At 50.2% G+C, this 71,247-nt stretch overlaps 2 protein-coding genes, 1 long non-coding RNA gene and 1 other non-coding gene across 11 annotated transcripts in view; 3 read left to right on the forward strand and 1 right to left on the reverse strand.

Moving 5' to 3' along the window:
- The first annotated feature begins 2,195 nt into the window (after positions 1–2,195).
- LOC122366798 lies at positions 2,196–28,053 on the forward strand. Of its 6 annotated transcripts, none has more exons than XM_043339388.1 (8): positions 9,227–9,459; positions 19,501–19,626; positions 20,295–20,741; positions 20,912–21,075; positions 22,813–22,912; positions 24,180–24,330; positions 26,245–26,928; positions 27,937–28,053. In XM_043339388.1, exons 3-7 carry the CDS (start codon positions 20,336–20,338, stop codon positions 26,654–26,656), a joined length of 1,233 nt encoding a protein of 410 aa, XP_043195323.1. In that variant the 5' UTR covers positions 9,227–9,459; positions 19,501–19,626; positions 20,295–20,335; the 3' UTR covers positions 26,657–26,928; positions 27,937–28,053. The 6 variants fall into 6 exon arrangements, with proteins under 6 accessions (XP_043195325.1, XP_043195329.1, XP_043195326.1 ...); XM_043339392.1 differs by having other exon boundaries at positions 9,290–9,459; positions 19,501–19,517; XM_043339390.1 differs by lacking the exons at positions 9,227–9,459; positions 19,501–19,626 and adding an exon at positions 2,196–2,604.
- Trnag-ucc lies at positions 21,656–21,727 on the forward strand. Its single transcript has one exon. It is a non-coding gene; the product is annotated as a tRNA-Gly (tRNA).
- Positions 28,054–28,368: 315 nt separating the features above from the next.
- Positions 28,369–34,363, reverse strand: LOC122366799. The gene is made up of 2 exons (XR_006253952.1): positions 34,277–34,363; positions 28,369–29,284 (listed from the first exon to the last, which is right to left on the reverse strand). It is a non-coding gene; the product is annotated as an uncharacterized LOC122366799 (long non-coding RNA).
- A 30,520-nt stretch (positions 34,364–64,883) lies between these two features.
- Positions 64,884–71,247, forward strand: part of LOC122366810 — a 12,808-nt gene continuing 6,444 nt past the window's right edge. For 2 of the 3 annotated variants that reach the window (XM_043339424.1, XM_043339426.1), the window contains exons 1-7: positions 64,890–65,027; positions 67,169–68,409; positions 68,714–68,909; positions 69,420–69,653; positions 70,036–70,176; positions 70,475–70,602; positions 70,862–71,189. In XM_043339424.1, coding sequence (XP_043195359.1) covers positions 67,264–68,409; positions 68,714–68,909; positions 69,420–69,653; positions 70,036–70,176; positions 70,475–70,602; positions 70,862–71,189 — 2,173 coding nt within the window. In that variant the 5' untranslated portion in view covers positions 64,890–65,027; positions 67,169–67,263. Of the gene's footprint in view, positions 65,033–67,168; positions 68,410–68,713; positions 68,910–69,419; positions 69,654–70,035; positions 70,177–70,474; positions 70,603–70,861; positions 71,190–71,247 lie in introns of all 3 variants that reach the window. The other variant, XM_043339425.1, reaches the window with a different exon arrangement.

Genomic DNA, 71,247 nt, shown 5'->3' on the forward strand with positions numbered 1-71,247 from the left:
ACGGGATAAAATTATGAAACCGCTCGTAGGTAGAAAAATCATTTAAACGTCTCGCCTATCGCTCGACGTTTAAAAGATCTGTTCTACCTACTCGCGGTTTAATATATATTATACATCACGCAAGGTATGCCATAAAAATGAAAAAGAGCTTACTATGCCGGACTTCCCCCGGCTTCCCCTATTATGGCAAATGACGGAGGCTGTAGCGAGTCATGTTTTTAATGCAAAGTTATGCATTTGAAAGATATATATCTATTCTCGTATTTCCGGAGACCGGATAAGTGAATAAATTTATAATGGATAAAAATATTGCAGTATAAATCCCCCCAAATAAGGGCTTCGATAATACACTACCTCGGGTTGTGCAAAGGTCTCCAGCCCAACGCACCGACCTAGCGAGGAATCAGTATTGTCCCCACCTCCGTGGTCTTTATCAAGTAGGGGCCTGCCTTTTCAGTACTCAACCCGTCTTTAAATTCTTATTTTCTCGTAGGGGAGAGTGCCCAATCTGCGCCCGGTCTCCTAATTGCGCCCTCGTCATTTTCTGTGAACCGGAAAAGGTCGATTGGTGTTTAGAAAACAATTTATTAATAACAATCATCAAAACAATATTTTTCGACCTACCGCTACCAGCGTAAGGTTGTAAGCCGCCTGGAGTGGTTTTGTAAAATGTAGTGTTTTCTTATCCTGAGCCTGCTTAATTATTGAACTGTTACTGCTGTTCGTGAGGAAGGGTTGTTAAAAAGTGATTTTAGTAGTATTATGGTATATGTGCCGGGTATGGAGAGACAAAAAACAAGACGGTACATGCCTATTGTGCAGCATTATCAATATTTTCCTGCCATATGACACATTTCGAATTGCGCCCACACAAAATGCGCCATGGCATGGGCGCATTTAGGGCTATGTCAAGACATCGAGGCTTTCAATGTTATCGTATAATGTTATAAAAAGTGGTCTTTCAATAATTGTTGTTAGAAGCCGGAGTTTGACCCCAGAAGGTCTGAGGGGCCCGTAATAACCAATAAAGACATTCAGGGGAACATTATCGCCCTTGCCAGTAAAAGGGCTAACTTTGCATGGTTCTTTGCATTATCTCAATTAGCGCAATTAGGGCATGCTGTGCCTAAATGCGCCTTTTGCAGGGGTCAGGAAAACTGTAATTTGTTCCAATAAAATGTACTTTCATTATAAGAGTGGAGGTAGATTTAATTAGAAAAATGTTTTGAATATGTTTCAACGCTAACTTGAGAGACATTGTAACAAATAGTAAGAAAATTAACCTCACTCTCATTCTATCTAAAAGTAAATTCCGGATTCGAAATAAAACAAACTTTTTGAGAAGCTGATGAGAGCTGATGATGGCGCAATGCCGAAAGCTTCTCAAAAAGTTTGTTTTATTTCGAATCCGGAATTTACTTTTAGATAGAATGAGAGTGAGGTTAATTTTCTTACTATTAGAAAAATGTTCATCGATCGCAGAGACCGCATTCACCAGACCCATTGCTCAAGCACAGGGCGCATACCTAATGGTAACTCTCCCCTACTTTTATACCTATCCGCCAAATTTTTGCGCACTGCAGAGGCCACATTCATACCTATTACATCGGTACGGTACCTCCTGACCGTCCTGACTCCTGACTATCCGGCATGTCCGGTATTGAACGTCCGGGATTTTCTTGACTGAATCTGCGTGACCCCAGTGTAGCCGATCCTGTGTATTTCTTATCAGCTGAACTTCACCTGCGTACCGATTTTATGCAAAACCCGCAAACTCGCAGATAACGCACGTAATTTCCTGGACGATCACGCATAGTGTAGCTCGGCCTTAACGATTTATTCGCCCATCCATACAGCAGGTCGATATGTCAGCTCAGCGGACCATTGCCCCGGGGGTTGACCTACTATGGCTTCCGCCCGGGGCGACTGACTCGAAGAGCTGAGAAGTGGGGGCCTTACTAACAACTGGATAAAATCAGCTGGCTGGTCAGCTGGCGACGTACGATAGCTATGGCGTTTATTGATATAAATACGGTAGTAGATGGATATGAACACGTAAAATCACATTAATAAAAAATTAATAGATAGATATTCAGTCGTTAATATCTAGCTTTGATATATAAAAAGCTCTGCTAGCGCCACCATACGGCCCCAGCTGGCAAATAATTCAGAAAATAGTACGACCCAGCGGGGTCAGTGATTGAACCGGTGCCGAGCGGCGCGGGGCCGCGGCACAGGCGCGCCATGTGTCGACCTGTGACCGCTGGAACAGGCACGCTAGTGACTGCGACAGCCGTGTGGTGAAGATCCACTGCTGAGGCCTGAGAAGTGAATATCAAAGAAGTTCAATCACAAACATTTTACCCGCTATTAACGTGTGGTGCATTGAATCAGCATACCTATATCAGCAGATTATATTCGCCGGAAATAGCGGTCTCGTGCAGTAATGCGGCTGCCGCGTCTGCGAGCTGTGCCCATAGCCAAATTTCAGAGTTTTTTATGGGCGCATTCTTTTGAGACGATCTTCATTGTAAGATATGGTCCTAAAATTGTCATTTTAATTGCAAGATGACATGCAAACTACTCTCATCAATCAATGTAGCCGTAAGTGGGTAAATATGACGTGCGCCTTTCTCATGCAGGTAATAGGTATCTAACCATAGCGGAGACGAAGCTTCCTAGTTCCTTCTATGGTCATAGAAGTCCGATTTCCTCACCATCGTGTTTGTCATGCTTGAGCGCGTCGAACGGTTATCTACTAGCGGCGAAGTAATGTGACAGACCTGACCTCCTCAGGTGACCCTTAGGAAGCTCCCGAGATAGGTAGGTATGCAAGTTGTGAGCGCTCTGGAGGTTAGGTACTATCTCCTGTAAGTTCAATCTCCCTGAAAAATTCCCTGGAACTGCGGACTTGCAAAGTTGCGACATTTTATGACTGCGCAGGATGCAGAATCGATGACCTGACCTGACCTGAGCATATGATTGGTGTCACAAAAATTTAACGCTCGCCAGCCGAGGGGGTGGTTGCCGCCCCCATATTTTGTCTTTCCTTTTTTGGCCGCTAGCTGCAGAACGCGCCGGCGATATAAAGCTGAAATTTGGTATAGGGGAAGCCGGGGGAAGCCCGGCATAGTAAGCTCTTTTTCATTTTTATTACATACCATACGTGCTGTATAAAATGTTGATATCCTGTTAGCTAGCTAAGTTCATTGGCCGTGTCTTCCCAAAAAGTCGGTTTCGTGGAATAAGTATAAGGCTGAGAAAATCGAGTTTTAAAAAAGTGTTGATTTTTCTGGGGTAAGCCCGGCATAGGGGTAACGCCGGCCACCTTCCCAGCGCTTTACAACGAGTTCATGAAACCATTATGTGTCTTCCAAATATTAACGGAAAGTGAAATATTAAGGTACGCATTAGCTCTGGAGTCTGGACATCTTAGAGTTTATGTCACTACTGGTATTTTAGCTAGCGTCTACCACATATACAGTACAGGTCGATGAAAATCGTGATGCAAAATTGACAAAAAATGTGAATTTCAAAATTCCTTAAATTTTTTTTCTTTTTACCTTAATGCATCATATTGCATATCATTCGACTCGGCTGATGAAGAAAAACACAGCGACACCATTTTTGAAGCTCTAGCTTCATTGTCTGTCGCGTTATCTGCAAAAACATAGTTTGACCCTAGTTGACCTTAAGTGACATGACTGGCTTTGTCTATGATAACATGTTTATTTTCGAAATTTATCTTTGATCTAGGTGTAAACCAAACCTGCTCAGTACCTATTATCTCATGGAAAACAGTGGTTTAGTGGCATTGCTCTCGGTTGGGGGTAGGCTTGGCCACTCGCCCGGGGTTACCCCAATGTGATAATTTTTATTTTAGAACAGCGATGTTCGAAAAAATGTCATACTTAAGCCAGCCTGCCTCGTCACCCCTCACTACAAACACTTAAATGGTCCTTACATAACATTCGTATAAATATTAGTACTGTATGGTATAACATTAACAGTGCAACATATCTCACTTTTTAGCTAAAAACCCTTAAAATATCATTTTTGCTCTATAACTTTAACAATATGCAATTTTTGTTAGCCTTAACTTTTTTGCTGGCGTTACCTTAGCTGCCACGCTGAAAGGACAAACACTTGAACATTCTATTGTGAATAATTTAGCCGGAAACGGGGTGGCCGGGCTTCCCCCGCGCCCGGGCTTCCCCCGGCTTCCCCTACCCTAGGTTTGATAGCAAGCCGGATCTTTTGACATCAGCCGCATTTTCAGGTCAGGTCAGGTCACTGACTTATGACGTCATAAGCTAGCCTCTGCACGGTCCTGAAATTCCCTCGTTGCCAAAGGAGCGCTCACCGGAAGATGAAACTCGCATTCCCTACTCCTAGTGTCCACGAGAGGTCTCACAGCTTGTATGTCTCGGATTTTTCCTAAATGTCACATGAGGCGGACTGTTCAGGCACGTGACCTCACCATTTAGTCAATGTAAGAAATATTGAAACTGTTATTTTGGCGCCAGGAGCAGTAGCGGCGGAACACCTTCAGTTAAGGGGGGGGGGGGCACTGCCGACTTTTGGTCCCATTCTTTCCATGCAACGCCATTAGGGCTAATATTAAAATGCCAAAATCAAAGGGGGGCACGGTGCCCCGGTGCCCTCCCCGTTCCGCCGCCTATTGGCCAGGAATGATCTAAAACTATCTCATGGACTCAAAATCAGGGCTGCGGAGTCGATGGATTTTCGGCGACTCCGACTCCGACTCCGACTCCGGCTTTCAAAAGCCAGCTCCGACTCCGACTCCGACTCCGGGCAGAATTGTCGACTCCGACCGACTCCAACTCCCGACTCCGACTCTGCAGACCTAGCAGGGCTGCGGAGTCGACAGATTTTCGGTGACTCCGACTCCGACTCCGGCTCGGGTTTCTAAAATCGACTCCGACTCCGACTCCGACTCCGTTCACAACTGTCGACTCCGACCGACTCCGACTCCGACTCCGACTCCGACTCCGCAGCCCTGCTCAAAATCATGATGCACTCCTTGCAAGGTCCGATGCTTTGCTTTTGCATTGCTCACCTTGTGTGACGTCATAAATGACGTCACTAATCATATTAGTTTTTTTTGTCAATAACTCCCGATCAAAGCGAGCTAGCGAGTCGGGAAAGCCACCAATGGACTTAGGAAGACCTGCCGAATCGAATAATAAGCGATATGACCTCCTTTGACCAGCTTTGTGACCTGACGGGATCTGATCTGACCTTGACCCGAGTCCCGAGGTCAACGCTTAACCCGCGCACCGACGGGGGTCCGCGCGAACTTAGAACCGACGAGGGGGGGGGGGGCGGTTGACCGCCCCCCCCTGAGATCTCGAGAACGAAGCAAGATACCGACAAGGGGTAAAAGGCATTGGGTACCTACGCGCGAGCAAGGTCTACAATTTTAAAATCATTTTCAGGTCAGGTCAAAGATGACGTCAGAGGGGTAAAAAAGTCAAAATGGCGGCGCTAGAAATAAAGCAAGTTTTTTTCTTGAATAACTTTCGAAGTAGCCAAGCTAGGAACAACCATAATGACACCATCGTGATCCTCTTGTCAATCCACATCGAAAAATACATGTGTTGACCTCGAAAGGTCCAAACTCAAAGGTAACAATTGCGTTCTCGTGAGTCGGGGGTGAGGGACAAAAGTCGAAGTTTGAGAGACACGAGGACGAGACTCTGTAAAATGGGTGATTTGTATCTTCAACGGGATATGGACGATATGTAGTGGATGAGCCGGATGGCCCGTGGGGTATCCGCAAGGCCCTATAAAGAGGGTATCCGCCAGTAGCGGCGGAACACCTTCAATTAAGGGGGGGGGGACACTGCCGACTTTTGTTCCCATTCTTTCCATGCAACGCCCATAGGGCTAATGTTAACCCTCGCATGTGTAGGGGGGGGGGGGGGGTCGGATGGACCCCCCCCATGGTTTTTCGCGAATAACTCGCGTAAAAAGCGGCCGATCGCGACGAAACTTTCAGTACCCTCGCATTGCTCAATTTTACACCTACCCTGAAAATTTCATGACCCTGACCCAAATGACCTTTGACCTGTGACCTCTTTCCCGAGACCATGTTTGGCCGGAATCGCGATTTTGCGTATGTCGGCTCGCATTAGCCGCGCGTTTGCAAGCTTTCCGTGGTTTCAAACGTTCAAACATGTGATTTGATGTTGCTCCCATACATTAGGGTGGGTGTCAAGGTCACCTGAAGGTCAGGTCAGGTCATTGACCTTTGGTGACCTCGGGTGACCTCGGTTCACTTTTTCGAGTTTTACATGTTTCTAGGCTAGTTTTTGGAGCTGAATTCGAATTTAGCAACCATTTGAACATTTACGAAGTAGTTTTGGTGACTTCGTAACATGTTACGAAGCTGTCAGAGGCGGTTGACACGTACTACGAATACCCGTCCCGACGCCTACTGGTTGACCTGACCTGACCTGACCCGACCTGGTCTAAATGCTTAAAGACATCATCTGTGATCAAAACTAACACAATATTCGTGATCAGCACCCCGAAAAACCCCTTAGCAGCCACACTTTACGACTTTCTAACAGGTCCCGATTTTCCCGATTTTGGGTCATTGACCTGACCTGGAAGGTCAACCAATGACCTAGGACCTTAAAATTGGGTATCATCGGCTTCCTCTCGTCACGGGCAACACGCTCGTTTTTTCCGCGAAGCTCTAGCTCAATCAGGGGCCAAACGGCAAGGGGGGGGTCCAACCGACCCCCCCCCCCTACACATTAGAAGCTGGAAAACGCCGCACACATGCGAGGGTTAAAATGCCAAAATCAAAGGGGGGCACGGTTGACGGTGCCCCGGTGCCCTCCTCGATCCGCCGCCTATTGGTATCCGCATTCCGATCCTGCATTAGTTCAAGGAAGGAAACTATAGAAGCGGCAGAAAAAAAATCACGATATGGAAGCTGCTACCAAATTAAATAACATAAAACCACGGATCACATAACGGATCGGCAACTCCCCCCCGCGACCTGTCTCCCCTGCCACCTGGTGGGCATTTAGGTGAACTATCTTCACTAAGGAAGCGGCCGGCCTCGTGCGTGTTGAGGGCGTCGTGTCGGAGCTAATTAAGTGATTTTTCTGCGGAACATGGTTTCTCAGCTAGCTTAGAAGATACCTATGGTATAAATGAGAATGGCAAGAATCGTTAGAGACAGGTTAAGTATTTGAGATTGTATCCTTTGTCATGAAAATCGTTGTTTTCATACCCACGTGGGCGACCTAGCGTCCATCGTGAAATGGGTAATTTTCCGATCGCTGTCATCTCTTACATATATTTCATGAGTATATTTTTGATAAATATTCATCTGCCGATTAAATTAAACCTGTAACTTTCACAAATATACTTGCATAAAGTAAAAACCCACGCCGGGCCGGTACACGGTACCAACCGCGCCGGGCCGAGGGTGTATGAAACCCCCGCCCGCCCCCACCCCCCTAACTCGGCTTCTGGGCCACGTAGCCACACGGGGTAAGCGGCATTCCAAAGAGCGTAAAAATAATGGCGGAAATACTTCAGTCATTTTTTAGGTCAGGTCAAAGGTCAGGTTACCAGAGGTCATTAAAGGCAAATTTTGTCTATTTCAACAGTTTTCGAAACACCCGACGCATAACTTGAGAACCAATAGAACTACAGCGCCGCGGAAAAGCGCATTCGATAGCTCTTTCACAGGTCTTTCTGAGTTTTATTCATAGATTTGATCTCAGGTCAACGGTGTAGCCTCCAGAGGGCAAAAACTCCAAAAATAGGCGTGTTTACGAAAAACGTTTTTTTCGGTAATAACTTTTGACTTAAACGAGCCACGACCTTACTTTTGCCAGCATCGTGTTCCTCTCGTCGAGACGCGTCGAATGAACTATACTCGTAGGTTGACCTTGAAAGGCCATTTTGAAAATTTTACGGCAGGCCAAGGTCATGACCTGACCGGAAAGGGTCATGCTGCATATCAGTCGATCCGTATCGTCGAGCTGAACACATCTGACGTGTTTTCATCGCTCTAGCACGTCTATCAAAAGTTATAGTAAAAGAAACTGCTGTTGATCGTTTTCATGCCATTGTTAACATGTAACCCGATGTTTGAGGGTGTTAAGAATGACCCGCCCAGACCAAATGAGACGCCTTTCAATTTGCTCTTATTGACTTATCATTAGTATTATATATATTATTAGCGGCGGGGAGGGTCGTATCGTGAAACAGGGGCCAAGGTCCACCTATAGTCTCGTTAATGGCCAGCTCGTTGAATTTGCTCCGATGTTATCTACTCCAACTGGTAGCCGGTGACCGTCTAGATAGGAACAGGGGATGAACTCGTACTATGGGCAGACGGATGAGGAAAGGTCTTCGTGTACCTGCGGCCAAAAACGACGTTAAAGTTGCGAGGATGTGCTTCTTGCTCATACAACTCAAGCATAACTAGAAACATTTGGATCATTATGCATGCTCCAGCTGATTAGGGAATGAAGTATGTAACATTTCCATGTTATGGTAACATTCCATCTGTAAGAGAGACTCCGTAATTTAATCCATTCTTAACCTTTGTTTGTTTTTGTTTTGTTGGGTTAGGCCCTTTCGGTCCATTGAGACCATTGCAGAGCCGGAAGGATTATAGGAATTGGGGTAAACATTGGTATGGACAGGCACCCTATAGAGTCACCGGGGCTGAGCCCGTCCGAATGGACAGACCGACCAGCCCCCCAAGCACTCTCTGCACCCGGCTACGGGTGTGCTCCTGCATGGGAGCAGTGGTGCGCTTCAAGGGAGCAGCCCGCATGAGATAAAGTTGCCTGTCCAGCCCGGATCAAGAGTTGCTGCGTGGAGGAAAAGGATTTGAACTTGATCTGAACATCCTGAGGATGGAAACGACGGACGGGTGTTGCGTTCACACCCGTTTCCCCGTGCCTTTTAACACTGGTTGCGGCGGGCGGCCGGCTCCCCTCCTTAGTGAAGATATCCGCGCCGCTAGATGGCAGCCCGCTCCGCGGGTACACCGATAACAAAGGGAATCGGGGAGAGTTGCCGATCCGTTAGGTGATCCGTGATAAAACAGTGCATAAAACACGCACGAGAGACGAATAATGGAGCGCCGATTTCCAGTGGTAAACACACAAGCAGCCCAAACAAGGGACGACGGTGAAAACAGGGCGCCTGGGGCGATTTGATCAAGGTTCGTGAAATTTACACGTGATGTTTGGCATATAGAAGGCCCATGGAGCGGGAGAAGTTCCAAATGTCACGTGACTAATATGCCCTCCGGCGCCCTGTTTTCACCGGCGTCCCAAACAAGCATAAGTGCTTGAAACTTGAAATTGCAAAAATCGGATTGAGAAACGTGCTGATTAAAATATTCTTGCATTTTATTTGTCTCTGACTCAGCGAGAAATCATGGAATATTGAGGAAACGCCAAAGATTCCAGGACAAATCTTCGTATGGCATTTCTTCGTCGCGCAATTCTTCGTCCGCATTTCTTCGTCCGCAAATCTTCGTCGGCGCATTTATTCGTGTCGCATTATTTCGTCTCGCATTTCTTCGTAAGCGCAAATATTCGTAGCGCATTTTTTCGTATCCGCATTTCTTCGTACGCGCATTTCTTCGTCAAGCATTTTTTCGTCCACGCATTTCTTCGTCTACGCAAATCTTCGTCCGCATTTCTTCGTCCACGCAAATCTTCGTCTGCGCATATCTTCGTCCGCAAATCTTCGTCCCCGCAAATCTTCGTCCGCAAATCTTCGTCCGCATTTTTTCGTCCACGCATTTCTTCGTCTACGCAAATATTCGTCCGCATTTCTTCGTCCCGGCAAATCTTCGTCCGCAAATCTTCGTCCGCAAATCTTCGTCTGCAAATCTTCGTCCGCAAATCTTCGTCCGCATTTTTCGTCCACGCAAATCTTCGTCCGCAAATCTTTGTCTGCGCATATTTTCGTCCGCAAACCTTTGTCTGCGCCATAGAGATCTTATAATATAGAGATGCCCAGGTACTAAAAAACCTAACGTTTCTTGGGCGTTTTCTAAGCAAGAAATTACGCTCTTTGAATATCGTGAATTGTGTCTGTACCCTCTTCTAAAAAGAAAATGAATGATTATTATACGTATTTCTTCATTCTATGAAGTGTAGAAATAAAGGATCACATTAGTCCACTTTAAACGTTTTTTTGTTGCAATAATTTCTTATGTTCTCGGACACGTTGGAAACATCCCATGGGATATATATTGGAATGGAAGTTGACGTTGGGATAGCATTGAAGTATCGCTGTATTTTCCAAAGTTAGTTATTTGATTTATAAATTCGGCTCCCGGTACTGGGGTGTATTAAGAGATATCATTGGTTGTGCGGTGAGGTCATCATGAATATTTTAATGTCGATTTTTTGTCAACTTTTTTACACCGTATTATTAGTTCTTCAGTGATGGGTTAATAAGTGTTGTGTTGAAGGATGCGTTGAACAGTCGCCGAACAGCTTCCACAAATTTCTAAGTCTTGAGCAGGCAATGGACGGAAGTGCTCGGAAAACCTGCAGTGGCTTCCAACGGATTGTGACAGGGTATGCTCCTCTCATTTCGACCCTGCCGTGATAAGAACGTATGGTCCCAGCGTTCGATTATTGAAATGTGCAGTGCCAAGAAAAACGGCGTACTTCATTGACCATGCAAGGATGCAAGATGACCAAACATTCTTGGAAGATGACCACACTTATGCCCTACCAGACTATACAGTACTGAAAAGAAGAAATGACGTTTTAGTCGATGCAATTTTTTTAGTCGATTTTTAGTCGATTTTTTTAGTCGATGCGTTTTAGTCGACAATACAGAGCCAAATTTGCAGAGATGTTTGCCATTGTCGCTCTGTAGCTGAATGCATTGATTGTATCGAGACAAACATATGCTTTTTTTTCTTCAAAACTCCGTCACAAAGATTGCTAATATTTTTACTTTATTGAAGCTGCTTTCAAGACGGGAATCTGGCACATATTTGGTGTAGATTTGGCAAATTAGGTTCATTGTAGCCGTTTTCACGACGGAATAGCGGGTACCTAATATACACCTGTTTGGTCCTTTGATACCTGAGGAACAGGAATTTTAGTAGTTCTTTATAGTAGGTTTTCCACCTTTCGAATGAGTGGCCCGATACTTTGCTGTTTTTCTACTAAATATTACAATAATTAATTTTATTTAAGGACTTACCACTCACGTACACCTATGAAGCGTAAGCGCGTTCATGAAATTCTCAAATCTATATAGTGCTAGTACAATGATTACCTACAGTGAGTCGCAGTGGTCGGCAGGTCCTCCGGGGTCGTGCCCCCTTTTCGGGCGCCAGGCAGGGCCATTACCCCCACCTACCAGACAGCATTGCATACACAACCAAGTTTACTGAAATGTCATACCTTTCCGTGACACTAGTGGCAGCGGAACACCTTTAATGAAGGGAGGCTGCACTGCCGACTTTTGGTCGCATCTTTCCATGCAGCGCCAATAGGGAATTGCAAGTTGCAACGCCAATGTCAAATACCAAAATCAAAGGGGGCACGGTGCCCCGGTGCCCCCCCCCCCGTTCCGCCACCTATGCGTGACACTTTGGGTATTTAGGGTATTATTATGTAAAAAGCGTCGGACCACGACAAAATTGTACCCTCGTGCTGATCATGTTTTTATCTGCCATAACACATTTCATATTGCACACAAATAACCGTTGGCTTGTTAGTTGTTTCTTGAGATCATGGTAGGTCATACAATCTCAATTCTAGAAACTACAGCGGGTCCCTATCTTCTCCACAACTGTCATTGACCTATTGAAAGTCTTAACCCGCGCCCCGTTGGGCTCTGCCGAGCAGTTGGGGGGGGGGGGGGCATTTTGGCCCCCCCCCCCCTAAGATCTCGAGAACCACGCAACGTAGCGACAAGCGGCAAACGGTGTTGGATAGCCCTATCAGGGAACTACCTTGTGACCCAATTTTATTGACCTAGGTCAAACCGATGACGTCACAGGTCAGGTCAAAGGTCCAATTTTCACCGTTTACAGGCATATCACGAAATGCGTTGTACAATCGAGTAAAATGCATTTCATTGAAAATCATCGATGGGGAAATGTTCTTCAAACACATATTTTGCTAGTTGAGGTCACTGATACCAGGTCAGGTCACAGAGGTCAGGTCACTGGGGGGTCACAATATGAAAGTGTCGTGTGATACATGTTTTATGGTCCATTTTACATGACAAATGCGATTATGTGGGTCAGGCAGCCTTTGGGGCCAGCTTAGGTCACGTTTTGGTCAAGGTCAGGTCAAGGTCAGGTCAAGGTCAGGTCAAATTAGGTCAAATTTCAAAGTTGATATTTTTGCATAAATTGGGTATCGAATCGATGCAGCTCGTCACGGGGAGTTCAATGGTGGTCTTTGTTTTGCCGTACGAGGTCTAGAATTGCTAAAAATTGAGTTCAAAAATTTGACGTCATCATTTTTGAACAGTTTTTTCGCTATAACTTGGCCAAAAAACGAGATATCGATCTGAAATTTGGTATGTATATAGAAGAGCGCAGGGACTATCACATATATTCCGGTTTTTTTCGAAATTCTGAAAAATTTTGGATTTTTTTTTTTTAGTTTTTCAAAAAAAAATCAATTTTTTGAAATTTTTGGGTCAAAAACCCAAAATTTTGAAAATCCGAGATAGCAGTTTTGTAGCGCCGCTTTTTGTCTACTAGACCATATAAAGAACTTTGAAATTGCTTGATAATTGTAGATTTGGTGAGCGTTTAAAGATTGCATGTTTTTTGCTCATTTTTGCTCGAACATGACCTCAGTTTGACCTCAATAACTCCTGACCTAAGGTGACCTAAGACTTGAAATTTGGTGTGAAGGTGTCAAATTGATGCCCGGGAAGGTACTGAAAATTTGGCGGCGCTGCGCGCCGCCGTTTTCTTGCTATTCAGGAAAAACCACAGGGGGGGCCAAAATGGCCCCCCCAACGGGGCGAGGGTTAACACGCGCACCGACGGGGGGCGGATATCCGCCCCCCCCTGAGGTTTTTTCGCGGATAGCGGGAAAACCGCGGCGCGTAGCGCCGCGAAATTTGGTACGACTATTCTCTCATCAATTTTACACATGGTGTGCAAGTTTGAACCTCCTAACTTTAAGGTCAGGTCACCAGGTCACTTTGAATGACCCAACATCAAGCCACTTTTTTGCAACTTTGTCACCGTGCCAGAGCTACAGTAGATGTCGGAGGCCTTTGAAAATCGCAAGATGTTATTAGGTCATTAGTAGCTACAATTTGTTTATCTCGGAATCTGGATATCGATGACCTAAGGTCAGGTCAATTTCTCGACCTCCCCATTATAAGTCAATGGGGGAAAAATCAACTCCCTGTTTTTACCACTAAAACGGGTCGGAATGGCCCCATATACCATACATGACTTCATATACGATCAACCTTCACTACCTTGAGGTCAGTTTTGCTGTTGGGCAGCTGTAAGGTCATGTGACGTCATCAAAGTTCACCAAAGTTTTTTTTGCCAATAACTCCGTATAGGAACAAGATACAGCCGCGCGGATGGTCTCATTGTGTTCAGCTCGTCAAGACGCATCGAATGATATACATGATGACCTCGAGGTCACGTGACCTGAGGTCAACCTTTGACCTTGACCTTTCGAGGTCAAGGTCAAGGTCTGTGTGTAGGTCAAGGTCTGTGCAAGGCTTCGAGGTCAAGGTCTGTGTGTAGGTATACTGATGTGTGCGCCGAGTGTTTATGTGTCCATATTACATGAAATCATGATTTGAGAAGCTGTTACCAAAAATGCAGTCAAAAAACTTCACGAAAAGTAAATTTAGCTTGCCTAAAACGCAATTATTTTAGATGACCTAGGTTGACCTTGACCCTGACCTTGACATCTGTACATCGTCGAACAACATGAGCATGATAGATTGGAGGTAAGAATGGCAAAAAAGGCCGAAATCAAGGTGTGAAAAGCTCACAAGGCCCATAGCCAACGCAAGATGCTGAGAATTGGCCATTTGGGCCATGACATGACCTGAAAAACAAGGTCATATCTCCGAAACCAAAAACCACAGAGACTTGAAATTTTCAGTTGACATCAAGAAAGGATGGAGGAGCAGCTATACGAAAAATCAGCCTTCAAGCTCTAAAAATGTTGAGTGCAGAGCAGAAAAACTACTTGAGGGGGGGGGGGTGGCAACCACCCCCATGTGCGGGCGAGGGTTAAGCCTCGCCCGTATTGGTGTTTTTTCCAGCCGCGAACGTATAAGGGGGTCCGTTGGACCCCCCCCCCTTGCCGTTTCGCCCCTGATCGAGCTAGAGCTTCGCGGAAAAAACGAGCGTGTTGCCCGTGACGAGAGGAAGCCGATGATACCTAATTTTAAGGTCCTAGGTCATTGGTTGACCTTGCAGGTCAGGTCAATCACGAAAACGGCTATTTACACCATATTACTTTTGAAAACATTTTCTTGCGACACTTCGGTCATCTATGCCTAGTGCCTTAATAACCAAGATGTCATCCGTAAGAGAGCAAATAGTAAATGAATATATTAAAAAAGACAATTATATAACAGCTGTCCGTTATTGTCTATAACGACTTCTTCAGCGGTTAAAAAACGCTGTAGAAGTTTTTTAGACGAAACCGGTCCGGTTTTATATATAATTGTCTCTTTTAATATATTCATTTACATACTATACTTGCTCTCTACTATAGGCAGTACAGGTACACTCGTCCAATATATCTGCATGATGTCATCAATCTATGTTTTTACTTTCTTCCCGAAGCAGTCTGTGTTTAAGAGCCTCACGAGCTACCTGCGCTCAAAAAAGTTACTTAAAAAACGCCCAAGAAACGACACGAAATTGAGTGTTTTAACATTGTATGGGCATCTCTATATTATAAGATCTCTATGGTCTGCGCTATCTTCGTCTTCGCAAACATTCGTCCACAAATGTGGTTCAATAAAACCATAAAGAAATATCAGACCATCAAGTGATTGACGAATTTAATGCATGGAATGGATGATCGAAACTTTTGAAGTCAGGTAGATGAGGTCTGTCAGGTGAAGCTATTGTATTTGGGAGCCGACAATTGTAACATTCCATATCATTTGTGTCCCGGACATTCTTTTTTTCGCGGTCGATGAATGACAATATAATCTCGTACCCTCGCCGGCATAGGCGGCGGAATGGGGAGGGCACCGGGGCACCGTTCCCCTCTTTAATTTTGGCCTTTTAACAGACGTAGCCCTATGGGCGTTGCATGGAAAGAATTTGAGACTTAAAGTCGGCAGTGCCGTGTGGCGTGCCCCCCCCCCCCTAATTGAAGGTGTTCCGCCGCTACTGCTCGCCGGACCTATTTGTATTCTACATACACGCCGGCCGAGGGGGGGCGGGTACGACCCCCCCCCCCCATCGCCGTTTCGCCACTGGTGGAGCTAGCGCGTCGCGGAAAAAACGAGCGTGTGCGCCGTTACTAGACGCAGAGATTAATACCTGATTTTAAGGCCTTCTAGGTCAGGGGTCGGCTTACGGCCCGCGGGCCGGATCCGGCCAGGAGGGTGACGGTTGGATCCGGCCCGCGACTATCTGACGTCCGGCCCGCGGCTGGTATCAGCGACTTACATCGTGCTCCGGCCCGCGGTTCCTTCAGAAATCGACTCCGATATAAAAGTGACTTAAATGTGCTTTGGCACAATAGTTCTTCCTTCGCACACTTCATGAGTTTATAAACACCATTTGCGGGTGTTTTTGTCTAATTCTACTTCTAGACAAAACTTGCGCGGGCCGGACGTCAGATGGTCGCGGGCCGGATCCAACCGTCACCCTCCCGGCCGGATCCGGCCCGCGGGCTGTAAGCCGACCCCTGACCTAGAAGGCCTTAAAATCGGGTATTAATCTCTGCCATGGGCGGCGCCACCGGGGGGGACGGGGGGGACAGGTCCCCCGCTATCGAAAGTTAGGGGGGTACAGTACCCCCCTATCGGCGATGCCCGTTCAATAGTTGATAATAATGCATTATAAAGCTATCCGTCGCATTTAATGCATCGTTGGTTAATCAAGGCAGGTTCTGAATAAAGATTGCTGTTGGGATGCACCGCAGGGGGTCCTGGCCATCTGCAAAAGGTGTGGAGCTGTGATGCCTGTAGTTATAAGGTGATCGGCAGGGCCTCGGGGATCGTGCCCCCTTTTTGGGGCGCCAGGCAGGGTTATTACTTATTACCTCCCCACCCCACTGCCAGACCCCATTGCCGATAAAGCCAAGTTCACTGAAATTCCATAGATATCCGTTACTATATGAAAATTTTCCATTCCTAATTAGTCAAATTCAAGCATGGCAGTTATACCAAAGGAACCATTTGAAATCTATGCCATTTAACCCCAGCACTTGTGGGGAGAAGTGTTCGGATAGATCACAGGCAGGACCAAAAAAGCACGCAGTAGCCCAGGACCTTATAATTGGATATAGCATCGGCTCCCTCTCGTCAAGGGGTTCGATAGCACTCGTTTTTTTTTTTCTGCAAAACTAAGTTCGGTCGGCGGCCGAACGGCTGGGGGTCTAATCGAGCCCCCCATCCCTCCCCTTCTTACGTCAGCGGCTGTGAAAATGCCATTACCAGCTGTTGAAACATGGCAGTTGCTTTTGCATGAGTGCACGAAAGGGTTTTAGGTCCGTGATACGTGAAAGGTTCTACATGAAAATTGAGATACACCAGCTTATCAAATTGTGCTCACTGTGGTGCGCTCGGTTTTACCTGGACTAGTCTTTGAATTCTGGGGTGAAACAGACCAGTCAAGAAACCTGTTCCATAAGGAGAGCCACTAAATGCTAAAGAGATGTGGGATGAGGTTTCCAGAGACCTTCATTACCTCCCAAAGGGGGTGCCCCGCCATTTGCCAATCCCTGCTGTAGTTGTTACGATTGGAGGGTGAATATGAGAACGATGCAGGTCGTGCCAGCTCGATCATGACGAACACAATGGTGCCGACATCACAGCTCTACTGCCATTTTTGACGAAGTGAATCAACAAGCACCGGAATCCTACCCTGGGGCATTTCACCTGCAGAGGTCGCCGGACCTGAGACCCTTTCACTCATTTTTTTTTTTCAACGGTGCATGCGCTCGTTTTTCCCGCGAAGCTCTTGGCAAGAAATCGATCAGAAAGTGTGGTCAAATAACGGCTGGGGACCTTCCATGACCTAGCCTTTTGAGTGACCACCGATGACATGACCACTGACGGCTAGCCATTAGCTGCACCCTGCCCGTTGCATATGGATCAGGTGGTGTCATGATTCTGAAATTATATTGCAGTTTTGGCGCACTTGTCAGAGCAGAAGACATTCCCACTTTTCCTCCATTACTATATGATGGTGAAGCCCTGAAGCTGACCAGACGTAAGATCGAAAATTTGAAAGTATGAAACGTAAGAATAGCTGGCACTGCTACTCATACCTAAGCAATTCGCAGCTTGTAGGAAACCAGCTTTGAGTTGGCAAGACTGCAAATTTTGATTTAGAGGCAAGGATGCTTGAAAAGGTGATCGATCTTAGGTGTCCTAGGATAAGTTTGGAAACGGGATGCACCATTCGATGTGTTTTGGGCCTTGCCAAGTTTCGCGGCGTTACGTGCCTCGTTTTTTTGCATACACGATCAGTATCTACTTTTTGGATTTTCGATTTTCGGTCCCCGTCCCCCCCTATCGAAAACCCGTGGCGCCGCCCCTGATCTCTGCGTCTCGTAACGGCGCACACGCTCCTTTTTCCGCGACGCGCTAGCTCCACCAGTGGCGAAACGGCGATGGGGGGTCGTACCCGCCCCCCCCCCCCTCGCCCGCCCTCGGCCGCCGTGTATGTAGAAAACGAATAGGTCTGGCGAGCAGTAGCGGCGGAACACCTTCAATTAGGGACGGCACTGCCGACTTTTAGTCCCATTCTTCATCCATGCAACGCCCATAGGGCTACTGTTAAAAGGCCAAAATTAAAGAGGGGAACGGTGCCCCGGTGCCCTCCCCGTTCCGCCGCCTATGCCGGCGAGGGTACAAGAGATTATATTGTCATTCATCGACCGCGAAAAAAAAGAATGTCCGGGACACAAATGATAGGGATGTTACAATTCTCGGCTCCCACATACAATAGCTTCACCTGACAGACCTCATCTACCTACCTGACTTCAAAAGCTTCGATCATCCATTCCATGCATTAAATTCGTCAATCACTTGATGGTCTGATATTTCTTCATGGTTTTATTGAACCACATTTGTGGACAAATGTTTGCGGAGACAAAGCGCAGACAAAGGTTTGCGGACGAAAATATGCGCAGACAAAGATTTGCGGACGAAGAAATGCGTGGACGAAAAATGCGGACGAAGATTTGCAGACGAAGATTTGCAGACGAAGATTTGCGGATGAAGATGTGCGGACGAAGATTTGCCGGGACGAAGATTTGCGTGGACGAAGAAATGCGGACGAAGATTTGCGTAGACGAAGAAATGCGTGGACGAAAAAATGCGGACGAAGATTTGCGGACGAAGATTTGCGGGGACGAAGATTTGCGGACGAAGATATGCGCAGACGAAGATTTGCGTGGACGAAGAAATGCGGACGAAGATTTGCGTAGACGAAGAAATGCGTGGACGAAAAAATGCTTGACGAAGAAATGCGCGTACGAAGAAATGCGGATACGAAAAAATGCGCTACGAATATTTGCGCTTACGAAGAAATGCGAGACGAAGTTATGCGACACGAATAAATGCGTCGACGAAGATTTGCGGACGAAGAAATGCGGACGAGGAATTGCGCGACGAAGAATTGCCAGTGTTGCCAGATTTGGAGGATTTCCGCAAATCTGGAGGATTTTGAACTCTATTTGCGGACAAATTTCGCTTTTGGAGGATTTTTGATTCTGGAGGAAAATCTGGAGGATTTGTCGCCCGATTATTATATTCAATTTCATGGAAAAATATAACACATTCAAGACTAAAAAGGCATTTTCCTGCCCAGCGTCACCCTACCCGTTAGGATATATCACGTCCTTTATCACCGTGAGACTGCAGAATGTCTCAGTCTGTAGCTATATTTACGAGGGTACCAAACTACTGGCGGATCTAAGGGGGACATTTGGGGCAAATGCCCCCGGCCCCCCTGCAGCGCCTGAAATCGACGAAAATTTTCGTTTTTTGAAGATAAAACGAAAACTCAACAACTTTTATAAGAAAAAGTATCTTTTAAACTGCACAGCAGTGCGAAAAGATTCGAAATCCGATGGGTTTTTAGTATTTGGTGAAACTTTTTTGGGGGTATAGCCCCCCGCAGCGTCCAAGACCGCCTTTCTATATCTACCAATAGGATTTGGAGGAATCTGGAGGATTTTTTGTAACTGATATAGAGGATTACAGCCTTCCCCATCTGGCAGCACTGAGAATTGCCATACGAAGATTTGTCCGGTTACGAACGCCAAACGGTGAAGGTCATCCGAACTCAGCGATTTTGCGCACTGGCACGGCCTTGGCACGGCCTCAGCTTCTCACTTGAGGTTGAGATCAGATTTTGTTAAAATTTGATCGTCAGTTTGCAAGGTGATGATGTTGATATGATAATGTTTTATATGATATCAATGTAGTTGGAGATTTGACTTCCACAGCATCCAAGTTCAAATAGGCAATATTTTATTGTAATTATTTTGCTTAGGTTATTATATTTTTGTTATGAATAGTGCTTTAAATTCAGACTGGTAAAAAATCCATACACTATGCTGGACACCCCATTAACTCTCATGCATCAAAATTTATTGCAAGTGATTTGGAGCAAAATTTTGGCACATTGTGCCAAAAGTTGAAGTTGAAGCTTCATTGTGGAAAATTCAGCTTTAACCGTTTGTAAATTTTAAGCATTAATTATTTCTCTGAAACTCTTTTCACATATTTCCTGCCATCAGATTCAGTGCTAGGTTTTCTTTCTTAGTTTCCTTCCATTCTACCTCCTAAGTCCTACCTAAGTCCTAGCTGACTGATGTTTACAATGGATTAGCACTGATTCTGAATGTCTGGATACTGGATGTAGGTGCACATTGTCAAGAAGGCTTATTTAGGAGAGATAGATAGATTCAGTGCTTCACTCAATCTGGGTTTGCACAGTTCAGTAGAGGTCAAGAAAGAAAGAAAAAGCGGGACAAATGGATGTCTGGATGGATGGATGGATAAATGGATGGTCTAAGCTCATCTTACAGCCATTTCTGCCTTTTCAGACCAGCTGGTTTGTGGGAGCTAGCATCTACCCTTCTCTGCCATGCCTCTGCTGGAGCTGCCCATACCTCTGCTGCGGCGCCTGGCTGGTCTCTGCTCCCCTGCCTCTCGGTGTGTTGTGCTCTCTCTGACTCATCAACGGCCCACCTCGGCACCCCTCCACCTGCCTTCGGACGACGCGGACGACTCGCGCGGCGCCGGCGACCGCGCCGGCCGGCCCGAGACCGCCTATGCAGAGCCGACGCGCTCGCGGCGCAAGTTTGTGGAGCGTTTCCTGCGCCGGGAGCTGGGCCTGAGCTGGTCGTGCGCCGAGCGGGAGGCGGCCCGGTGGCGGCTGCCCACGGACGCCGGCCTGCCGCTGCTGGCCGACAACCTGGCCTTCCTCACAGAGCGCGGGGTGCAGCTGCGCCACCTGCAGCAGGACGTGGACGTGCTGGCCGTACCGCATGGTGAGTCGGACGGCGCAGCCGCGGAGCTGGAGAGACGGTGGGTGGGGTCGAAGGGAGGAGGTCCGGACTATGGTAGACGGACAGGGGATGTTTTGTTCAGACTGTCCCTGCCACTGTGTTTCGATGTGTCGATCTGCTCTAACCCCCGTTGGTCTGTCTGATACACTCAGGTGACCTGCTGCGGGTGCACGGCCTGGTGAGCGGCCTGCCATGCGCCGAGTACTGTCACTACTACCCGCTGAGCCGTGCGCGGCCCGACCTGGTGGAGCCGCTGTTCCGGCGCCTGCCGACGCCGCACTCCAACCTGGTGCACCAGCTGGCCGACACACTACAGGTGCGCCGAGAAACGGGGAGGTAGTGCAGCCAGGGGAAATTCGGAGAGACATTAGGTGCGGGGAGCAACGGGGATGTGCCGCAGGTTGCGGGGCGAAACGGCGAGATGTATACTGCGGAAACGGCGAGAATCGAAATGGTGCAGCTGGAAAGGGAACTGGACAGACACTGCAGCTGGGAGGTGGGCGGGGACACTGCAGGACGCCGGGAGCTGGGACTGCAGATGATAGGCCGTGGGATTGGGACTGGGAGTAATGCAGCTGGAGTAGAACATAGATGAGATAATGCAGCTGTGGAATGGATGGGAAATGGTAGAATTCTCCCCAGCCTCCTCCACGTTTCATTTTGTATTCCTCGCGCATATTTTGGTCAGATGCTTCGCCGTCTCCTTTCGTTGGTCATTCATCTTGTGAAGTCGAGCACCACCTGGCGGTGAGATTTAAAACTATACGTTTTAGGCCTGGAGCTAGGTGGCGGCTGTTCGCCGAGCTTTTACCGGCCGGACGGTGAAATGTCACGAAAAACGTGACACCGTGAAAAAGCCCTGGGCCCGGCACGGACCGGCTGTGGAGAAGGTATGGGCGATGGTGGTATAGTGGTGAGCATAGCTGCCTTCCAAGCAGTTGACCCGGGTTCGATTCCCGGCCATCGCAGCAGTGTTTTGACCTTGCAGGTCAACAAACCCAGGTCAAGTGTTGGAGGTGTAGGGCATGAAACCAAGTGCGTGGTAACTGGTATCGTTAACTGAAACAGACTCTTTCCGCGTTCGGGAAATCGCATGCGAGAGCCTATTCAAATACATTATAATTCTTCCCGCATCAATCGCATCCGTGAGGTGCGTGCGATTGATGCGAGCGTGCTTCCATTCCATGTATTTGAATAGGCTCTCGCATGCGATTTCCTGACTGCGGAAAGAGCCTTTTTCAGGCTTTAGTCAATCAGATCACAGATGCGAGAACGCTATAAGACCAATAAAACGGCTTTTGTGGGCGAAAAAAGGAGCGAGGGAGAGGGTGAGCCTTGCACGTGCGGAATCGCGAGGGGGTACTTCCAATGACTTGTGTACGGCACCCTACTTAACGGTCTCTAGCGATGTGCCAGATTTGAGCGCAATCGGCCCAGCCGTTCTCGAGATCTGGAAGCGGCACCCTGAACGTGCGCACATGCAAAGTGGGTCCCAACGGACTTCTGCACGGCACTCTACTAGCTGGTCCCTAACCTTGTAACAAATTTGAGCGCAATCGGTTCAGCCGTTCTCGAGATCTGGAACCGACCCACGCACGTGCGCACATCCAGCAGCACCCCTAATGTGGCGCGATTTTGGATGTTGCGGTTTCGGATGTAGTGTTTTTGGAGGTTACGTGCTTGGATGTTGCGTACTTGATGATACGTTTTTTGATGTTGCGGTTTTGAATGGTTTTGGACGTTGTGAATGCTCCCTATATAGTCGATTTTGGACGTATTTCGGATGTTGCGTACTTTGGACGCTACGGTTTTGGATGTTTCGTACCTTGGATGCTGCGTACTTGGACGCTTTGATGGTCCCCCGCTCATTTCTATTCCCCTTTCTCCTTTCCCTTTTATTTATTATCATTCAGGGCGGAAGCGACCGTATCTGTCTTGTTTCGTGCGATGGTTGCGATGCTCCTCCCCTCCTCATTTATCCTGCACCATTTCACATTGGCTTGTGTCTGTTTGGGTCTGGAGTGCTGACCGCTGGTGTTGTGGCCATTTGCAGCTGCCGGAGCTGACAGTCAGCAGAGCGGTCAGCAGGATGGCCAGCCAGGTCATCAAGAACAGCCCCGAGAAGCTGCTGTCCAGCGCCAGACTGCTGACAGGTGAGCCTTGCTGTCAGACAGAATTAATTATCCCTGACCCTACTGCTGACAGGACTGTCCCCACTGTCAAATAGGACTGTTCCTCCTGTCAAACAGGACTGTTTGACTGTCCAGACAGCTGGACTGTCCCACTGTCGGGCAGGATTGCCTAATTGTCACACAGGACTGCGGACTATCAGACAGGACTGAATGTGAGTTACGTGCAGCTGCAGGTGCCCTCCGTCCGACCTGTCCCTGTTCCACCGGTCCCGCTTACCTCTCTGACTTTACCCCGTACCTACAGAGCTGGGGTACCGGTGTCGCCCTCTGACTCTCTCTCGGTACCTACAGAGCTGGGGTGCCGGTGTCGCCCTCTGACTCTCTCTCGGTACCTACAGAGCTGGGGTACCGGTGTCGCCCTCTGACTCTCTCTCGGTGCCTACAGAGCTGGGGTATCGGTGTCGCCCTCTGACTCCCTCGGTACCCACAGAGCTGGGGTGCCGGTGTCGCCCTCTGACTCTCTCTCGGTACCTACAGAGCTGGGGGTGCCAGTGTCGCCCTCTGACTCCCTCGGTACCCACAGAGCTGGGGGTGCCGGTGTCGCCCTCTGACTCTCTCTCGGTACCCACAGAGCAGCTGGGGGTGCCGGTGTCGCCCTCTGACTCTCTCGGTACCCACAGAGCTGGGGGTGCCGGTGTCGCCCTCTGACTCCCTCGGTACCTACAGAGCTGGGGTACCGGTGTCGCCCTCTGACTCTCTCTCGGTACCCACAGAGCTGGGGTACCGGTGTCGCCCTCTGACTCTCTCGGTACCCACAGAGCTGGGGTGCCGGTGTCGCCCTCTGACTCTCTCTCGGTACCCACAAAGCTGGGGTACCGGTGTCGCCCTCTGACTCTCTCTCGGTACCCACAGAGCTGGGGTGCCGGTGTCGCCCTCTGACTCTCTCTCGGTACCTACAGAGCTGGGGGTGCCGGTGTCGCCCTCTGACTCTCTCTCGGTACCCACAGAGCTGGGGTGCCGGTGTCGCCCTCTGACTCTCTCGGTACCCACAGAGCTGGGGTACCGGTGTCGCCCTCTGACTCTCTCTCTCGGTACCCACAGAGCAGCTGGGGGTGCCGGTGTCGCCCTCTGACTCTCTCGGTACCTACAGAGCTGGGGTGCCGGTGTCGCCCTCTGACTTTCTCGGTACCCACAGAGCTGGGGGTGCCGGTGTCGCCCTCTGACTCTCTCGGTACCCACAGAGCTGGGGTGCCGGTGTCGCCCTCTGACTCTCTCTCGGTACCCACAGAGCTGGGGGTGCCGGTGTCTGAGCTGGGCCGCTCGCTCTACCTGCTGCGGCTGACCGGGGCGCGCCTGAGGCGGCGCGCGCAGCAGTGCAGGAAGCACGGAGTCCCGCTGCGAGCGCACTATCTAGCCATGACCGACGACAACTTCCAGAGGTCAGTCATAGCGGGGTGATCCAGCGGTCGTCGGACAGTGCCGGTCGGCACTGTCCTACCCTTTTATCATTTATTCATCCAGTTCAGTTGTTCATACTCATTGCTCGACATGTCTAAGTCAGTCATGTCAACTGCTTGGACTGCTTATGCTATTCCATTTCGCGAGCTGACGTCACACTTATTTTATTTATTTATTTATTTATTTATTCAAGTGATCACCAACAGGGCGGACCCCCACTGACAGGCGAAGTCAAACTAATACTGTACATGATAAACAATGACATACGGGCAAACAATGCAGAGTAAACAGTATGTAAATATTACGATAAATATAGCTAAAAATATAATGCACAAAAAAGATGTGAGTTAACCCTCGCCCGCACATGGGGGGGGGGGGGTGGTTGCCACCCCCCCCCCCCCAGGCAGTCTTTCTGCTCTGCACTCAACATTTTTAGAGCTAGAAGGCTGATTTTTCGTATAGCTGCTCGTCTATCCTTTCTTGATGTCCACTGAAAATTTCAAGTTTCTGTGATTTTTGGTTTCGGAGATATGACCTTATTTTTCAGGTCATGTCATGACCCAAATGGCCAATTCTCAACATCTTGCGTTTGCCATGGACCTTGTGAGCTTTTGACACCCTGATTCGGCCTTTTTTGCCAGTCTTACCTCCCACCTATCATGGAACATGTTGTTCGACGATGTACAGGGGTCAAGGTCAGGGTCAAGGTCAACCTAGGTCATCTAAGATAATTGCGTTTTAGGCAAGCTGAATTTACTTTTTGTGAAGTTTTTTGACTGCATTTTTGGTAAAAGCTTCTCAGATCATGATTTCATGTGATATGGACCCAAAAACAATCGGTGCACACATCAGTATACACACAGACACACACAGACATACAAACACATATAATTGACCTTGACCTAACTTGACCTGAAATGACCTCAGCAGCAAAATTCTGGTCGGATAGTGTGACAAAGAGGTTCTAGCTGGCTTGGCACCAGAAAACAGCATCGTCATCGGTATTTGATAAGCAGCGCACTTGATATCCAACGGTGACCCAAAACAGCAACATTTTTTAGTTTGACCTGACCTGGAAGGTCAATGACTGACCTGAGAAGGTAAAACTGGGTATCATTGGATTCGTCTCTTCCCAAAGAATCTTTTTGGTCTTTACTGCTAAGCTCTATCTCCAACAGGAACGAAATGGCGCGGGGGGGGGGGGTGGCAACCCCCCCCCCCCCCATGTGCGTTCTAGGATGGGAAAATGGCATGTGCGGGCGAGGGTTAAGATGAATCTAAAAAAAAAAACGGAGCTTGTGAAAAGTCTCTATGACTTTAAAAAGATGATATATACTTCAAAACATGAGATTTAAAAGTCCCAGTGGCATCGTCAACACTACTTCTGGTAGTGTTGGAGGAATAGGCTTGTTGACGTCTCCATGGAAACCCAATTTGACACGTGTAATAGCAGCGTGCTGCTATCACCGGTGAAACAGGACCCTCTGCTCGCAGGCTGCTCTCGTCTATTCGATCTGCATATCATCCGCGGATCACATGAGGATAGTACTGTCCGTAACTCTTTGACCTAACACACCTGCGGTGTCCTCCTCCATCCCACCTGATACCTAACCTACACGGCCCTCTGACCCCGCCGTCCCCTCCCCAGGCGCCCTCTGACCCGCCCCTCCCCTCCCCAGGCGCTCTCTGACCCCGCCGTCCCCTCCCCAGGCGCGTGGCTCGCGGCGGCCCTCTGACCCCGCCCCTCCCTCCTCCCCAGGTGCCCTCTGACCCCGCCCTCCCCTCCCCAGGCGCGTGGCTCGCGGCGGCCCTCTGACCCCGCCCTCCCTCCCCAGGCGCCCTCTGACCCCGCCCTCCCCTCCCCAGGCGCCCTCTGACCCCGCCTCCGCTCCCAGGCGCGTGGCTCGCGGCGGCCCGCTCTGCGAGGAGACGGAGGACGTGGCGCTGACGGTGGCGCTGCGTCTGGGCGTCTCGCGGGACCGGGTGGTGGAGCAGACGCGCTGCTCGGACGTGCTGCGGACGCTGCGCGCCGGCCGTCTGGAGACGGTCACCGGCCTGCTGGAGCGCGCCGGCTACGGGCCCGCCGAGCGGCTGGCCGCCCTGCTGACCGTGTACCGCGGCCGGCCCGAGCGGCTGCGGCACCGGCTCGAGCTGTGCCGCCGGCTGGGCAGGCCCAAGCCGTCGCTGGCCGTGCTGGCCATGGACCAGAGGAGGTTCGAGACCAGGCTGGCTCGGTGGGCCAGAACGGCGGGGGCGGAGGAGCCGGATCGGGAAACTGTGCGGACCGAAGACACAGAGCGGCAGTGACGATAGCGGTCTTGTGGCAGAGGAGAGGAGCACGGCGTGGTGAGTGAGAGCGACGTAGAGTCGCAGCGGCGTCCGTGGTGCTTATCGGCAGTTTGGGAACAGTGGAGAACGGTTATGCCGCGAATCTGGAGACACGCCAGTCAGTTGAAGTTCAATAGGCGGAGCTGGCCGTGTCAGTGTTCCCGTTTGCACTGGATATTACATATCCTTGTTGTGACGTGATGCTTTATGTTTACGGTTGTCATTACGTTTGATGCGCTGATTAAGCCAACTACAGGGTGGACCAAAAAGGATGGAAACATTGTGAACTCGCATAAGATATGTGCTATTGCATGCAGGTGACTGAAAATGATACCAAACGAGAGCACATTTCGTGGAAATTCATAATGACATCTCTCTCATCTGCTTTCTCTCGTTTTCAGTCTCTCACAGCAAATGTTCGAAGAGGCCACCTTTGCGAGACAGGCACAGAGCGGCCCGCCTGCCGGCTGACGCGATAGCCCGATGACACATGTGCTCTGGTATGACTCGCACAGCCTTGGTGATCGCTCTTTTCAGATAACAGAGGCCTACATAACCTTCCTTGTAGACCTGGCCCTTGAGATGACTCCACAGGAAAGGAATCCATAGGTCAGATGAAAAGACAGACAGGCCAGTTCCACTTCGGTTCGAGGATAGGAGCGACAACACCGTGACTGACGACCAAAAGCGCTACCAAGCGACGCTAAAGAAGTTGTTGAAGTGAGCCCAAACGAAGTATGGCAGTCTCATGGACTTCATGTGATTCCAGCCAGACGGTGCGCCTCCTCACAGTCACATCGCGAAACAACGCTCAAGTGGAGCGCGAACCACTTTGGTGACCGGCTGATATCCCGCAGTGCCTGTCGGAACTGGCCTGTCTGATCACCTGACCTGACCCGGATGGATTTTTTCCTGTGGGGTCATCTCAACTCTCAAGGCCAGGTCTACAAGGAAGATTCTAAAGGCATCTGTTACCTGAAGAGAGTGATCACCAAGGCTGTGCGAGCCAAACCAGCGGACATGTGTCATCGGGCTATCGCGTCAGCAGCCAGGCGGGCCGCTCTTTGCCTGCCTCTCAAAAGTGGCCTCTTCGAACATTTGCTGTGGGAGACTGAAAACGAGAGAAAGCAGATGAGAGAGATGTCATTATGAATTTCCACGAAATGTACTCTCGTTTGGTATCATTTTCAGTCACCTGCATGCAATAACACATATTTTGTGCGAGTTCAAAATGTTTCCATCCTTTTTGGTCCACCCTGTATTAGGGTATATTTATCAGTAAATCTGGATACCGTGAATGTTTGCTGATCACTTTCATGCATTTGGCAACCCTAATGTGCCTTCTCCGAGGCTTGTCAATAAATACTATTGCTATATTTTATTGTAGGTCGTTTGTTGGCAGTTGTCTGTTTATTTCGACCCGACTGTTCCCCAAATTACCTAGACAAACGACAAACGACGTGATAGTCTAGTATCGCAAAAAGCTAAGGAACCCGAAAGCAATGGCAGGAATGCTACGAAACCATCACTCACTTCCGCCTGGTAACATCGGAACATGAACTAGGAAGTCAGGAGATGCAGCTGTCTTGAAAGCAGAGCTGACAAGCCAGCTCTTCCCGGACCGCTGCTGCTGAAATCAAAGCGTAACACTGCGTGTCACCACAGGCTTTGTCGCTGTGCAAACCCTACGCTTTGTTATGTACCATTTATTATACGAATATCTATGATCAATTGCCTAATGCAGACGGATAAAGCGGTTTTCATCGGCTCGGTACTTAGATACGGTCGCACATGCTACATCTTAGTCCGACTCAATTATTCATTGCCCGTAGTTGGTGCGTGCACTAGTGATAAGTGAAGATCGGTCGGCCTTCGGCCCGGCCTCGTCTGTTCAATGTTCATAGCTGCAGCGGTGGTGGCGTACAGCGTAAAATAGCAAGATCTGGAATGGATAAAGCTTAGGGCAAAAAAGGTACATTACACAATAAACTGGGGTCGAATCAACCTACCGACAAACGACGAATAAAAGTTCGAACCTTGTAACCCGGCCTCGGATGGTGTAGCTTTAACAATGATGAACAATGCAACAGTTTACCCCACACAAGCACTTACAAGGCAGTAAATACAATGCGATGACAATGGAAAAAAGCTCTTGCATTACTACAGCCCAGTGACAAAAACCAGGCAAGCGTAGCTTAGCATGACGCGTTCAATTACAGACAACAACCAAATCACCATGTATCTCACAGAACAAGAGGCGACCATCATTGTGAATACCCCACCATTTCAGTGGCGAGATAGCTCTTTTTCGTCTCGAGGTCGTGGTAACCGATCGGTCCCCGCTCACAGTCAGCACACACGAGGTACTTCTTATTACCCACGGTCTTGCTGAAGCCGATATTGTAGAAACTATACATGTCATCGACTTGCCACCAGCTTTTCACTGTGCATGTTTCATTACCGTCTTCGGCAGGGAGCTGTTCTTCAAATTCCCTGTGGTTGCTGTCGCCAGCTAGGAGGATTTTGCAGGGACAGTGACGACAGATGGCGTTCTTTGCATTCTTGCCGTCAGGTGACACATTTGACATTTTGAAGCTGGCTGTGAATCTGTGGAAAAGAAAGAATTGTAGTGAAAATTAAGGCCCAGCATTAAATATATGTTGGGAAGTGGAGCAACAAGGTGCCTGAAACAGGCAAGCTTGCAGGAAATTTTATGCCTTACCTTAATTTGATCGGGATTTAGAGGCCACTTGGCCTGTAGGGAACCGTTCTCATCGAGCTCGTGACCTTTTAGACTTTTCTAGCTCCTATCAGGTACCTGATGTTCGCCCAGTGGGCATCCAGTCTTGATCTGAATTGCTCGATATTGGCAGCATCAACGACCGTCTGAGGCAAGCCATTCCAGTCATTGTATGCCCTTGCACTTTGCGATTTTCTCCTTGGTCTGGTGGTGGCTCTGGGCTTCTGGACCTTCTGCGATTGGCCTCAAGTACGACCGTCGGTGGCAGCAGCAAATAATTCTTCCGGAGCCAGGTCAACGCCTCCATGGAACAGCTGGTACATTTGTATCATATCACCTCGACGCCGACGATAGAACAGTGAGGGCAGTTTCAAAAATTGTAGTCGCTCCTCAAAGGGAATGTGTCTGATTAACCCTCGCCGGCCGAGGGGGGGGGGGCGGGTGCCGCCCCCCCCATAGGGTTTTTTCGCGATAGCTCCGAACACGCTGGCGATAGAGACCTGAAACTTGGCATACCTGACCTTTGTACAAAGCCGTATCTTTTGACACCAACCGCATTTTTGGGTCAGGTCAGGTCACTGACCTATGGCGTCATAAGTGAACCTCTGCACGGTCTTCAGATGTCGCAACTTCGCAACGCCCTCACTGCCAGAGGAGATGTCACAGGGAAATGAAACTTGCAGGATCTAGTATCCATCATGAGTCTCACAACTTGTATATCTCGGATTTTTCCTAAATGTCATATGAGGTCAGGTCATTTTCGTGACCTCACTATTATAAGTCAATAGGGAAAAATGAACTGCTATTCTGGCGCCGGGAACGATCTCCAACTATCTCAAGCACACAGAATCGTGATTTGATGCACTCCTTGCAAGGTTAGATGCGTCACTTTTGCAATGTTGACCTTGCGTGACGTCATTTATGACGTCATCAAGGTCATATTAGTTTTTCGTCAATAACTCCCGATCAAATTGAGCTAGCGAGTCGGGAAAGCCACCACTGGACTCAGGAAGACCTGCCGAATCGAATGATATGCGACATGACCTCTTCCGACCAAATTCGTGACATGGGGGTGCTGACCTGACCTTGACCTGAGGTCAACACCCTAAGTTGACCTGACCCGAACAAAAAGTATGACTTTCGACGCGGCTGAGCGAGGCGAACACGATGCTGCCAAAATCGCGGCTCTGCGACCGTTTTTTGCCAAGTTATTCACCAAAAACTGAACCGTATCTTGGGCCACTTGACCTGACCTCAGAGGTCACCGGTTGACCTAGGACCTTAAAATCGGGTACCTACCAATCTCTGCGTCTCGTAACGGCGCACACGCTCGTTTTTTCTTGACGAGCTAGCTCCACCAGGGGCGAAGCGGCGAGGGGGGTCGTACTCGTCCCCCCCCCCTCGGCCGGCGCGTATGTAGAAAACCAATAGGTCCGGCGAGGGTTAAAGCTCGGGGTTACATGAGCAGAGTTGATACGCATTACAAACGGACTACAATGGTCAGGGGCGGATCCAGAAAATCTCCAAGGGAGGGGCCATTAGAAACCAGGAGGCCCCCATAATCCCACCTGTTGGAGGCCCCATCTTCCCACTTGTTGGGCCCCCCCCCAAAAAAAAAACTGCGTCTATTGAGCTTATCTAGCTGTTCAGGCAACATCTCAACATGAATAGCCACTTTATTTTCAGGAGGCCCCCTTTTCAGCTTTTTAACTTTTTATTTTATTTTTGAAAAAAATCGGCCAAGGGGGGGGGCCATGGCCCCCATGGCCCCCCCCCCTTGTATCCGCGCCTGACAATGGTGAGCGAATAGGAAAATCCGTTCCTGATACGCATTTACTTGCTCATGTAACCCCGGTAAAAGTTACCAGGCGCGTTGCTCTCCGTTGGACACGTTCGATCAGAAGTTGGTCGGCGCGATTGAATGGGCCCCATGCCACGTTGCCGTATTCCAAGTGTGGGCGCACAAGTGTTTTGTACAGCAGTGGGAGGATGGTCTCGTGGACAAGCTCGAGCGATTGTTTTATGATTCCCAGGATCTGGTTAGTCTTCGCCGCTGCAGCAGCAGCCTATTTGCGGAACTTGAGCGAGGAGTCCACGAAGACACTATCGCGGTCGGCTTCGACCACCTCCAGCTCAACTCCTCGGATGGCGTATTTGACCCGAGGGTTGTTGCGTCCCAGGTGCAGGATTTTGCATTTCCCCTCGTTGAATGGGAGCTGCCAGCGGTCGGACCATGCCACTAGATCAGTGGTCGGCAGGTCATTCGGGGTCGTGCCCCCTTTTTGGGCGCCAGGCAGGGCCATTACCCCCACCTACCAGACCCCATTGCTGACACAACCAAGTTTACTGAAATTCCATACCGTCCTGGAACTCTTTGGGTATTTGTGTATCGCGATGTAAACGCGATGGGCTCGTAAGCGGATAGGGCTTTACCGTTTACGCTCCATATGTGAAACGATCTTTAGGCAAAAAATTCCGACAGGCGGCCATTTTTCTGTTGGTGAAAGTGGCCTCTGGACCCATAATAACCGTTGGCTTATGAGCTTTTTCTGGAGATCATCTTGAGCCATAAAATCTCACTTCAAGAAGTTATAGCGGGTCCCGATTTTCTCGACACTTGTCATTGCCCTCTTGAATGAGACGGAATGACCAAGGACCTTAAAAATGGGCAGCAGCGGCTTCCTATTGTCACGGGTAGCACGCTCGTCTTTTTTATGCACAGCTCCATCTCAGAGTCCGAGAGGCCGCGGGGGTCCGATCGACTCCTCCCCCTTACGTTAGCGGCTGTTGAAACGCCAACAGACGGACGACGGTTAAAAGTTGCAGCTGCTTTTGTACGACTGTACGGAGGGGTGAGATGGTGAGGCGAGCAGGTACAGTCCACAGCAGAAGTAATGTGTGGTTTCAGTCATGGGTATGTTCTGCTTCTGAAGCTTAGGAACGATTAGCCAGACTACAATGAAACTCTGAATGTAGCTTATATGTATCGTCACCCTTGCAGCTGCAACTTTAGCTATTGACATCTTCTTTTCGATCACTCCGCATTAAACAATCGCCAGTCAAAGCCAACCGTTAAGATTGGTAAAACCCTACATTACTTTAGCGGTGGGCTGTACATGAAAATTGGTATCTAATCAATGTGTGCTGGGCCTTTGGCCTGGGCTAATCTTTGAACCTTGGGATGCAACAGTCACGATGGCTCCATCACTGGAGCTACAAACTAAAAAGATAGGCTTTCTCAGAATCCCTCATTACCCCACCGAAAGGGCTCCATTACCCCCAAAGGGGGCATGCCCCACCATTTGCCGACCCCTGCACTAGATCATCGATGTCGCTTTAGAGTGATGTCGTTACCGTTGGGTCTCGCACCAGCTGCATATGCGATATTTGGGCAGAGTGGTAGCTGCCATCTCTGTGACGAGAGACAGCCACCTCTCCCTCCGCATCAGCCTCCGGTAGGGACTAGGGTACTGACGGGGTTACGATTTTGCTCATCCCTCGCCGGCTGGGTGTCTTGGGTGGGGTGGCCTCTGCCAGCTCTGGATTGAGCGACAGCCATCCCCACAACCTCAGCGGCTTCTGAGCGGGAGACACTTTCTTGCTGTATTGTCCGGTACAGCATTGTATCATCAGCAAACATCTTTACTGAGCAGTCGACCACAGATGGTACTATGTCGTTAACAAACAGCAGGAACAAGAGGAGCCCCAGGACCGAGCCTTGAGAGTTGAGGTACTCCATTCCTGATGGCAGTTGGTTTCGAGTGTCTTCCGTCCACGACCACTTCTTGCTTGCGCTTGGGTAAGAAGGCCTCAATTCACTTCAGGAGTTTGCCTGAGATCCCAAAGCACCTAAGCTTTTTCAGAAGTCGGATGTGTGGTACCGAGTCTAACGCCTTACGAAAATCCAGGTATGGCACGTCAACCGCGTCTCCTTGTTCAAGCATATTGGTCCAGTCCTCCAGCACCTCCAGCAGTTGGGAACTGCAGGACCCTCGGGGACGGAATCCATGCTGGTGTCTAGACTAAATATTATTTTTATATTAGTGCCTAATGCCTGTTAAAACAATGAATCAGCCATCAACAATCAGCTGACAAAAATGAGCTTATGTAATTTTGCATGAGTTGATTTAAGCCAAGTGTATGGCAGTCAGTCTCAAAGAACATGTGACATTCTGAATGGAACTGGTTCATTAGTAGCCTGCACTGGCTCCCCACCAAATCCGCACTACACCACAGCAAATCATGGCACCAAACCACCACCAGTCACCACATAATAATGGTGTGCTAGTGTCTCATGACTCAGCACTGCATTAGAAAAACCAAGACCTTCGTAAAATAGCCATACCTATAACCTAATTTTCATTTTAGGTGCCAACCAGTATGCCTGCAGAATGCCTGTGCTGTTCATGCTGTTCATTCTCCAGACATCAAGGGTGAAAAGGTTACAATCCTAGCATGCGTTTATGGCAATTCTAGCATCATTATATTGATATGCTCATATGGCTCAGAAATCGCAAAGTAACCGCGTCATCAACAACTGGAACAGCCTACCGCCAGCGGTCGTCGCCTCAGACACCCTGAACTAATTCAAAAACTGGCTTGACGCTCACTAGGCAGCACACCTTGCACACGACATCCCTCACACAGATGAAAAGTCAGACGCACGGGGCGCTTGACTAGAAAGGTTTCCAAAGGCCTCTGGCTCTGGCCTATCTAAATTCCGTCCTTCATAAGTAAGTATGTAAGTTACCCAAACCATGGAAAAATGGGAAAATCATCACAAACATTTAAAGGTAGTGTGCCACCTTTGAAAGATTTCCCATTTTATTTTTCCTAGGATAAGAAGCTTCTGTTTGTACCTAATATCGCAAAAAAAAATCAAAAATGGGCCTGGAATAGTGCCTTTTTCGCCTAAAAGTTTTTCGGTTTTTAGATATGTATAACAACTGTAGTGGGCTCACCTGCAAACAGGCGTCGGGCAACAATCGCGAATGCGGCGCACTTGTGACAATAAGCAAAGGTCATTATAGTGTTACGAACGTCTATCAATTCAGCAGCAACGAATATCAGCCTCACAGCAGCATATTTCGGGGCCTTTTGATTTGGCTGAAAATCGGTATACAGGGCCTCCTCGATGCGCTGATTCCGAAAATGTCCCTCTTTGGGGTGGTATTTTGCACCGTTAACGAGTTAACGGCCATTTAACATTTTAACGGGAAACGGCGGGGTCTTTCGATTTGGCTGAAAATCAGTATACAGGGCCTCCTCGATGCGCTGATTCCGAAAATGTACCTCTTTGGTGTGGTATTTTGCACCGTTAACGAGTTAACGACCAATTAACATTTTAACGGGAAACGGCGGGGTCTTTCGATTTGGCTGAAAATCGGTATACAGGGCCTCCTCGATGCGCTGATTCCGAAAATGTCCCTCTTTGTGGTGGTATTTTGCACCGTTAACGAGTTAACGGCCATTTAACATTTTAACGGGAAACGGCGGGGTCTTTCGATTTGGCTGAAAATCAGTATACAGGGCCTCCTCGATGCGCTGATTCCGAAAATGTCCCTCTTTGGGGTGGTATTTTGCACCGTTAACGAGTTAACGGCCATTTAACATTTTAACGGGAAACGGCGGGGTCTTTCGATTTGGCTGAAAATCAGTATACAGGGCCTCCTCGATGCGCTGATTCCGAAAATGTACCTCTTTGGTGTGGTATTTTGCACCGTTAACGAGTTAACGACCAATTAACATTTTAACGGGAAACGGCGGGGTCTTTCGATTTGGCTGAAAATCGGTATACAGGGCCTCCTCGATGCGCTGATTCCGAAAATGTACCTCTTTGGGGTGGTATTTTCCACTGTTAACGAGTTAACGGCTATTTAACATTTTAACGGGAAACGGCGGGGTCTTTCGATTTGGCTGTAAATCGGTATACGTGGCCTCCTGGATGCGCTGATTCCGAAAATGTACCTCTTTGGGGTGGTATTTTCCACCGTTAACGAGTTAACGACCAATTAACATTTTAACGGAAAACGGCGGGGTCTTTCGATTTGGCTAAAAATCGGTATACAGGGCCTCCTTGACGCGCTGATTCCGAAAATGTATCTCTTTGGGGTGGTATTTTGCACCGTTAACGGGTTAACGACCAATTAACATTTTAACGGGAAACAGCGGAGTCTTTCGATTTGGCTGAAAATCGGTATACGGGGCCTCCTTGATGCGCTGATTCCGAAAATGTACCTCTTTGAGGTGATATTTTGCACCGTTAACGAGTTAACGGCCAGGTAACATTTTAACGGGAAACAGCGGGGTCTTTTGATTTGGCTGAAAATCGGTATACAGGGCCTCCTCGATGCGCTGATTCCGAAAATGTACCTCTTTGGGGTGGTATTTTGCACCGTTAACGAGTTAACGACCAATTAACATTTTAACGGGAAACGGCGGGGTCTTTCGATTTGGCTAAAAATCGGTGTCCAGGGCCTCCTCGATGCGCTGATTCCGAAAATGTACCTCTTTGGGGTGGTATTTTGCACCCTTAATGAGTTAACGACCAGTTAACATTTTAAAGGGAAACGGTGGGGTCTTTAGATTTGGCTAAAAATCGGCAGCTATTCGCTAGACCAATGAGAGGCCAAGCCGCGCCAGCAATAACTTCCTTATATGGGGAAAACCGACAGCACGCTGATATAAAAACAGCGAGCGAACAGGGCCCTGGGTATATGAAAATCGGCTCGCATTTCTTCTTCAACGCAAATATATGCAAGAGTAAGCATTGAGGGACAAATAAATGCACCGACGAAGATTTGTAGACGAAGAAATGCGGACGAAAAATTGTGCTACGAAGAAATGTCATGCGAGGATTCGTTCGGGTACCATGACATTTATGTGATTTCAAAGTCAAGGTTCACAGCTGATCTGCTAAATCAAGCCAAGAATCCAAACTATCAAAAAACTATAAATATTTGTTTGTCTGTCACAGAGGTCTCAAGCAATATAAGGTTGACATATGTTGAATCAAAAATCTACTGCCACAACTCACATCTCCTGCCTTAGTTTATCATTGTTGTTTTAACTTGCTTTCAAGAGAAACAGAAGCCAGTATCTGATATCACTTCAGATGATTGTTTCAAGATCTGAGTTTTAATGGAAATAAAAGCAAGATCAAAATGAAACAGGGATTATTGCTGTTAAAGTAGTTTGGCCATGATACAACAAGCACATAAATCATTAGCCAAATCAAATACTGGTTGGTTTGTCAAGATGTTTGTTGTCTGTCGTCTGTCGAGCTGCTATGAACACTGAACGCTCTCACTCTTACTTTAAAGAGAGTAGTTTAAGTTGAATGGTAGTGAGCTGTAATTAGACAAAGCAGCTATTCAGTGCTCACATCAAGCCAGGCTAGGAAATGGCATCAACTGTGGTGGGAGGAAGCAGGTTCGGCAGCCCTATGTTGTAAACTTCTGTTATGTCTTGTGTTTGATCAACTGATGTTTTCTGCTCTGTTTTGTGCAGTGATAGTAGCAGGTAACTGCATGCTTGTCAAATTATGTGAATAAACGAATTCATAACATTGCATTTTTCTCTCCATGCAAGGAACAAGTAAGATGTTGTAGAAAATGTAATAGAGGGCTGCATTGCTGATTTTGCACTTTATCAGAGCTTTATTTAGAATTGCTTTCCTGAAAGCTACATTCAGGCCACAGTGCTGAAATTCACAATGTCATAGCTTTTGGCAGCAGAAAAAAGAAAAGACTTACCTAGGTAAAATTGGCTGAAAGTATGGCAGAGCAGGTCTTGATGCGTATGCCCATCCGTGTGCTTGCCGAAGTCGAACTGACTGCAACACATTTAACTCTGACCCACCATGGTGGCTGGCATATCCTGAACTTTCACCACTCTAAACAAGACAACTTTCAGCCCTCAGCATTGTATTAAAACACTGTACAAAACACTCAAAATTTGTTTCAGTGCCATCCACGGACAACATCAGTCGCCATTCACCAGGCCAGTAAAAACAGAATAGATAATAGCTTCAAACCCATGTAGTCAGAGTTACTAGGTCTGCACCTCAAAACAAAATTCAGGTGACATTCACCACGCCAGTAAAAAACAGGTACTTAGGTAACGTAACAGCTTCAAATCTGGTCACCCGTGTCACCAGGGGACACTTGTACAAGATTGGTGTGACGCATGTGAACACAGATGTGAGGAAAAGATCATTCTCAAAGAGATGTGTCAATGCATGGAATCGCCTACCAGAACATGTTGTTGATGCCCCTGATGTATCTGCTTTTAAGCGAGGGTTAGATGATGTGATACCGGACTTGCTATTTGATTATGTCTAGCCTTCTTGCCATGTGTATATTTCATATACGTTTGTAGAATATTTGGTGCTAATGTGACATGTGAAACGCAATTAGTGTGAAATTAGGGTATTAGCGAGAACAAAAGGTACTAACACTCGATACTCGATCATGTATTACGATAGGTTAAATGGCGACACACATTTCCAGTTCATGGCTCACACACTGCAATACTCAAACATGGCTGGTCTTAAAACGGAACTGGCGTGTCTTTCGTTATGGGTTCCTTTCTTTTCCTTGCCACTCCTTCCTGTGACTGTTTACTTGGTGAAGGGAACCAACCAGGTAAGTAAACCAGGTAAGTGGTAACATGTTGGTCGGACTTTACACTACCATATTTACATGGAATAATATGATACCAAACAATAGTGCAGCCATTCTGGACAACAAAAGTGTATGATAAAATTAATTTAGAATACTCTGGCAGCATGATTTACGAGCACAGGCAGGTGTTACCTACCAGCCTTCTCAATGCTCGTAAAACCAACATTGTAGTTTTGATTTTACCTTACATGATAACACACTTGGCTGCAATGGCACATTTAATTTAATACTGTGAAAAGACCAGTTATAACCACTTCACAAGCACAATTGCACCTCATGCCGACATCCTTTTCCAAAGACAGTCAGCAGCGTCTTTCGTCAAAACTGGAAGATAAATCCCCTTGCAACTGTTAACATCAAAAATATTTCTTCATGGTGTGACTGTGATCTCCATATGGAAACCTTGCAGGAAAAGAATTAATGTCAATTGTCAGCTCTTCAAATTTCTTTGGACTTTAACTTGCAGTACCATATCCAGTTTGCTTTGATATTTTATTTTTTATTCCATGTTGAAGTTGAACACCAAGCTCCAGATATAGCAGGCAGCTTGATCATCTTCGGCCTTGGTATAATATCAGTCCAATTTCCAGTGGTGGGTATCTTCTAATATTCAAATTAAAATCATGGGCGGATCTAGGGGAACTTTTTGGGGGGGGTCACAAGTCGGCCGACATGCCGGGTCTGATAGATGAATTCTGACGACCGGGGGGGGGGGGGGGGGGGGTAGGGAGCGAGTATCTCGAGATCAAATGACATTTGATCTTCGTCGTTTCTAAGATGAAGTTTTATCATCGTAAGTCACTCGACTCAGTAGTTTTAGTTAGTGAAACCCACCTATACAGGGGCGTCGCCACGGGAATTTTGTACTGGGGGGGGGGGGGGGCGGATTAACCGACTTAAAAACCCAGAAGTAGACATAGTTACCTCACTTTTAGCCTAATGCATTAGGCAAAAAAAAACATTTGTCAAAACACAGCTCTAAAACACAAATATTACAACCCTTTTAGCATGCTAGTACAAGCCGGAGTTCCTTCACAGTACACATATGAATTCCGACTCAATTTGACACGGTTGGTTTACATTCACGATCTCTCTTATTGATTGGTGTATGAATCGGCGGCGCGAAGCGCGGAGAAAATTTGCAAAAGCATTTGTCAAAACACAGCTCCAAAACACAAATTTTACCACCCTTTTAGCATGGCAGTACAAGCCGGAGTTCCTTCACAGTACACATAAATTCTGATTGAATTTGACACGGTTGGTTGGTGTAATTACAGGGTGTCCCAAAAATAATGTCACACCTGTCCAGCGTCAATTGCATGAAAATAACAAACATGAGAGGTGCGCTTTTCTTACATATGTATCCCACCTTCTCCCTGATACGGGCAAGGATATGTTCCGGAACATCAGACATCAACATGTCCAGCTTCTGTGGACTGATCTTGGACCAGACAGATCGAACGTTCCTGGTCAGCGTGCCTTCAGATTATTCTGGTGCCATTTTGATCACCTCTTACCGGGCGATCGCCCTAAGATTTTCTATCGGCGACAGGTCGGGACTATTTCCCGGTCATTTGTCCTTCTCCCAGAATGCTGGGAAGTTCGATCTGCACCAGTCCTGCGTCGTTCTAGCTCGATGAGCCGGGACCCCGACCTGTTGAAAGATGGCCCTGGACATGTTCAGCAGAGGTTTTCGGCTGGAAACGTGACTTGGTGGGCTTCAGCTTTAGAAGCAGCCTCCAGTACCGATGAATTGTCAACTTGGAGACTGGATGACTGTTAGCAATCAGCCCCCTTGCCAGATTCCTTGTGGATAAGCCCGTATTTAGCTCCGCAGTTCGCGATGTCGAGCTGCACTACCCGGCTGGCGGAAGTCTTCCTGCCGCGACCTAGCTTGTTCCCAGACGTCTATCCGCTTCTGTCGCAAGACAACCAGCGCCAAATCGTGCGGCAACTCGTGCCCAGTGCCTCGGCTACCAGGCCGTGGGTCATTCCGCCGCCAACCATGTCGACTGCCCCGCTGCGGGACGATTTGCTCTGCAGTTTTGCCATCCTGGACACATGGTCCGCGCGCGCTGGGTACTGCCCCGAAAATGACCTCCGTCCACCCCTTGACCGGTCAGGGTCACAAAAATTTGAAGGTCACGTGACTAGAATGTAGCCAATATGGTCTGGGAGCCAGTAACGGCGAAATTATATTGATATTGCGCCGTAGAAGGCAAAATAAAGGTTGTGAGAGGGTGTGACATTAATTTTGGGACACCCTGTACAGTCACGATTTCGTATTGACCTGTACGTACATGAATCGGCGGCGCGAAGCGCCGCGAAAAATTTGCAAAAACATTTGTCAGAACACAGGGTGGTCTCCTCTCTAGAAAGGACCACCTCTCTACTGCGGGCCTCCTCTTTTCACAGGGCCTCTCAACTACAGAAGGCCTCCTCTCTACAGAGGGCTTCCTCTCTACTGAGGGTCTCTCCCTTTCAGAGTGGTGTGTGGCCGAAATCCGTTGAGTTTTTAATTTTGGGTATAGGTAGGGGCACCAGGAATTAAATTCATGACCATCCCCTTGGAGTTTTCCTGGATCATCCCCTGGTGCTCGCACGGTTGAGACAAAAACGAGTAAGATTCTGGCCTTCAATACGCCTTTTCACGCAACACGATCCAGAAAAACAAAGGTATTAGCTCATAAGTGTTTGACAGGTGATTTCAGGGGCGTAACTTTGTATACTTTTGAGGGTGCAGTTGCACCCCCAAAGTTAAATTATGCACCCTCAATGTTTATGTTGCACCCCCAATGTGTCATCCCTTTATTGGCACTAAGAATTATAAAATACGCAAAATTCTTTGTTTAAAAGACAGAGCAAGAATATTCAATGTAAAATGGTGAAATAAAACAAGTGCACTCATGATATTTTGTCAGTAGTTATGCACGACTGGAAAGACTGGATCCGCGCGAATAATGTGAGCTGACATACGCCGAATTTCGATTCTGGCCAAACATGGTCTCGAGTAATAGATAACAGGTTAAAGGTCATTTAGGTAGGGTCATATGATTTTTAAGGGTGTGTGTAAAATTTAGTAACTCGAGGATACTAAAAGTTTCGTCGCGATCAGCCGCTTTTTGCGCTAGTTATTCGCGAAAAACTGAGTAGGGTCGATCCGACCCCCCCCCCCCCTCCCTACAAGGGCGAGGGTTAAAGTTTCGAAAGAACCTACCCTACTCGTCGAGCACTGTCCATCTTCGCTCGCTCGTTATGTATGTACATATGTAAATTTGTACATGCTCCTTAGGAGGCCCCTGCGAACTGGAGGCCCCGCCACTTGGAGGCCCCTTCCCTAGTTTGCACCCCCAATGTCGTTTCCAAAGTTACACCCATGGGTGATTTTGAGCATGCAAGACGGCGTCTATAACGCATTTAGGTCTTCGGCTTTTGGGGGGGGTCAAATGACCCTCTCAGACCTTTTGGGGGGGGTCATGACCCCGTGGACCCCCCCCAGGATCCGCCACTGATTAAAATGAAAAGCAATAGGCTTTCTCAGCGCCGACGACGGATTTCACGTTGATAAAAAAGGGAGCTCAAGGTCAGCAAAACTCGGGTTCAAGGAATGGCGGGCGTTGAAATGACTGCTGACGTCATCAAAAAACCGCTAATACCGCTAGATAGGGACTAAGCTGGTCCCACCCTGCAAGTAAAGGGAAGAAATTTCTTGAACACCATAAAGCTGCGGGGGTTGCGACCAGGATTAATGGTGGTTTCTGAGCCTGGCCGCAAACTTGGCTATCTCAACTCAAAACTAATGTTAAGGTGGGATGGTCCCTTTAAACTGTAAGCCCGTATTGGTATTGTTTCTTTTATTTGGCTGTCGAACATTATTTATGGTTTGAAATATGATTTTATGTAAAATAATTGATATGAAAAAGCCGTCTTATAAGTTATGACCCCATTTCACCACACGCAAGTGGCAGAAATGACAATGATCAGCTGACGCATTTTTCTTGGCCGAAGTCAGAGCGCGCGGCCCGACGCACCACGCGTATTTGGAAATTCCGACCTCGACGAGCATCAGAAGCCACCTAACAGGCGTGTTCGAAACCGCAGGAGATGATGATGAACGGGTTTATCGAAACTTGATTGGATGAGCATATCGGTAATAGCGATTTCAGTGTGTGCATTTATTGTTCATAGTGGTGTGTTACGATTACTTGAACTTTATTGAACTTAATTTAAACACGAAGGTAGCACTGTAACCGCTTACTAATGCTCAAAACTCTCGGCCACACAAGCCGGCCGCCCGCCGCCACACAGGTCCGTCGCGAGAAGGACAAACAGCGCCTCTGGCGGCCGGCCGACAAATTACGATCAGCTGATCGACAAAACTGGGTCACCGGATCGGCGCGCGACGGCCGATCGTCAACAGCGGCAGCTGATCCACAACATCCTCCCCTTCAAAAAGTACGGACACCTAGGTCACAGGTGCACACCCGAGGGCCTAACCTGGCGAATACGGTTGCGGGCGTCGCACTGGGCGGCCATAGCGGCTAACAGCAGTTGGCGGACGGATGGGAGTTCCGTCCGGCTCCGAATCCGAACTATCCGAGTCCGACAGAGCACATTCACTTTCAGCGCTACTCGGCGAGTCCACACGACCGGAAACTTCATCGGAGCGGACCGCCGTCCCAGCAATGGCCCGACAGCGGTCCGACCTAACAGCGGAATACAGGCACCGAGGTCCGGTTCCTCGTCAGACACACTGACAGTGACAGGAACCGTCACACATGTCGCCCGTTCTGAATCGTCCCGCACAGAACTTTCTACTTTCTTCAGGTTACTACCATGCACAAGCACCTGCTTTCGTCCCCGCTTAATCCTATAATCAGGTCGCTGCACTTTGACGACTACATATGGTCCAGTAAAACGAGCGGACAGTTTCCTGCTCTTACCACGCTTCACTGCCTGCACTTTTAGCATCACCGTATCGCCTACTTACAATGTCACTCGTTCCAGCCACAGACGAGCGCGACTGGCTGTCCTGCAGTGACTGATGGGCCTGGTCGCGGTCCACCTCGAGACGGCGCTTCAGGTCACTCACATAATTCGCGTAAGTGTCACACTGCAGCTTATCTGCGTCATCAATGATCTCACTCACAACGGGCACACGCGGGTAAACACCATAAACCAACTCGAACGGCGAATATCCTGTCGTGGTGTGCTGTGAGAACCGATAGGCTGACACACACACACTGACCCACCGGTCCCAATCAGCCTGGTTCTCACTCACATAATGGGTGAGCATATCGCACAGAGTGCGGTTGAACCGCTCGGTTTGACCATTCGTTTGTGGATGGTACGACGTGCATCGTAGCTTTTGGATCCCCAATAGCTCACAAATCCGCTTAACTAGCGCGCTTTCGAAGTTCGTGCCCTGATCTGTCAGAATGCTTTTCGGCACTCCAAAACGAGCAAAGAGCTCCACGAAACAGTCGGCCACGGTCGTGGCCTTCTGGTCAGGAATACAATAGGTCTCCACCCACTTCGTGAACAAGTCCGACACGACTAGAACGTACCTGTTCCCAGCATCTGAACAAGGCAGTGGTCCAAGAATATCTGCCGACCACTGGGAGAACGGCTCCCCTACGACAGGTACACTACCTACACCTTCTCGGTGAGAACGGTTCGGCCTTTTCACCCGCGCGCATCCGAGACATGCACGGCAGTAGTCGCGCACGGTCACTTTCAGGTTATGCCAGTAGTAATGACGCGTGATCTGACTCATCGTACGCTTCAACCCGAAATGCGCCGCCATTGGCACATCGTGAGCAAGACGTATCACGTGACTCTGCATGCTTAACGGCACGATTATCTGCGGCTCACGGTCTGAAATGGTCTGTCGGTACACGAGGCCATCACGAACAAACAGGCTGTCTCTATCACGCATATAGAACGCACCGACGTCACCAAGTCTCGCATCGTTCGTGCTCCCAGTCCGTAGACAGTCCATGACAACTGACAGCACCGGGTCCTCCCGCGTCGCCTGGTGCAGCTCTGGCAGGCTGAGCCGGCTAGACGTCGCCTCCGCCCCGACAGCAGCTTCGTCAGCCGCCGAGCTTTTCAGCTCCACAGCTCGGACCGTCGCCGGCACGTCACCTTCGGTCAGCTCACACGAGTCACCATTTGGCACGCAGCCAACACTGACACTGGACAGTCCTTGTTTTGGCACACAGCCAGCACGGTCACCAGACAGTCCCTGTTTTGGCACACAGCCAGCATCACCAGACAGTCCTTGTTTTGGCACACAGCCAGCATCAGCAGACAGTCCTTCCACTTTCCCGAAGCGAAGGCGACTGCATACTCGCCATCACCATCACACTGGCTCAGAGTCGCGCCCCAGCCGCGCGAGCACGCATCGGTCGTGATCCGAAACGGCTGCTCCGGGTCCGGCGGCCGGACCACAGGGAAGGCAGCCATCGCCTTCCGGAGATCCTGGAAGCTCCGCTCTGCTGCCTCCGTCCACTCGAACGAGTGCCGGCGAGTCAGATCAGTCAGACCCACCGCACGCACACTGAAGTGAGGAATCAGGTGACGGAAGTAACCCGCCATCCCCACGAATCGCAGCACCTCCTTCACGCTGCTCGGCCTCTTGTAGGCCGTGATCGCAGCCACGTTGTCGTACGCCGGCCGGATACACCCCTCAGAGATCACGTGAGACAGAAACGTGACCTCAGACTGTGCGAAGCGGCACTTCTGGGGGTTCAGGCGGATCCCGCTCCGCTCGAGCCGCTCGAACACCTCCCTCAGAACAGCGACATGCTGCTCTAGAGTCTCCGTGAAGATGAGTACGTCGTCCAGATACACGACCACTGACTGGTGCAGCAGGTCCTTCAGCACCGTCGTCATCATCCGCTGGTACGTTGCCGGTCCATTGCACATACCAAAGGCCAGGACTTGGTAGCAGAATTGCCCCTGATCGGTGACGAAGGCTGTCTTCTCTTGTGCCGATTCGTCCAGTTTCACTTGCCAGTACGCAGCCTTCTGATCGAGCTGCGAGAAGACACGGCATTTGGGACCGATCGACGCCAGCAGCGACTCTATCCTAGGTAGAGGAAAAGAGTCTTTCACGGTGCAGCGGTTCCGCTCCCTGAAGTCAGTACATACTCGAAAGCTCTTGCTTCCCTTCTTCTTTACAAGAAGCACCGGGCTCGCGTACGGGCTGGCACACTCCCGTATCACGCCCATTGACAGCATGTCCGCGATCTGCTGGTTGGCAGTCTCTCGCAGAGCCGGCGGAATCGGGTACGGCTTCTTTTTCCGCGGCTCCTCCATCAGCTCTATGCGATGTTCGACAGCTGTGACTCGTCCGAGCTGCCCTGGCGAGCTGAACACGTCCGACTGGTCCAGCACCGCTTTCAGCTTCTCCTGATCCACTGTTGACAGGTGAGACAGGTCAGCCTGTGTCTTCACCTGGTCCAGGAACGGCATCACCTCCTCGTCCAGACTGTCCTCGAAGTCCTCCACCGCACCATCTGTCACCACACACCGGCACACGGTGGCGGCCGGCTCTCTAACCTCCTGTCCAAAACATGAGAGCACACCGGTACTGAAGTTGACAGCCACTTCAGCCGCCTTTAGAAAGTCTGTGCCGAGTAGCACACAGTCACTGCACTCGGCGACCAGGACCTCCATGGTCACCTCACCTGCAGTGCCCGGCACATGCAGAACCACATCTGCAGCTCCGTGAACATGGAGACTTTCCTGTCCAGCTCCCACCACAGCCTTTCGGCTGTGTCGCAGCTGCAGCTGACACCTGTCGGCCGTCGATCGCGACAGAAGCGTCCGCTCGCTGCCGCTGTCCACGACTGCATCCTGCACTAGCCGTCCATTCACCGTCACGTCCAGCTTCAACGTCGAACCGACAACCACTCGCCTGTTGGCCGTCACAGCTCCTGGTCCTGCACCACTGGTGCCAGCACCACCACTGGTGCCACCACTGGCACTCCCCATGGCACCACCTCGGTTACCACCACTGGCACAGTATCGACTGATGTGCCCCACACCTCCGCACTTATAGCACTTGATGCCCTTCGAGCCGCCTGACCGGCTCCCTCCTTTGCACTGTTTGGCAATATGTCCCATCTGGCCACACGAATAACACTTTCGACTCACAGATCTTCCAGTCTCCTGGCAGCGCCTCGCTGCTGACCTCTGCTTGCCATGGAGCAGAGTCATGTGAGTCACCAGCTGGTCCAGCGAGGACAGGTCGCCCTCTCCCAGCTTGTGCGACCAGACCTCTGGCGCACCCTTAATCGCCTGTACGATGGTCATGCGGTCCAGAGACTCGGCTGTCAGCTCTGGCATGACCTGCTGAATCTGACTCTTCAGCGCCTCTACGTACTCCCGCGGAGTCTCGCCTGGCTGCAGACGACGCTGGTCCAGCCCTTGAAGGATCTGCCCCTTCATCACCTCCGGCGTCAGGAGATGCAGCACCTTTTGTTCAGCAGCACTGACTGTAGCATCCCGTTCAGCAGCCTGTACTTCTGCCTCAACCCGGTCGGCCACCCAGGCCGCCCGCCTGCACGAGCCAAGGGCATAACAGATCAAGTCCAGGGCCACCACGCCCGACAGGTTTTTCAAGCTCGCATAACGCCGAAACTGCTTGAAGAAACGCCGTGGTTCGGCGTACTCGAACACGGGGAGGGGCAGGCTCAGTGCCCCAGTCGCCCCGGCACTCGTGTCCACCGAGTTATCCATCACCGGTCCCGTATCACACAGATTATCCGTCCGGTATCCGTTCACTCAGTTTGTTTACATTATCACACGGGGCGCCGCCATGACACACCTGACCGGTGGCGCCACCCGCGGAATAGTCCCGAAGCTTCCCTGTGACGTCACGTCCGGCTAACGCTCTTCCCGCTGCCGGCCGACGCCATCTTCGATGATCTTCGGCACACTGATCGGTTTCGCTCACGCCGACTGCGGCACGCGGCGCCGGTTATAATCCCACCGCTGAATGTTACGATTACTTGAACTTTATTGAACTTAATTTAAACACGAAGGTAGCACTGTAACCGCTTACTAATGCTCAAAACTCTCGGCCACACAAGCCGGCCGCCCGCCGCCACACAGGTCCGTCGCGAGAAGGACAAACAGCGCCTCTGGCGGCCGGCCGACAAATTACGATCAGCTGATCGACAAAACTGGGTCACCGGATCGGCGCGCGACGGCCGATCGTCAACAGCGGCAGCTGATCCACAACAGGTGTGAAATGTGGTTGGGGTACGACCGACAACCCGTCGGGGCGAATTTCGCACTGGGGTACTCAAAATTTGAAGAATTTAAGACGTTTCCATGAGTTTTGAAGGTATGGATAAGTTCTAAAAATCCGGTTCTCCTTATCTGGGCCATTAACTCCATACGGTCCAAGAAAGCTGGCACACTACCTTTAACTTGCAAAAAAAGAAGAAGAAAATTTACAAAAATACCAGCCCCTGATGGCTGATCATGCTGTCACTCGTCCCTCTCTCTATCTCTCTCATTGCCTATCAATTCAAAACACACATTTTCTACAATCAGAATCTACTCCTCCATGCTGATGCTAAATAATGTGAAAAAGGAACTTGAACTGGAAACCATCATTAAAATGCTGAAATGGACAATCGATTTATCACAATTGTACGGTTTATATATGTCGTATGTGTGTCTTACACTCCGTGCCTTGTGTTTCAGATGTTGCTAATAAAAGCCTAGCATCAGGCATTGTCTCTGAATCACCACAATTTTATTAGCAACATATCTAGAAGAGTCAAGAGTCAACATATCCAGAGACGGATCATCATGGACAAGTACTTGAAGCCTCCGGAGCTCAATATCGACCCAAAGTCTCCATCAGCTGAAGACGAATGGGACATGTGGATTGCCAAGTTCAACGACTTCTTCGATTCCCTGGATTCCTCTCTCAATGCAGACAAGCTGACCCTCCTGCGTGCGTTCATGTCTTGTCCATGCTACAAGCTCATCAAATCAGCCACTACGTATGTGGAAGCTGTGGATCTGCTCAAAGCCAGGTTTGTGAAGCCGCGCAGTGAGATCTATGCGAGACATCGATTGGCATCCAGGAAACAGCAACCTGGTGAGTCACTTGATTCATATCTGGAAGAACTTGAGTCATTGGCCTCCCAATGTATGTTTAAGGCTGTAACAGCTGAACAGGCTAAGGAAGACGCTATCCGTGACGCCTTCATCAGTGGTCTATCCTCGAACCAGATACGACAGCGTCTTCTTGAGAACCTCACACTGAGCCTGGAAAAGACAGTATCTCAAGCTCGTTCGCTGGAGATGGCTCAGAGACAGTCAGAAGCGTACAACAGTTATGGTGACTACAGCTCTGTCACTGCGCATGTGCATCAAGAGCAGCAGGCTACTCCAACTCAGCAGGTGTCATCTGAAGCCACTGATGAGGTATCTGCTGCTCTCCTTCGCCCCTGCTACTTTTGTGGTGGACCGGGTCATCCACGCAATAAGTGCAGGGCCAGAAATGTCTTCTGTTCGAACTGTGGAAAGCAGGGACACTTCGCAAAAGTGTGTCAGTCCGAATCAGTTGAACCGTCGTTGTACGCACCTCGTCCTCAAGTTCCCCGCCAGCCACCACGTGTGCCGGGGGCAGGTCGTGGGCGAGGGGCTGCTTCGGCCAGGGCTCAAACCTCTGCTGCGATGCCAATCATATCAGCCATCCAGAACTGCTCTCTTCCAAGTTTGAAATCGGCTATGATGTCTGTGTCTGTTGATGGACGTGACCTGGAAGCTCTCGTTGACACTGGAAGCTCACAGAGTTTCATCAGCACTGAAGTTGCGAGGAGCATCGGTCTACACATTACTCCAGCACAGGGAGTAGTATGTATGGCCTCAACTCAGCACCACGTGGATGTTGTTGGGCAGTGCACGGTGAAGCTACGAGTGGGAGAGGAAGAGTATACTGATTACAAGCTCTCAGTCATGGATGGGCTTTGTGCTCCTGTACTCCTGGGTCACGACTTCCTGGGAGCTCACGACAGTGTATGCCTCACCTTTGGAGGTTCCCGACCATCCCTGTCCCTGTGCGGTCTGGTGCCGGCTGTGGTGAGGCCGCCCTCACTGTTTTCAAATCTGACTCCTGACTGCCATCCCATCCAGGCCAAATCTCGGCGCTACTCATCGTCAGAGTTGAAGTTCATCGAGGACGAGACGGCTAGACTGCTCAAAGAAGGCATCATCACTCCCAGTACTAGCCCCTGGCGAGCTCAGGTCCTGATTGTGCCATCCACCAGCGGCAAGCGCCGGATGGTGGTTGACTACTCACAGACCGTGAACAGATTTACCGAGTTGAACGCGTACCCACTACCGAGAATCAACGAGATAGTTGACAAGATCGCGCAGTACTCACACTTCAGTACTGTCGACCTGGCCAGCGCCTATCACCAAATCCCGATTTCGTCAGAGGATCGCAAATACACAGCATTTGAAGCTGGAGGCAAGCTGTACGAGTTTCTCCGTATCCCGTTTGGTGTCACGAACGGCGTGGCATGTTTTCAGCAGATTCTCGATGACATCATTCAATCAGAGGGTCTGAAGGACACATTCGCCTACGTGGATGACGTCACCATCTGTGGTCGCGACAAAGAACAGCACGATGCCAATCTGAAGCGGTTTCTGGATGCTGCTGCGAAGTACTCGCTCACAATCAATCAGGCGAAGTGCACCTTCGGGAGCACATCTGTCAAGATACTGGGGCACGTGATCGAGAACAGGACCATCCGACCAGATCCAGACAGGCTACAGGCACTGATGGAGCTGCCTGTACCGCAAGATGCAAAGTCTCTGAAGCGCGCAATGGGTATGTGTAGCACGCTACATCTTGAACATTTAACGTAGTATCTTTTCGGCACGGCTCGGTCCGGCAGTCCCTCTCCCTCGCAGTCCGGCCACACGCCTAGCTCGCTTTCCCACACCCAATTCTCCCCCCCCCCCAGTTCCCCTAATCTATCACTGTCCGCACAGAATGGGCAGCCGTTAAACTCCCATTAAGACGCGCGCTTTTGGAGACAGCTACCGCAGGATGAACGATTCGAACCCCAACAAGTAACAGCTGGATCAGTAACATTGTCAACAGCTCATGGACCCACGCCGAGGACAGATAACGGCTGGGAGCGCTGGATCAGTAAGATATGTCAACAGATCATGGAGCAGTGTCAAGGATGGATGCCGGCTGGAGCACACAGCCTCCTTTGTCGGGTACATCAGCCCAGGGTGAGTGACCCTGGCAAAACAACCGGGTGACCGACCTCACAATGGCCTCATGAGGTAGTTCCAGAGATCTCCGCAGAGGAAGAAGGCGCTGACTTACGGCCACACCCGGGCCAGTGGGCGGAGCAAGAGTGACGTCACAAGGGGCGTTGCCGGCAGACGAAACGGAAGGAAACAAAAGTTTGAATAAAATGAAATTGAAGAATCAAAATTAAAACTCGAAAATCACAAACCTTTCGGGGATTGTTTTATGCCAGCGATTACTAAAATGATAAAGCACTCAACACGAAGACGATTCGACGGCCAAAAATTGCAGGCACAGAGGAGCAAGGTGACTAAACAGGACAGAGGGCGCCATCTTACGGCCCCACCCACCAGAAGAAGGCAGAGGAAGATGACGTCGCAAGGGCGTGGCAGTCACCCCTCCCCCCCCAACTATAAAAGGGTGCGCCACCCAACCAGAGGCAGAATCACAGTCGAGCAGCCGAGAGTCACAGTCCACAGCTGGAGCCGGAGACGCCATCTGGGAGCCGCCGTCAGTCCGGGTCACCCGCGAGAAGCCTCTTCAGTTCGAGTGACCAGAGCCGGAGGACAACCGCCGACGCTTGAGACCACACTGAGAAGCGGAAGCGCAGAGAACTCCAGAATGTGAGTGTTGTTGAAAAGTCTGCTCAATCCCAATCCTTGCCCCCCCCCCTCTGCCCAGCGTGCCGTGCCCGTGACGACTGCCAAACATTTTCGGTTACCATAAAATGCACTCTCAATTGGAATTGGAAAACTTAAATTACTTTGAACTTATTGGTCCAGACACCCTAGTAGCATGTTAGGATCTGAATTTCGAGGTCATGTCAGAGTCGCCAGCAAACCGTTATTGTCAGTGGGAGTTCACGATTAGGCCAAGAGCGAGATCCGAAAATTTACATAAGTAGCTCAGTGTCACGAACGCTGAAATTGATGACAGGATGCGTGACAACGTTGAAATGTCTTTGTCTTCGGTCAAGATGGTTCGTTCGATTTATTATGGGCGATGGCCAGGTGCGTTTTGAGGTTGGAACGTTTGTGAAATAAAGGGTTTAGATTCGTGCTGTACTCACTAAAAGTTGCATTGCGAAATCATTGGTAATATTGCTGTAATCTAAAATGGAAGCTAAAATGGAAGTCGAAATCAATTATAGAACAGGTAAATACGTTTGAAAGGAATGTAATGTTTTAAGGTGGCGACTGATTCATGCGATCGATCTATGAATATGGCTATGAATTATGATTTGCGACAGATACGAATGCTTGAGCGTACGGCGGAATTTTTCCTGTTACTTAGGTGCATAGTTGCGAGCAGTGGTTTGAGGTTGACGGTTTGACACTTTGCGACTTTAGATGGTCACTTTGCGTCATTGAAATTGCGAAATGTCGAGTAACAGGTAGATGTAGAAATGTTTGTGGTTAGAACTAATATGCGACTAATATAGGTACCGATCGTTGTGCTTTGTAGAATAAATACTAGAAAGGACCAGCTTTGTTGGGAAACGATCAAATGGGACAGGAGTAAAAAAAAAAAAAAAAAAAAACTTACGTGGAATGGAGCTGATGAGATGTCGAACAGGGAGATATCGAAGCGATATTTTACCAGATTCACACTCACTGACACAGCCGTTGAATCTCCCGGCCCGAAGAGACCGCACACACCAGTACTGCACCGCGAGTGATGACGCGCCCATCGCGGCGCGGCCTTGACAACTGTCGACTGTCGACGCGGCGCCGGCCGGCGGCCGTCGTAATCGTCGTTCCCGACACGGGCGTTGAGCCGCCAGAGGGCGCGAGAAGCAGCCACAACAGGGGCAGTGGGTTAGCCGTAATTGGGGCGCGGGCGGTAGGTGAAGGTCACGTATAGGAGTCTGGTTAGTTGCGGAAAGTTGCAACGGGATAAGAACGTAGACAGTTAAATATGATATGCTATATGATATCTAGGACTGCACTTCGTTTGATGCGCATTGTTTACTGCTAATAGGATGATTTAAATTAGATTCCCTATGAAAGGCTAGGGACCCTATGACAATATTCTGGCACTCTATAAAGATAATTTGTTTAGGTAACTAGTAGCCCATCAGAAGCTATCGAACGAGTTTCAAGGAGGCATTTCCGTTTGAGCATTCAGTAATTCACTATGGTACGGTGGATCACAACCAGACGGCAGATCGATGCGTGTTAATTGGTTCTAGATCATATGTCTGATTAAATCAAGAGCGGTTCAAGGTCTGCTAGGATTGTATACGAGAACTGATGATAAGGTTCACGCGTGTAGCAGCAATTAGGACTTGAGATTACGATTAGATTTGGTTAAATTATGCGTTTCTGCTATTCGCGTTCTTGCGAGTTAGCGCCAATAATTACTCCAACAATATTGGCACAGGGCATTGTGAGGCACAGACGGCTTGTTTGCCCGCCTCCTATGGCGTAACGTTTACCAGCATGACTGTATGAGACACAGATGCACTTCTCGAAACCCACGTCCAGACCGGAATAATAAGAGGGACACACCGTCACGTACGCAGGGCATATGCACGTTTTCCGCCAGTAGTACCGGCCACTGTTAATTTTCCCGCTTAGGTAACACTGGGTGAGAAGGCAGTGAGAGGTTTCTACGGCAGGGGGGAAGGGGAAGATTGGCACAGTATGCAGTGGAGAGTAAGTTATGCCAAAGGCAAGAAGCCGAAGGTCAGGGGTGAGTCACCCAAAGGGCGGATAAGGCGAGCCGTAGTGTCCCGGATAAGTCCTCATACTTATTTCGTAAAGGTACTCTAATCGGTACTGGACAGCCTCAGGGGAGGGAAGAATGTACTCCAGGACACGTAAGGCCTTGAATAGTAAATCCCATGGTTAAGGATAGTTCCAGGATATGAACTAGGGTCCCTGGGTCGTGAACGGGAATGTTACACGCGGACCGGAAGAGGGCATAGGTAATCTCTCCCGGTAGAGAGATAAGTCGGATATAAATCGTGTATGTGTGTACCATAAGTCTATCGGTCGTGTAGTGAATCCCATAAATTAGTAGGGTGGATATTTATGCAATTATTCTGGACGGCCCTGCGGTAAGTATCTTTGTCGCCGGTTAGCGGAGCATGCATATGGATTTCGGAAAGAGACATTTATCTCGCCGGGGAGATCGCTATTAGTCAGGCACCTAACGCCATCGGAGGGAATTCGAGGGGCGCTAAATAAATTTGGGGTGAATATATGACGAACGAACGTAGAGAGAGGATGAGAGTGAGAATGGTAAAGGATGAATCTTAGGATAAGGCCGATGGGAGTTTAGCGAAGCTCAGTTAGGACAGTCAAACTAATTAATCTCGAGGGCAACTTAAAACTAGCAACGCTAATACGAATTAAGTGGGCAATTTTCTTAATGGGAAGGCCAGTGATATAGGAATGGGTGACTGGACGAATGATCACATTCAATTTATCAATGTAATTACCACCCATATGTTTGGCAGTGGTCATCGGGACTTCGAATGCCCTGTCCTTCACCTGCCCAACTGTGCCGCAAACCCAGCTGATCGGATACCTCTATCCCTAATCCGAGCAGTGAAGAAGCATCTCGTGCATCATGGTCTATACAATGAACAGAATCATCAAGCCTCTAAATTAAAAAGCATCTTCCATCAGATGTATTTGTATGCAAGGTGGATCTCTAGACATCTCCCTCAGGTGGATCTCAACACCATCTCAAGATCTCTATCAGGTGGATCTATATCTACATCTATCTCAGGATCTCATCACTATCTGGATCTCTCTCTAGATCTATCTCGGGATCTTTTCCAAGACTCTCAAGCTCCCCTGTTCTACCAGTTCAACTATCGAGTTCATTCCAGCAGCAAATAGCTCTGTTCCTCTACAACCAGCTGAACGACAGTGGACCGCGGTGCTGGATCAACCGCAAAGAAGGCGTTTGATTACCCGCAAGGAAGCAGTTATTATCCCCTCTTTCTTCTTCTTTTCTAAATCCCCTCGCTACAAATGGCGCCCAACGTGGGGCTTTGATAATTCTCAAATTGTGAAGCTGGTAGACTGGCACAAGCCGCCGAACCCGAAGTTGATGAATTGAAAGTCAACCGTATGGAGAAGAGGAAGAAGTTGAAGAATAGAGCAGGTGTTCGAAATACCGGCAGCAGTGGAAATGAGCGTGCTGCAGGGGTCGATATGAAGAAAGAGGATGAGCTAAAGAAAGCTGTGTGAAGATGATGAAGCTTATGATGGTGGCTGATGAGAGGAAGCGGTCTTACGAATACTGAAAAGGACATAGAAGAAGTTGTTGAAGATAAGATAAGGAAATGAAGCTGTCTCATGAACAAAGGATCAGACTAATACAGAAGACAGGCCGAAAATGAAACTTGACAATTGTTTGCATCAGCATATCAATTCTTCTACGTTCTGCTGTACAACAAGTCCAAGTCTCGGTCAGCTGCTGTATTGCAAAGGAGAGCTCGAACTTTCTAGAGTATTGAGGATAAAAGGACAGCAATATCAAAAGCAGAAGAGGAAGAAGAACAGGCGAAATCCTCGTGTTGTACTGAATCAAAATCAAACACGGTCGTCTTCACAACACAGCCAAGGCGATTATCATGTTGGTGAACGAGGAGAGGGTGCCAGGATGCTGCAAGACCAACTGCCAAACGATCCATTCAGATGGGCTGCTGCAGAGATCACCCACCTGGGCTGCTGCGACGGCGGTCACCTGGTCCGCCGAAAGGTCGCTACCTGAGCTGCCACGGAGGTCACCAGTGCTGCCACGGGGATGCATTGCCCTCGCGTGCTGCCTCGGAGGTCACTCACCTGAGCGGCCGCGGAAGTCGCCTACCTGAGCTGCCACGGAGGTTGTCACCGGGTCTGCCACGAAGGTCACCTACCCGGGCTGCCATGGAGGTCACCCACTTGAGCTGCCGCGGAAGTCGCATACCTGAGCTGCCACGGATGTCATCTGTGCTGCCACGGAGGATGCATTGCCCTCGCGTGCTGCCCCGGGGGTCACTCAACTGAGCTGCCGCGGAAGTCGCCTACCTGAGCTGCCACGGGGGATGCATTGCCATCGCGTGCTGCCTCGGGGGTCACTCACATGAGCTGCCGCGGAAGTCGCCTACCTGAGCTACCACGGAGGCTGTCACCGGGTCTGCCACGAGGGTCACCTACCTGGGCTGCCACGGAAGTCGCCTACCTGAGCTACAACGGAGGCTGTCACGGGTCTCCCACGATGGTCACCCAACCGGGCTGCCACGGGGATGCGTTGCCCTCGCGTGCTGCCTCGGGGGTCACCCACCTGAGCTGCCATGGAGGTCGCTCACCTGAGCTGCCACGGAGCCTGCCACCCGGGCGGCCACAGAGGTCGCGGCAGGGCCGGCCATGGAGGTCGCCTACCCGGACTGCCACAGAGGTGTCATCCACCTGGGCTGCCACGTAGGCTGCCCACACGGGCCGCCGTGCAAGCTGCCCACCCGGGCTGCCACGGAACCCGCCGTCCGGGCTGCTGTGGAATCTTCCCACCCTGGCTGCCGTGGAGGCCGCCCCACCCAGGCTGCCACCCGGGCTGCCGTGAAGGCTGCCCACCCGGGCTGCCATGGAGGCCGCCACCCGAACTGCTGTTGAGGCCGCCCACCTGGGCTGCCATGGCAGCCTTCACCCTCCTGAGAAGCCACTTACCGAACGGCCACCGACGACATCGGGCTAACCAAAGTGGTTGGTGCCCGTGACCCGGATCTGGTGAACGACAAACTGAGGTGGGGACGAGGAACAACAGGTGCGTGTGTGTACTGTACTAGGTATACGATGTCATGTTGTAGGCGTTGCTGAAGATCAGATGATTGTGTAGATTTAGATGAGTAAGGGGTATGACTTTTCTTCGTATGAGTTGCGAGGACGCAACTAGGGTTGTTTGGACTGAAGATGTAGCACGCTACATCTTGAACATTTAACGTAGTATCTTTTCGGCACGGCTCGGTCCGGCAGTCCCTCTCCCTCGCAGTCCGGCCACACGCCTAGCTCGCTTTCCCACACCCAATTCTCCCCCCCCCCCCAGTTCCCCTAATCTATCACTGTCCGCACAGAATGGGCAGCCGTTAAACTCCCATTAAGACGCGCGCTTTTGGAGACAGCTACCGCAGGATGAACGATTCGAACCCCAACAAGTAACAGCTGGATCAGTAACATTGTCAACAGCTCATGGACCCACGCCGAGGACAGATAACGGCTGGGAGCGCTGGATCAGTAAGATATGTCAACAGATCATGGAGCAGTGTCAAGGATGGATGCCGGCTGGAGCACACAGCCTCCTTTGTCGGGTACATCAGCCCAGGGTGAGTGACCCTGGCAAAACAACCGGGTGACCGACCTCACAATGGCCTCATGAGGTAGTTCCAGAGATCTCCGCAGAGGAAGAAGGCGCTGACTTACGGCCACACCCGGGCCAGTGGGCGGAGCAAGAGTGACGTCACAAGGGGCGTTGCCGGCAGACGAAACGGAAGGAAACAAAAGTTTGAATAAAATGAAATTGAAGAATCAAAATTAAAACTCGAAAATCACAAACCTTTCGGGGATTGTTTTATGCCAGCGATTACTAAAATGATAAAGCACTCAACACGAAGACGATTCGACGGCCAAAAATTGCAGGCACAGAGGAGCAAGGTGACTAAACAGGACAGAGGGCGCCATCTTACGGCCCCACCCACCAGAAGAAGGCAGAGGAAGATGACGTCGCAAGGGCGTGGCAGTCACCCCTCCCCCCCCCCCAACTATAAAAGGGTGCGCCACCCAACCAGAGGCAGAATCACAGTCGAGCAGCCGAGAGTCACAGTCCACAGCTGGAGCCGGAGACGCCATCTGGGAGCCGCCGTCAGTCCGGGTCACCCGCGAGAAGCCTCTTCAGTTCGAGTGACCAGAGCCGGAGGACAACCGCCGACGCTTGAGACCACACTGAGAAGCGGAAGCGCAGAGAACTCCAGAATGTGAGTGTTGTTGAAAAGTCTGCTCAATCCCAATCCTTGCCCCCCCCCTCTGCCCAGCGTGCCGTGCCCGTGACGACTGCCAAACATTTTCGGTTACCATAAAATGCACTCTCAATTGGAATTGGAAAACTTAAATTACTTTGAACTTATTGGTCCAGACACCCTAGTAGCATGTTAGGATCTGAATTTCGAGGTCATGTCAGAGTCGCCAGCAAACCGTTATTGTCAGTGGGAGTTCACGATTAGGCCAAGAGCGAGATCCGAAAATTTACATAAGTAGCTCAGTGTCACGAACGCTGAAATTGATGACAGGATGCGTGACAACGTTGAAATGTCTTTGTCTTCGGTCAAGATGGTTCGTTCGATTTATTATGGGCGATGGCCAGGTGCGTTTTGAGGTTGGAACGTTTGTGAAATAAAGGGTTTAGATTCGTGCTGTACTCACTAAAAGTTGCATTGCGAAATCATTGGTAATATTGCTGTAATCTAAAATGGAAGCTAAAATGGAAGTCGAAATCAATTATAGAACAGGTAAATACGTTTGAAAGGAATGTAATGTTTTAAGGTGGCGACTGATTCATGCGATCGATCTATGAATATGGCTATGAATTATGATTTGCGACAGATACGAATGCTTGAGCGTACGGCGGAATTTTTCCTGTTACTTAGGTGCATAGTTGCGAGCAGTGGTTTGAGGTTGACGGTTTGACACTTTGCGACTTTAGATGGTCACTTTGCGTCATTGAAATTGCGAAATGTCGAGTAACAGGTAGATGTAGAAATGTTTGTGGTTAGAACTAATATGCGACTAATATAGGTACCGATCGTTGTGCTTTGTAGAATAAATACTAGAAAGGACCAGCTTTGTTGGGAAACGATCAAATGGGACAGGAGTAAAAAAAAAAAAAAAAAAACTTACGTGGAATGGAGCTGAGATGTCGAACAGGGAGATATCGAAGCGATATTTTACCAGATTCACACTCACTGACACAGCCGTTGAATCTCCCGGCCCGAAGAGACCGCACACACCAGTACTGCACCGCGAGTGATGACGCGCCCATCGCGGCGCGGCCTTGACAACTGTCGACTGTCGACGCGGCGCCGGCCGGCGGCCGTCGTAATCGTCGTTCCCGACACGGGCGTTGAGCCGCCAGAGGGCGCGAGAAGCAGCCACAACAGGGGCAGTGGGTTAGCCGTAATTGGGGCGCGGGCGGTAGGTGAAGGTCACGTATAGGAGTCTGGTTAGTTGCGGAAAGTTGCAACGGGATAAGAACGTAGACAGTTAAATATGATATGCTATATGATATCTAGGACTGCACTTCGTTTGATGCGCATTGTTTACTGCTAATAGGATGATTTAAATTAGATTCCCTATGAAAGGCTAGGGACCCTATGACAATATTCTGGCACTCTATAAAGATAATTTGTTTAGGTAACTAGTAGCCCATCAGAAGCTATCGAACGAGTTTCAAGGAGGCATTTCCGTTTGAGCATTCAGTAATTCACTATGGTACGGTGGATCACAACCAGACGGCAGATCGATGCGTGTTAATTGGTTCTAGATCATATGTCTGATTAAATCAAGAGCGGTTCAAGGTCTGCTAGGATTGTATACGAGAACTGATGATAAGGTTCACGCGTGTAGCAGCAATTAGGACTTGAGATTACGATTAGATTTGGTTAAATTATGCGTTTCTGCTATTCGCGTTCTTGCGAGTTAGCGCCAATAATTACTCCAACAATATTGGCACAGGGCATTGTGAGGCACAGACGGCTTGTTTGCCCGCCTCCTATGGCGTAACGTTTACCAGCATGACTGTATGAGACACAGATGCACTTCTCGAAACCCACGTCCAGACCGGAATAATAAGAGGGACACACCGTCACGTACGCAGGGCATATGCACGTTTTCCGCCAGTAGTACCGGCCACTGTTAATTTTCCCGCTTAGGTAACACTGGGTGAGAAGGCAGTGAGAGGTTTCTACGGCAGGGGGGAAGGGGAAGATTGGCACAGTATGCAGTGGAGAGTAAGTTATGCCAAAGGCAAGAAGCCGAAGGTCAGGGGTGAGTCACCCAAAGGGCGGATAAGGCGAGCCGTAGTGTCCCGGATAAGTCCTCATACTTATTTCGTAAAGGTACTCTAATCGGTACTGGACAGCCTCAGGGGAGGGAAGAATGTACTCCAGGACACGTAAGGCCTTGAATAGTAAATCCCATGGTTAAGGATAGTTCCAGGATATGAACTAGGGTCCCTGGGTCGTGAACGGGAATGTTACACGCGGACCGGAAGAGGGCATAGGTAATCTCTCCCGGTAGAGAGATAAGTCGGATATAAATCGTGTATGTGTGTACCATAAGTCTATCGGTCGTGTAGTGAATCCCATAAATTAGTAGGGTGGATATTTATGCAATTATTCTGGACGGCCCTGCGGTAAGTATCTTTGTCGCCGGTTAGCGGAGCATGCATATGGATTTCGGAAAGAGACATTTATCTCGCCGGGGAGATCGCTATTAGTCAGGCACCTAACGCCATCGGAGGGAATTCGAGGGGCGCTAAATAAATTTGGGGTGAATATATGACGAACGAACGTAGAGAGAGGATGAGAGTGAGAATGGTAAAGGATGAATCTTAGGATAAGGCCGATGGGAGTTTAGCGAAGCTCAGTTAGGACAGTCAAACTAATTAATCTCGAGGGCAACTTAAAACTAGCAACGCTAATACGAATTAAGTGGGCAATTTTCTTAATGGGAAGGCCAGTGATATAGGAATGGGTGACTGGACGAATGATCACATTCAATTTATCAATGTAATTACCACCCATATGTTTGGCAGTGGTCATCGGGACTTCGAATGCCCTGTCCTTCACCTGCCCAACTGTGCCGCAAACCCAGCTGATCGGATACCTCTATCCCTAATCCGAGCAGTGAAGAAGCATCTCGTGCATCATGGTCTATACAATGAACAGAATCATCAAGCCTCTAAATTAAAAAGCATCTTCCATCAGATGTATTTGTATGCAAGGTGGATCTCTAGACATCTCCCTCAGGTGGATCTCAACACCATCTCAAGATCTCTATCAGGTGGATCTATATCTACATCTATCTCAGGATCTCATCACTATCTGGATCTCTCTCTAGATCTATCTCGGGATCTTTTCCAAGACTCTCAAGCTCCCCTGTTCTACCAGTTCAACTATCGAGTTCATTCCAGCAGCAAATAGCTCTGTTCCTCTACAACCAGCTGAACGACAGTGGACCGCGGTGCTGGATCAACCGCAAAGAAGGCGTTTGATTACCCGCAAGGAAGCAGTTATTATCCCCTCTTTCTTCTTCTTTTCTAAATCCCCTCGCTACATATGCTGTCGCACTACTCGAAGTGGGTTCCGGGGTTCTCGGAGAAGTTGCAACCGCTCTCTGCTACCTGCAGCTTCCCGCTGTCTCCGGGAGCCATCCACGCGTACGAGACGCTGAAGAGGGACATCGGTTCGGCCACCATGTCGGCCGTCGACGACTACGCCACGTTCGTCGTCGAAACTGACGCTTCAGACAGCGCAATCGCCGCAACACTGACTCAGAACGATAAGCCAGTGGCGTTCTTTTCTAGAACCTTGAACCCCTCTGAAAAAAGGCAACCATCCATCGAGAAAGAAGCTGCAGCAATCGTCGAGGCGATCCGCAAGTGGCGCCATCTGCTGATCGGAAAACACTTCAAGCTGTTAACTGACCAGCGTTCAGTCTCGTTCATGTTTGACAAAACATGCAAAGGTCGAGTCAAAAACGACAAGATCCTTCGGTGGCGTCTAGAACTGGCCTGCATGAGTTTCGACATCGTCTACCGACCTGGAATCTACAACACCGTGCCAGACATGCTGTCCAGGGCCGGACAGGTATGTGGAGCTGTTTCGGGCGGGTCCCGAGAGGCTATTCGTCACCTACACGATCAGATGTGCCATCCCGGTGTCACTCGCTTGAGCCATTACCTGCGCTGTCAGAATATTCCTTTCTCAGTGGACGATGTCAGAACTGTTATATCGCAATGTCGAACTTGCAGTATATGCAAGCCCTCTTTCGTTCGGTTGTCGGGTACCCTGATCAAGGCCACGCGTGTGTTTGAACGTCTAAGTGTAGATTTTAAAGGACCACTACCGTCTTGTACTGAGAGAGCTTATTTGTTCGTGGTGGTGGACGAGTTCTCGCGTTTCCCCTTTGCGTTTGCTGTGAAGGACACGTCTGCCGAGACCGCCATTCAGTGCCTGACATCACTTTTCACAGTGTTCGGCACTCCCGAGTTCGTGCACTCCGATCGTGGAGCCGCTTTCACATCAGTGCGGTACAAGGAGTTTCTCGCGATGAACCGGATTGCCCAAAGCTTCTGTTCAGCGTACAACGCTCCAGGTAATGGGCAGACTGAGCGATACAATGGTACGATTTGGAAGGCTGTAACCCTGGCATGTCATGACAAAGGCATCAGCCTCCGAGAGTGGGAGACTGTGCTTCCATTGGCGCTGCATAGTGTGCGTTCGCTGCTCTGCACCGCCACGAATCAGACTCCTCACGAGCGCTTCTTCTCACACCCTCGCAGGTCGGCATCGGGCCAGGCGCTCCCTACGTGGCTACTCGGTGCTGATCGTGTTCTGCTGAAGCGCACCAATCGAGCCAGCAAGTACGAGCCGCTGGTGGATGAGGTTGAGCTTGTACATGTGACTCCAACATACGCTAAAGTTCGACTACCTAGCGGTAGAGTGCCTACTGTCTCTCTTCGGCATCTGGCTCCAGTTGCGCGTTCTGATGGTGCGGAACCGACGTGTGAGGCTGGATCTGAGGTCGATGTTGGAGTTGGACTGGGTTCGTCCGATGACGGGAGTGGTTGCGTCGAGACAGAGATGGGCCCTGCTGAGGCTGAGCAGGCTGTGGTGGGCCCAAGCCCGCACTGTGATCGCAATGGGGCTATGAGGCAAGAGGTAACCAGTGTTCAAACTGAGAATACTGATCTGCGTAGGTCGACGCGAGTTAAAAGGAAGCCACGGTGGATGGACGACTATGATGCGTGATGTGTGAGCCGTGAGGTATGCGATGCTGCGCGTTGCGTTGCTTTAGGATCATTCGCTTTGGTTCATTTGCATTTTATGCATTCGCTAGGGAGAAGTTATGTTCTTTTTGACAGGGGGTGAATGTCGTATGTGTGTCTTACACTCCGTGCCTTGTGTTTCAGATGTTGCTAATAAAAGCCTAGCATCAGGCATTGTCTCTGAATCACCACAATATAGCCTTGCATTATAACAACCAAACAACGAAATAACACCCATGCAGGTACCCAGTGTATATAGAACAACATATAGGGTAAATATAGGGTATATAGGCAGCATTATAGGCAGGTACCCGACCCAAGTTTCTTACACCCACCAAGCCGGCCCAAGTAAGGCAAGTACGGCAAGAAGGCAAGTACTTGGCAAGTAACCAAGGGCTTCTGGCGCTACACAGGATCTCGACTTCACACAAAGATGCGAGTGGAGGACCTGCAAGCAGAGGATGGATCCATGGTTCGTGGGAGCCATGACAAGGCCAACCTACTGAACCACTATTTCCACAGCATCTTCACATCTGAAGACCCGGCCCTGCCAACACCACCACCGGCCTTCACGGGTCCCTCGCTAGACACCATAGACGTTAGCCCAAGGGCGGTCAGAGACAAGCTGCTGAAGCTCAAACCCGACAGCTCCCCAGGACCAGATGGACTGCACCCAAGGATACTGCGTGAGACGGCGACCATTATGGCTGAACACTGGGCACAGCTCTTCCGCCACTCCCTGGCCAGTGCTACCCTACCCACCGACTGGTGCAAGGACGACATAGTCCCCATCTTCAAGAAGGGTCCTAAGCACTACCCGGCCAACTACAGACCCGTAACACTGACTGCTGTTCCTTGCAAAGTTTTCGAATCATTGATCCGTGACCAGATGATGGAGTACCTGACCTCTACTGAGCAGCTAAGCAGTAAGCAGCATGGGTTTAGACGGAAGAAGTCCTGTGTCACTCAACTTCTTGAGACCCTGGACGATTGGACTCGCGATCTCGACGAAGGTAAACCTGTCGACGCCCTGTACCTCGATTTTAGCAAGGCTTTTAACTCGGTGCCCCACCAGCGACTACTGCTCAAGCTACACTCGTACGGCATCAAGGGCCAACTCCTGGAATGGCTGAGGGCCTTTCTGATTGATCGGCAGCAGCGCGTAACCGTCAATGGTACGAAATCAGAGTGGGTATCTGTCACCAGTGGAGTGCCTCAGGGAACCGTGTTGGGGCCCCTCTTGTTCCTGGTGTACATAAATGACTTACCTGACCACGTGTCGTCGACCATCAAGATGTTTGCCGACGACGCGAAGATGTACAGAAGTGTCAGCCAGGTTTCAGACGCCCAAACACTCCAGAGAGACCTGGATGCACTCATTGAGTGGTCGGATCGTTGGCAACTTCCCTTCAATCGCGCTAAATGCGTTTCCCTGCACTTGGGTCGCCAAGACGACAGGCAGGGGTATCACATGGGAGGCACCGAGCTCGTACAAGTTTTGGTGGAGAAGGATCTGGGGGTGCAGATGGACCACCAGCTGAAATTCCGAGAGCAAGCGGCGGCCGCCATCTCCAAGGCTTCCCACATCCTAGCAGTCATTCGGCGATCCTTCTGCGTCATCGACGAAACCACGTTGCCACTGCTCTTCCGGACAATGGTCCGCCCCCATCTGGAGTATGCCAACGCGGTCTGGGGGCCATTCAACAGAGCGGACCAGAAGCGGATTGAAAGGGTCCAAAGGAGAGCCACAAAGCTCGTCGCCAGCATCCGCGAACTCCCCTACGAGGCGAGGCTCCAGACACTTAACCTGCCGTCTCTCTACTACCGTCGTCGCCGCGGCGATATGATAACGGTCTACCAAGTGCTCCACGGGGGAGTTGACGTTGACGCGTCCAAGTTCTTTACGCGAGCAGCGACGTCCCGGACCCGTGGACACACATGGAAGCTTTCCAAGTCCAGGACCAACTCCAGAGTCAGACGAAACGCGTTCAGCGTGAGAGTCGTGAACGACTGGAATTCGCTGCCATCGACTGTTGTTGATGCGCCTTCAGTCGACTCATTCAAGGCCAGGCTCGACAGTCACTGGGCACGCTTCATGCACATGACTCACCCATACGACTGAAACATCACACAATACAGACAAACAGCTCGACAAGACCGGATCCCAGAGGCCAAGTGGCCTTTCTAAATTCCGCGATTTATAAGTATAAGTATAAGTATAACCAACGGACCATACGCTCACCGCGTTCGATGTCTCTCGGACGACGGAGATTCTACGTCGTCCGGCCAATCCTGTCCAAGGTCAGCGGGAGCTCGGTTGCGGTTATGGAACGTGATTGGCCGGACGGCGTAGAATCTTCGTCGTCCGAGAGACATCGAACGCGGGGGATGTTTACGCGCCATGTGTGCGAAGTGCGGCAGAATTGTAACGTAAAAACGGTGTCTCCCGCTGCGGTTGTGGGGCGTGATTACTGAATTACTGAATTTCAGAGTATATACAGAATTTTGCCTAGCCGGGGAAAAGGAAACAGTTGCTCGCATCAGCATGAGTAGATTGCAAGCAATGGGGAGGCCGGGCCGTATAGAGCAATGGTAAGGTAAGTAAAATATTTTTAGTTGCAGTCGGGCGCACTGTGGTATCTCCGATTCATTTATGGAGACGTTTCTATTATTGGAAACGTTTCCAATTTTGACTACTCTTCTGTTCCAAAAATGGAAACGCTCGTTCCATAAATAGAAACGCCAACATCTCCGCACATATTTTCTTGCCAAGGGTGGCTGGATTTGATGTATAACAACTGTTTCGCGTAAAACAAGCTCAGATACACCAAAAGCACTTGTCTTCTTGCATGGAAAGCTGTCGTATGCATTCAAATTCACATCTTTAACATGCGCCGGAATTGTATCCATTTATGGAGACTCAGTTTCCAAAAATGGAAACGCCAATGTTCCAAAATAGAAACGCTGAAGTTCAAATGTGTGCAAACTTAGCTTAAAGGGACCCTCCCACCTTCAAAAAAGTTAATGAATTGGCACGAAAGTGATGTCACTCGGTTCAGAAAGAGCGAAAACGAATATCTACCAAATTTCATAGAAAAATATTCACCGGTTTTCAAGATATTAGACTTTTACTTTTGTTTACTTTTTGGGATCTCCGCTGTTCCTAGCGACTTTATTTGAAAGTGCGGCATTTCTTGCGCGCAAAGCTGCATATACCACCGCGTGCTACCAAACGTTTTAGTAAAAGATTTAAAAATCGTTAGATCTCCGCTGACGTCACAAATTCTAAGGGGGCATACCAATGCACTAGCCCCTTAGAATCCGAAAACAGCAAGTTTGAAATTCCATATCTCCGAATTAAAGCATTTGTCGATGTTGTGAGTGCCCAAACCGGTATTTGCAGGCCATGGCCACCAATTTGGCTATCTCAACTCAAAACTAATGTTAAGGTGGGAGTGTCCCTTTAAATGTGTTTTTAAAATTCACATGCAACTTAAAATTTGATGTTTTGGGAGTGGTTTAGCATCTCGGCTCTCGGCAGTTACCTTGGACGTCGGGTTGGATAATAATACATTACGCGCCGCAACTTTAGCACATTCAAAAGTCAAGTAAAACTAAGATTTCCCAGAAACTACTGGACAGATGTGGTCCAAAGTGGGCAATACATAAAGCGTAGATAGCATTTCAATATATAAAATTGTTATCAATGTTACACATGAGCTAGAATGAATAAATTCATCGTCAGAATACAACGGTATTTGGTGTGACGACGGTGCAGACCTTATTTCCATCCTGCTTTTTACTTATTTGCACGGAGATTTACGTTGATCCGAGCCTACGATCGTATTCAGCACATTTGAAATATCATAAAATGCCCACTAAAGTCTCCAAATAGGGCTTTGCAGCAACTTTCATGCGATTAAATAAAAGATTGACGACCACCAGGCCACTGGTACACCGGAAAATGCAGCGTGAAAATGAATGAAAAACTGAAGTTCCTGGTGATGTGGTTGTTCCAATCAATGGGCCAGTCTTTCAGCAGTCTGTTAAAAACGTTATTTTTTGTTGAAAACATTCATAAATGTTATTATTTTCAATTAGAAAAACGTGTGAATTTTTTATCACGTCAACATGTTATAAACATCGCCTCGTTCGTCAACTTTCGGTTTTCTGATCGGAAAGTCGGAGAACAGGAACATAAACTAGAATGCTGGCTGTCGATTGGTGGCATCCTGCGCATGCCAAATTGCACCATGCCCAGTTTGCTTTAAAGGTAGTGATGCACACAGCGTCTCCATTTATGGAACAGACCGTTTCTATTTTTGGAAACGGCGTATCCATTGTTCCAAAAATGGAAACGTTTCCATAAATGGATCGGAAATACCACAGTGTGCCCGACTGGTTGTGCATCACACTTCAACTTCAGGCCGAGATACACAACCACTTAACCTAAAAATATTTGACTTACCATGCCTGTAATCTCATTGCCTGTAATCTGCTAAGGCATTTCCTTCGGTACTGCACTGCTACCCCCGAGTACGGGGCAGCATGCTGCTTTACGGTTTGTGCAGCATTTTAATGCACTTTCATCTGTAATCTAATTATGCATAATTAGATTGAGATGCATGCATTTTTGACTGAGCAATGAATTCAGTGAGCAATGCATCCACTTAGCAATGCATTCTTGACAGTATTTTATGTTTATCATATTAACAAAGTTTGCATCATTTCAGGGCATGGACACTGAAGTTGGTTCCACAGTTTTTCCATGGTCCAGTCAGAGTGTTGAGGAGTGCCTTTGGCCAGTGCACAGACCACCTCCATCTCCATGGGAGAATCAGATATCACAGCTGAGTGCGTCTCTGCTCTCTCCTCCTGTCTGTCCCACTATGACGGCACACCTGTCTGTGAGGCCCGCACCTCACCTGTCTGTGAACTGCTGGAGAAGGCGGCGCTGCGGCTGACGGACACGGATCCGGCGCTGGCTCAGCCGAGCGCCGCCGACCTGCTGGCGCCGGCCGCCGACCTGCTGCGGCTGCACCTGGCCTGCTACGGCACGGCCCGGGTGGCTGCCCGGCCCGGCCGCGAGTGGCCCGTCAATGTGGACGTGAGCGGCGAGCGCGTGCGGCTGGTGCCGCGGCCGGAGAGGCGCGCGCACACCGCTTACACCACCGAGCCGGTGCTCGAGTGGCACCAGGTGCTGGCCGTGCGGCCGGCGCCGGCGGCCGGCTCGACCAGCACCGAGAAGGGTGGCAGTACCCCCAAGACCACTGGCAGCCATGAGGCAAAGTCCCCAAGATGTGCCGACTCGACCGCCGCCACCAGGGCTTCCGCCGCATCCGATGTGGCCACACCAGTGGCAAATTCCAGTCGTGGCCTGCGGCTGCTGCGGGAGAAATACAAACTCGGTGCACCTAGCCCGTCACCCGAGACACGCAGCTCGCCGGGGAATCGCCCGGAAAACACCAGTGACGTCACCACGCCTAAAAGTAGCGGTAAACAGGCATCCAGAGCCAATCTTTCGACCCGGTCAGCCACCAACCTCACCCTCGCCCCAACTCCTGAACTAAAAGCAACAACCAAGAGAGTGTCGTTCGGGTCGGGATGCGGCACTCCTGCTGGGTCGGGACCCGCTGCGAACTCCCGCGCCCGCTCCCGCAGTCGGTCGCGGAATCAACCTGCCGATCTGCTCAGCCGACGCGGCCGCTCGGCCAGCCTGGCTGCCGGCAGGGCCAGGGGCGTGCCGAACAGGGTATCGCGTGCCGGCGCCACCCCCGAGCCGCCGCCGCCGCCGCCGCCGCCGCGTCTGGTGCGGGCGGTGAGCGTGGCGGCCGGCGGAGACCTCTGGTGCACCACCTCTGCCGACTGGGAGCACCAGCTGAGGACCATCAGCGCGCGCGCAGAGGCCGCCACCGCCGCCGCCGCCGACAAACGGCCCGAGACACTGCTCTACGGACAGCTGGTTATCCACCATGTGAGTACCGACGGGCTGCCGAGGCGGGATACGATTTGGGATTTCAAGTTTTGCGAGTGCAATTGGGACCTGGGCTGCATGCCGTTGCTTTTAAAGTTGGTGTGCTTATTTCAATTTTTTATTTCTGACCGTTTGGTTTCCCATGGGCCATGAGTGCTACGTCAAGAACATTGAACTGAACAATGAACACTGAACTGCCTCTGGTAATTGCTTGTGGCCTGCTCACTGCACGAACACCGCTAAGACCCAGCTGCCCCTCCCCCCCCCACCGCTGACACCCGCTTTGCACGGCTGCTGCCGTCAGAACTGCGTGCTGCCCGAGCTGCCGCGCTTTGTTCGCTGTCTGAGCCTGCAGCGGCGCGCCGCCGAGCCGGTGCTGGTGTGGCTGTGTGACGCGGCGCGCGCGCTGCTCGTGCCGCGCTGCACACTGCTGTCGGCCTGCAGTGACGGCCTGCAGCTGTACCGGCAGCCGCCGCTGCTGGTCCTCCTCACCGGCAAACGTCAGTCACGGCAGACCGGCTCCGGCGAGCCGCGGCCACACCCGGCTGCGACGGCGGGAGGGGACTGGGACTGGGAGGGGACGGGTGGGCAGGAAACTGGAACAGGGGATGGGAGATGTCGCTAGGGAGCTGGGATGGGACGGGTGATAGGATGTTTTTAAGTTACTCAGGTACGTTGGGAGATGGCATTGAAAGGAAATTACTCTGCAAGTGAATCATCGGCTGCTGAAGCATATAACAAGACTGTTTTTTTCTTAATCTTTTGTCTGTGGTAAGTAACGCCCTCAGTTTTCAGAAACGACAGTGTGAAGAGGCTGTTTAGTGTTTTTGTTACTACTATCAGTATTTCTGCTGGCTGAGATCGTCGTGGGATTGAATTATGCCAGTCTGGTGCGCTGTGATAGAGTGATCACCGTCGGACCAGTGGACTGCTGTGGCGGCTGCCGCCGGTCTGTGTCCTGCCCTGTCCCGGCCTGTGACCGTCCCCTGTGGCCGCCGGTCGGTCGGCAGGCCTGCCTCTGGTCGTGCCAGCGCGTCTGGTGGCCGCCTGTCTGTCGCTGCTGGCCGGCAGCCTGCCGTGGCTGACGGCTCCGGAGCCGGCGCGCCGCCTGGCCCACTCGGGGCTGGCCGTGCTGGCCGCCGAGGTTGGCTCACCGGAGGCGCTGGAGCTGCTCACCAGGATGGCGCGCCACCCGGCCACGGCGCCGCCGCTGCGCGCCGCGGAGGTGGTCGCGCCGCTGGCAGGTGGGAATGGGACGGGGCGGGGCGGGGCACTCGGTCGGGGGCAGGGCAAGGCTATGGGACCGACTGTGGCTGCGCCGCTAGCACGGTGACGGGAGAGGAGAGCTGCGGGCGGCCGCGCCGCTGGTAAGTCGGTGCGATCATAGGAGAGGGCGGTTGGATCAACAGGGGGAGCTGTGGAACTGGTTATGACCAGGTAAGCGCGACGTGTGTTGCTGCGTGCGAGCACGCTGTCGTATTCCCGTGATGTGCCTGTGTGTCTGTCCCTGTGACTGTGATTCTGACCGTCTCTGCGCTGTGTGTGTGTGTCTGTGACTGTGTGGCTCTGTTGTAGCTGTGTCAGTGTGTCCGTCCCGTCACCCTGCCCGTCTCTGTACCGCCGCAGACCTGGCCGGCGACCAGCTGGACCTGCCGGAGCCGGACGAGGCGCAGCTCTGCCGACTGGTGCGGCTGCTGCGGGCCGCCGTCGGCGCCGGGATGAGCGACCCGGGCCGCAGCCTGCTGGCCGGCTCCCCGCTGCTGCACGGTCAGTGAAACCTGCCAGTAAATTAACCCTTAGCGACCCGGGCCGCAGCCTGCTGGCCGGCTCCCCACTGCTGCACGGTCAGTGATAATGTCCCGGTCGCGCAGCTCATTTGCTAACAGATAGGAGAATATGGAGATAACAGATGGGCACAACTAACATTACTAAATGAGGTAGTCTAGTAAGTCTTTATTACAGAATTACCGCTGACTAGCTATTCCCCTGTCTGTGTTGTGAAGGGCTGCTAGTCTCGTCTGGAACGTCGGCTGACTGTACCCTGGTCCCTGTCTGTGTTCCACAGGGCTGCTGCGGCTGGTGAAGGGCCCCCGTCTTGAGCTGGAGGTGCGCCGTCTGGTCAGCCGGCTGCAGGAGAACGATACGCCGGCGGAGGGGCCGACCGTCCCGGCGGCCGCCTCCACGCCGAGACAGGTGCGGCCGGAACGACGGCCAGCGACTGGGCTTGTGATAAGCTCGGGGCTGGTGCAGGGCTGGGCTGAAAAAAATACGCTTGATGGATCTGCTCGTGGGAATGACTGGTTGTGTCAGTTGTGTCAGCTAGGGAGAATATTTTGATGAAAACATGGGGCCAATGGCTCGCGAAATCTTTGATTCAGTGACGGTCATGTGATGCCCCTCCGTCTCCAAGACCGTATTTACTGTGTGATATGACTCGCCGTTGTGCCGGCAGCTGCCGGCCGCGCCGGGGTCGGCCGGTCTGTCCCGCCGGGTGCGGCCGGCCGGTCCGCCGCGCCGCGCCCAGTCCTCCACCCCCGGTACACAGACCTCGGCGGCTGATACCGCGAGGTCGGCCGGGGCCGCGGCGGCGCCCGCCCGGCCCCGACTGCCGGGAGCCAGTGCGGCGGCGGCGGCGGCAGTGGTGAGGAGAGCGCCACCGCTGCTGCCCACTCCGCCCGATCCGGCGCCGCCCGTGGCGCCCGGCCGGCTGGTCCGTCTCAACGAGGAGGAACTGCGCGCCGACGGTGGCGCCGACGGGCGGCCGCCGCCCGAAACTGACGGTCAGTGGGCCGCAGGCGTGCACTTTTTATACCGTTTGGTGTGACTGCTATTCAATGT

This window comes from Amphibalanus amphitrite, unplaced genomic scaffold (genome assembly GCF_019059575.1).
Source record: "Amphibalanus amphitrite isolate SeventyFive unplaced genomic scaffold, NRLGWU_Aamphi_draft 000832F_arrow, whole genome shotgun sequence".
Lineage (NCBI taxonomy): Eukaryota > Metazoa > Arthropoda > Thecostraca > Balanomorpha > Balanidae > Amphibalanus > Amphibalanus amphitrite.

Bases quoted from the DNA above. Each gene is read 5' to 3' on its own strand.
- LOC122366798 (XM_043339390.1), top strand. From the start codon at position 20,336: ATGCCTCTGCTGGAGCTGCCCATACCTCTGCTGCGGCGCCTGGCTGGT. The intron at 20,742-20,911 runs GTGAGTCGGACG...TGATACACTCAG, and splicing joins CGTGCTGGCCGTACCGCATG to GTGACCTGCTGCGGGTGCAC. The intron at 21,076-22,812 runs GTGCGCCGAGAA...GGCCATTTGCAG, and splicing joins AGCTGGCCGACACACTACAG to CTGCCGGAGCTGACAGTCAG.